Here is a 72,089-nt window from a genome sequence, read left to right on the forward strand (position 1 = left end):
AACCTCCCTCCCACCCGCAACTATCCCATCTCCCACTCCCTCTCCCATCCCATTCCCATCAAGATTCATTTTTTCAATTATTTTTATATACAGAAGATCAATTTAGTATATGCTAAGGAAAGATTTCAACAGTTTGCACATACACGGAAACACAAAGTATAGAGTACTGTTTTAGTAGTAGTTTTACCATTAATTCACATAGTACAATACATTAAGGACAGAGATCCTACATGGGGAGTAAGTGCACAGTGACTCCTGTTGTTGACTTAACAATTGACAATCTAATTTATGACGTCAGTAATCACCCGAGGCTCTTGTCATGAACTGTCAAGGCTATGGAAGCCTCTTGAGTTCACTGACTCTGATCTTATTTAGACAAGGCAATAGTGAAAGTGGAAGTTCTCTCCTCCCTTCAGAGAAAGGTACCTCCTTCTTTGATGGCCCGTTCTTTCCACTGAGATCTCACTCACAGAGATCATTCATTTAGGTCTTTTTTTGCCAGAGTGTCTTGGCTTTCCATGCCTGAAATACTCTCATGGGCTTTTTAGCCATTTCTAAAACCTTAAGGGCTGATTCTGAGGCCAGAGTGCTATTTAGGACATCTGCCATTCTATGAGTCACTTCCTATCTTGGGTTGTTCTCTCCTTTTTAATTCTATCAGTTAGTATTAGCAGATACTAGTCTTGTTTAGGTGATCCCTTTGACTCTCAATCCTATCATTATGATCAGTTATGAATTGAAAATGATCACTTTTACTAGTGAGCTAGCATTGGTACATGCCACCTTAATGGGATTGAATTGGAATCCCCTGGCATGTTTCTAACTCTACCACTAGGGGTATGTCTGATGAGCATGGGCCATACTGTACATCTCCCCCCTCTCTTATTCCCACTCTTATATTTAACAGAGATCACTTTTCAGTTAAATTTAAACACCTAAGAATAATTGCATGTTAATTAACGAGTTCAACCAATGGTATTAAGTATAACAAAAAATACTAAAAGGAACAAAATAGTAAGTTGTTCTTCAACAGTCAGGACAAGGGCTGATCAAGTCACTTTTTCTCATAGTGTACATTTTACTTCAACAGGTTTCCTCTTTGGTGCTCAGTCAGTTGTCACCGATCAAGAACGTATGATATTTGTCCCTTTGGGATTGGCTTATTTCACTCAGCATGATGTATTCCAGATTCCTCCATTTTGTTGCAAATGAACAGATTTCATTTTTTTTTACTGCTGTATAGTATTCTTTTTTTTAAACTTTTATTTAATGAATATAAATTTCCAAAGTACAGCTTATGGATTACAATGGCTTCCCCCCAATAATGTCCCTCCCACCCGCAACCCTCCCCTTTCCCACTCCCTCTCCCCTTCCATTCACATCAAGATTCATTTTCGATTCTCTTTATATACAGAATATCAGTTTAGCATACATTAAGTAAAGATTTCAACAGTTTGCTCCCACACAGACACATAAAGTGAAAAATACTGTTTGAGTACTAGTTATAGCATTAAATCTCAATGTACAGCACACTAAGGACAAAGATCCTACATGAGGAGTAAGATACTGTTGGAGGGGATATAACCTAGTATAACCATTTTTAGAAAATGGTTATACTAGGTTATATCCCCTCCAACAGTATACAACGTTCCCGTTTCTCCATATCCTTGCCATTATTTGTTATCTTTTGAGGTACTCTCTCACCTTTTCTTGAAGCCTATTTACCTTCTTTTTATATTATGAATGCTTTCATCATATAACTACCAGGCATATTCAGAACAAAATTCACACTGAGTAACTTTGAATGTTCCAAGAATGTCTAGATCAAGGTTGTAATTAGCACTCAGAATACATTTAGTTGTAAGATGTTTATGGAGAATTTAGTATATGCCAGACCTGGAGCTGGATGCTGAGCATGCAAATGTAAAATGATGTAGACTCAGTAGCGAAGGTACTGTGTTGTGGTAAATTAGAGGCATGTACAAAGGAATGTGACAAGCCAGATAAGTTTTCCCAAATGCCTTTCATGGAGGAATGCATTAGGAAGTTCTTTCAGGAATGAATTGATGCCTGAAATGAGACTCGGAGGTTTAGTGTGTTCTTACCCAGTTAAGGTAAGTTTAGGTTAAGGGAAGATATTCTCGTGAGAGATGATGGCTGTCTTGTGAACTACAGGGAATTTTAAGCTTTTCATAAATCACCCCAGAAAGCTCCTTTTTCTGTCTTCACCACAACCAACTGTTCAATAGACAAGTGCTCCAGCAAACCCATTGCTTTTCTGTCATTAGAGAGGAAAGGTTAGTTTTCTTTGGCTTGACCTAGGCATTTCTTCTACTCAGTAGTGATTCTCATGTTTTTCACTACTCTGTGACATTTCTTATTTTTCACTTTCTTCACAACATTGTCTTTTGCCTTTTTCATCCAGAAAACTTTCCTTTGATTAGTTCCAACCACCTCTCACATTCTCTTACTCAGTTTAATTTTATCACTTTTGGATATGGGTTCAGCACTTGCACTTTAATACCCATCCTATAAGTGGCTCTTTCAGGTTGATTGACCTTAAATAACTTCTTTAATAATATCCTAATTATTTTAAAAATTATTTCTTCATTTATTTATTTTAAAGGCAGAGAGATAGATCTTCCATCTGTTGGTTCACTCACCAAATGTCTGCAACAGATGGCGCTGTGTGAGGTTGAAGTCAAGAGCCCAGAACCCAATAAAGGTCTCCCATGTGGCAAGGGCAGGGAGAGGATGTACCCAACTTGTTGAGCCATCATCCTGATAACTTCTAGGGTGAACATTATCCGGAAACTGGAATTGAAAGCAAAGGTGAGATTTGAACTGAAGCACTCTGAAGTGAGATGCAGACGTCCCAGGTAGTGTCTTAACCCCTGTGCCAAACGTCTGCCTCAATATCCTAATTATTAATGTGATAATTCAAAGTATCTCAAAGAGTAATGGAGATGATCTAAAGAGGTCAAAGGTGTGTGGGGGTGCTTAGGACCATCTGGTACAGAGTATATCCCAAGCAAATGGCATTTATGACTATTTTCATTAATAGTCATTATTCTCAAATTGTTTCAGATGTGTATGGTTTAGCTCTTCAGTTTACCACCACGCTTCTTAAAAACAGGGTCTCAGACTTTGTTCAGGCTGATTTCACACTGTTTTGTACAAATATGTACTCAGCAAATGTTAATTTTTGTCTACCCAACCTACTTGGTTAAATTTAATATTCTATTTGTGCTAATGTGTTTTTGAAGCATTGTTTACTGATGGATAAGTATCTATCACTGAGTTGAAAGCACATTCAACATTAAATTTTATTATTTTATTATATGCTATTGGAAGATTTAAGTGTTCATAATAACAATGACCATTTAGGGCAGGGATTGGGATCTCTTCTGAAAGATGAAGATATTAAAGCCCAAATAGATTAAAATGTTGCCCATGTCATACCTCCCAGAGCTAATAAACAGTGGAAATAGGACTAGAAGACAGGTCTTCTGCCCTTTAGTATGTGACTTTCTCACACAAGACATGACCTTTCTGGAACCTTTTCATGCCCCCTGGGGGCTTCCAGAAGAGCACAGAAGCAGTAAGAGCTGGGAGTGCCTTATTCTTCCACATCAGCTGCATACTGTCAGAGAATCTGTAATGCTCACTAGGTGCACTGTGCATCTCAATTGCCCACGCTGCTTCCTTAGTGCTGTCACTCACTCTGGGGGTCTCCAAGGAGACAGTGCACATTCTGGCAGTCAGCTCTTGGCACCTCCAACTTAGTATTTTCCAAAAGTTTACATTGCTGTGTTCATTTCATCGCCATCAAGGTATTATTTTATAGGACACTCTTTGGTGCTTTTGTTCACAGGGATTGGAAATTTGGCTCCAGTTTTTCCAAACTATGATGGTCCCAGATATGGAGGGCTGAAAACAGAAAGTATGAAGAAATGCAGCTTCTGTCCTCACAGACATTTAGGAATTCCAGAATCATATTAAACAGGCAGACAAATTTAATAATATTAAATAGGCAGGCTATCTAGGAGTTGTTTCTATCCACTACATCTTATTTACCCTCATTGAAAATCAGTGGTGGGGGGCCAGTGCTGTGGCATAGTGGGTTAGCCCACTGTCTGCAGTTCCAGCATCCCATAGGGGCACCGGTTCGAGTCCTGGCTGCTTCACTTCTGATAAATATAACTGATATTGCACCTGGGAAAGCAATAGAAGATGGTCCAAGTGCTTGGGCCCCTGTATCCATGTGGGATACCCTGAAGAAGCTCCTGGTTTTGGCTTAGCCCAGCCATGGATGTTGCGGCCATTTTGGGGGGTGACCCAGCAGATGGAAAATCTTTCTCTCCCTCTCTTTGTAATTCTGACTTTCAAATAAATAAAACATGTCTTTAAAAAAAGAAAATCAGGGGTGGCAGTGGGAAAAGAAGATTGGGGATGAGAGGGAGGTTGTTGGACCTACCAAAATTAAGAGTAATAACCAAGTGTGAGTGCCAATCCCATACCTACTTGGCACTGTGAATTTGGGCAGGTTCTTAGCCTCTCTGAATTTCAGTTTATTTATCTGAAAAACCACTAATTATTTTTATTTAGGGGTTTATTAGAATGAGATAGCCACAGAAAAAGTTAAACTTTAGGAGTCAGAGAACGTAAAAGTAAAAGGTCCAAGGAGTAGGAAGGATGCCATCACAATTGGCAGGTTAAGGGGAACTAAGGAAAGTGAGTGATAAGTGGTTTTACTGTCAACAGTGGAAAATGTAGAAAGAACCCTTAGAAACAGGCTACCTAGGACTTCTGAACAGTTTCCATGGAATTATGGGCATGAAACCACAGGACATGTGCTTTAAGAAGGGAGAAGGTGATGGAGAAATGACATAGGGAGGTTTCCCTCCTCTTCAGCCATGAAAGGAGGACCTGGAAAGCAGTGAGTGATTAGTGCTGTGATGAGCTGTGATGACCTCACACAGGGATAAAGGACCTACTCTTTGCTTCCCAGCTCCACTTCTCCATTTTTATCCTCTGATTTCTTCACTCTCCATTCTGTGTATGTTTTCTCATCTGGAAAAGATGTCAACTGTGTCATAGATTTCATACATTTTTGAACATTGAAGGAGACAATGCATGTAAAATTCCTGGTATACAGAATGAAATGAGTCAATGAATGTTATCATTTTTTAAAGATTTATTTATTTATTTGAAAGTCAGAGTTACACAGAGAGAGGAGAGGGAGGGAGGGATGGAGGAAGGGAGAGAGAGAGGTCTTCCTTTTTTTTTTTTTGTTGACAGGCAGAGTTAGACAGTGAGAGAGAGAGACAGAGAGAAAGGTCTTCCTTCCATTGGTTCACCCTGCAAATGGCTGCTACGGCTGGCGCTCTGTGCCAATCCGAAGCCAGGAGCCAGATGCTTCCTCCTGGTCTCCCATGTGGGTGCAGGGCCCAAGGACTTGGGCCATCCTCCACTGCCTTCCCGGGCCACAGCAGAGAGCTGGATTGGAAGAGGAGCAACTGGGACAGAATCCGGCACCCCAACCGGGACTAGAACCCAGGGTGCCGGCACCGCAGGCAGAGGTTTAGCCTAGTGAGCTGAGGCACTGGCCCAAGTCAATGAATGTTAGACACTACGCTTATATAATTATGTTTTACAACAATAGAGGTGGTGGTCAGTATGAAATAGTTCAAGAATGTGCACAGGGGCATTTGTCCGCAAAGAAGTGGGGATTTCAGGTGAGAGAGCCTTCCAAAAAAAAGTCAAGGTGTGAGTGGCTTCAGGGTGAGGGGTGCAGGAGTCTGGCTATCGTAACTGTGCCAGATTTAGTGTTGCTTGGCGTACCGTAAGAAGACAGACAGATAGTACCCCTGCCCTCCTGGGCCTGATAAACTAGTGGAGGGGAATACAGGTAAATGAACAGTGCCAAGATGGCCATGGTATGGGGTAGGATAGGGGAAATAGATGAACTGTGCACCTAACCTGATCCAGAAGCTTAGTGATGGAACTGAGGTTTCCTTAATTCCCCATCTCTCCCTGCACACTCTCCCCAAATCCCACCATCACCTTTAGAAGTGAGACCCTGGATCCAAGAAGTAGTGTTGTGTCTATACTGTGTTTGTTAGAATGTAATTCTCTCATAGCCAAGGAGTTAGAGTCCTTCCTTGGCTGATACTGTAAACTGGCCTATTCAGGAAGGATTCAGAGATGGCTTAACCCGCCTAATTTGTCAATTAAGCAAACCTAATGACCTAATGTGAATGCTCTTTTTTTTTCCTCCAGTTTCCAAAATTTACTATTAGTAAATTCACTATAAAAACAATATGTAGACATTCACAGCAAATTTTTAGAGAAATTCCGTTTTCTGTCAGCAAACACAATTTAAGCACTTAACAGTTGAGCTTCTTAAGATTCATGGCTGACTAGGGAGCAATTAGAACTGGATTTTAATGAATACACATGAACTCAGGGGTTAGCCATGAAAGAAATCTAACTTAGTAAGCAGTGGAAATGGTTTTTAAATCAAACTCAAAATTTCACTCAGACATCTTCTTGGACTAAAACACAAACAAATCCTTACTTTATGCACTAATTACAAATGCTGCATTCATCTTTTTCTCATTTATAACACCCTCAACATTCAGTCTGATAAGAAAAATGCACGGGAGTTTTATTGCTGATTTTTAAATGACTATTAAATAGTTAAACTTTCTTGTATTGGCTATTTAATAGAAATAGGGACTCATTCTCCCCCAGTAAAGTTGATTAACTCATACATTCTGGTGAACTGTGTCTAATGGCAATTGTAATGCAGCATTATATAATATATATAATTTTAAATATTTTTAAATGGCTACAAATGCTTTATACAATATTTCAACATAAGGTCCCTGTAATAGAAATGTTAACAAAATGGAAATGATAGTGAAAGGGTTAAAGTGGCACAAACTCACTAAACAAATGTTAAACTACAAATTTCAAGAGGTAGATTACTTTTGTAGTCAAGAACAAAGAACAGCATGAATAAAACTTTGCCATTTTCCACCAACTCAGTCATCAGTCTGGGGGAGACATAAAAGTGCATGGAGGAACAATATTCAGATCCTTAGCAAGAGGCCAATGGTTGGGTGGTTTTCATCTCTTATTAGAGAGTGAAGTGTAAAACCTGGTATGTAAACGTATTTATATTCCTATGTAAACATACAGCCTGGGATGCATCTTGTGCATTGATACATTGCCAGGTAGTCTCTGATACTAAAACCATTATAAATTAGTGCTAGATACCATCTGAGAGGCTAAGGTCAATGTGGACATAAAACATGACGCTTGGAGAAGAAGCATAAAAACCTATATTCCACCTTGTCTCCTCTCCATGACGTTGGCAATCTGCTCATGATAAAAACAAAACAAAACAAAACAAACAGCAACAAAAACCAGCCCAGAGGTCAGCTAAATGCTTCTCTCTACCTATAAGTTATTTAAAAGAAAGGCATCAAGAGCTGGTGTGTGACCAAAACATTTTAAAATGAGTGCAACCGAATTTGTCATCCCTGAAGTCTACAACAAGCTACAGATAAAACAGAAAACTTGTTTTGCAATATTCAGCTCAAATCACTCTTTTCTCTGCTATGTGCCAAAAACAAGGGCCACATTCGGATCTGCGTCACCAGTCCTGAGAAGAGGAACCAGCCAGCTAGCCTGTCATCGGCCAGTACCCTCTCTTTGGATCTCAATCACACGGGAGTCCAGCACATGGACTGGGCACCACCAAAGAAGCAGAGGCCTGAATTCAACGAGGTTACAAGAAGTCTGCTGGCAATTGGCTGCATTAGGACTTCTGATTCAGCTTCAACTGGTCTTGCAAGCTGGGTAGAGTTAGTGTCCTTGCCGTAGTTCTTAGCATAAGTTAAGCATACAATAGCTCTTAGCCGGTTAAGGTTTATTTTGTTTTGGGGGCTTTTCAATAGGAAGTTCCTGAAGTCCTTCAGCTCCTGCCTGGTGCTGTTGTCCTCTCTTCTGCCTTCACCTGAGTCAGCAGCAGCTGCCAGCTGAAAGCTCCTGGTGATGGGCCACCAGCTCAGTTCTCTATATTTTATGGTGAAGCAGTCTGTTCTTTTCCTACTCGCCAGGGTGGATTCACTTTGAAACAGACCTTGCTTTGTCTGTGCCTTCAAGTGCAGGCTGCAGAATGCCTTGCTGGAGAGCTGAGGAGAATGATTCTTGGCCACAGCCCTGGGTTTTCTGTCATATCTTGCCCAAAGGAGTCTGCATGCTTTGCATCTTAATCTCAGCATCTGCCATCCATCTGCGGTGGTTGCTGCTGCTGTTCCCCTTCGGAGGACTAGTGGCCACTTTTCTTGGAGGGATGGGAAGCTTTTTTAATTTTTTTTGGCGGGAGAGGGTTTTTGGTGGCAGCTGAAGGCATTGTGCTTGCTCAGGCTTCCGATGTAGGTGAACTCGCAGCTGCAGTGGGGGCAGATGTGGGAGGACCGCTTGGTGGCACCCTCCAGATCAGCCTTCTGCCTGGCCGATGTGTTCTGCAGGATTGCTTTCTGTGCCAGCTAATTCTTCTTCAGTGCATTTAGCTTGAGCTTGTTGGAGGACACTTTGCTGAGCTCCATGCTGAAGTTTGGCCTCCTGGGCTACCCTATGTATTGGAAGGCATTTTTCCCTGTGGTAGTCCAACACCACCACACCATTTTTGGGTTGCACAGGATGTTTCAAGGGTATGGGGTTCTTAATGTTGTACCTCTTCCTGTAACTCATGGAGGCACAAGCATGTTGTTGATGCGTTTGCCACATTTTGTGTAGTGGGTGGCAGTGGTAAACATCTGTGGGATGTTGTGCGTAGTGAAGTTGGTGGCCGTCAAGCCTATGCCCATTCGGTTGCGGTGATGGTACTGTAAGGGAGGCGGCTTAAAGCTAGGGTGGTGCTGGATGAGACCCAAAAGCATATCTGGATCTTTTGTCTTGATTCCAGAGGCCATGATTTTTATGGTGCTGTAAAGCTCTTTGGAGGAATTGTTCAGCTCCTCCTCCTTCTGCATGTGTTCTGCATGGGCCTTGCTGGGGTCCATGATGTTGTATGGCCACAGAGAGGGACACGGATGAGATGTACCAGAAGGGGCGGCTGGAAGGGGAACAATGTGAAGGCGGGAATGGGCAGAGTGGAGATGGTTAATACAGAGCAGGATGGAGGGGATGAGGGGATTGTGGGCATCAGGAGAGGTGGCAGCTGACCTCAGGGAAGGGAGAGCATCAGTAGACCTGGCAATGACAGACATCAGGTGGGGGCTCAACAGGAGGGGCAGAGAAGCCAGAGTCAGGGCTCACAGATCTGCAGGGACTTAGGCTCCAGGTTCCAGGTGGCAGTGGCAGCACTCTCTGCCAGTGCACCACTGCCACTGTACTGGTTAAGAAGAACCCTCTGCAGTAAGCAGATGGTGGGCTGCTTTCTTCCGGCACTGCACGTGGCTGTGCCATGTGATTTTCATTGGAATCTTTGCCTTTGGTGTCACTGCAAAGCTTTTTATGCACACTGAGGTCTAACACAGATCCCCATGGTACTGGGGACATGTCCATCCCATCATTCTTCTGTTTGACACCACTGGATCAGCCAGAATGCAGCATTTTAGCACCTACATCTATAGAGGAAAGGGGAAGACCAAGGCAGTGAAAACTTCCTTGGAAATGGCCTCTTTTCAGGATTTTAAACCCCCCTTTCACAATTGTCTGGCACTTCTGCATCCTGTGATTGTTAGGCCTTAATCCCACTGACTATCTCAGGATCCCCATAATTTGTAAAATTCTACACCCAGTTATATCCAGGAGTACTCAGGGATTCTCATTCTTAGAAACACAGTTTAGATTTGTGTGTTGATTTGGCTATTCTGGAAAGCCAAAATGAGGTTTAAAAGGCAAGACATTTGTTTAGGATAATGAACAATTTAAGGGCAGGGAGCTGGAATACGCAGGGAGACCGTCAGGCCCCAGTTTTGGTGTGGCACCTATGGCTGGGGAAGGAAAGGGGATTAGGTATGAGGAGGCCCAGGCATTGGTACAGCTTGGAGAAAGTCTCGTTTAGTTCATCAGGGACCTCTGGCACCAAAATTCCCTATAAATAAGGCCCACATTGGGAAGAACTGACCAGGCCCTGGCACCCCTATTGTCCTCAGTTACTGGCCAAAGGTAGCCTGGGAAGAGCTGTGGATTCACATAAATGCTGTGACAGATTCCAAAGGCACTGCAGCTGGAGGCTATCTGCCAAATGTTCTCCTTGCAGGATCAATGATAGCCTTCCTGAGGGAGATCCCAGTAGCTCACTTTTGTGGCTTCCAGAGAAATAAATATAGATTACAAGCAAAATGTCCTGCATGGTACCACAGGAATAAATCTCAAGATTTCAAGGTTTAAATGTCATAGTTGAAAAAGGATATCCCCAGTGGTTTGAACCTTATGGGTGTATTAGAATGTAGAACAAGGCTAATAAGTAGATATTTTCCACTGGGAAAATTCTACAGTATTCCATTCTATTAACTAGAGTCCTTCACTAAGATGTTAAGATTAGTCATTAAATATATAACTGAATACCTCAAGAGTAACTGAAATTGTTTGCTTCATTTAAAACAGGATTTGAAACCTCCAACATATAGAAATACTTGTGATATGCCACAGAGCAAGCTTTTACCAGTTAAGTATAAGGTGATCCACCCTGCAAAAAAACAGACATGTTTGGGAAAGATTTTACCTTTATTGGAAAAATGTTAAGTCTGGTTTGCATGGTGGTGTTTATTTCATGAGTAGTTCTTAATAATGCCTTAGTTTTTGAATGTCTGTTTTCCTTGACTACTTACATGTAATCAGGAAGCAAGTTAATTTTTCTCCCCTTAATGGGGAGTGTGGTTAATCAGCACATACACTATGCTCACCATGCTTTATTACACAAAATCCTCAAAATCGCCCCAGGAAAAAGATTGTTTTGATGTCAGTTTTACTGACATGAGAGCCAGTGCTGTGGCGTAGCGGGTAAAGATGTCTCCTGTAGTGCCAGCATCCCATTTGGGTGCCAGTTCAAGTCTCAGCTGCTCCACTTCTGAGCCAGCTCTTTGCTATGCCCTGGGAAAGTAGTACAAGATGGCCCAAGTCCTTGGGCCCCTGCACCCACGTGGGAGACCCAGATGAAGCTCCTGGCTCCTGGCTTCGGGTTGGCATAGATCCAGCCATTGTGGCCAACTGGGGAGTGAACCAGTGGATGGAAGACCCCTCTCTCTCTGTCTCTCCTTCTCTCTGTGTAACTCTGACTTTCAAATAGATAAATAAATCTTTTAAAAATGTTTAAAAAACATTTTGCTGACATGGAAATTGAGAGCATTTCAGTAGAGAGCTCAGTTTTTTTTTTAATTTAAAGATTTATTTATTTATTTAATTTAAAGGTTTTATTTATTTGAGAGGCAGAGCTATAGATGAGAGAGGGAGAGACAGAGAGAGAGGTCTTTTATCTGTTGGTTCACTCCCCTAATGGCCACAATGGCCAAAGCTGAGCTGATCCAAATCCAGGAACCAGGAGCCTCCTTTGTGTCTCCCACAGGGGTGCAGGGGCCCAAGCACTTGGGCCATCTTCCACTGCTTTTCTAGCCCACCAGCAGGCAGCGGGATTGGAAGTGGAATCGCTGGGACTAGAACTGGTGCCCACATGGGATGCTGGTGCTGCAGGCAGAGGCTTATGTCACTATACCACAGCGCTGGCCCTGAGAGCTCACTTTTATTCCAACTGAAAGTTTCAGAACATAAGTCTGTCAGATTCTGGAGATGGTGTGCCCAAACACTATACCACACTGCCTGTTATTAGCTCAGTAGTGAGTTCCTCGTTTACAGAAAACTAACAGACCTGATAGTATTCACAATTGTGACAAGGTGGGGTGTTCTAAATCTAAAAATTTAAAACTTCAAGACAGTAAAAGTAAAGGTGTGTGGGTGTGTTGATTGATGTGTGTAACCTTGCATGCTAGTGTGTTAAACCAAGATATACTCATATGCTTAATTTTAAGGAAACATCTGGTACTGGAGGGCATCAGATGCCGGAAACCTGGCACCAGCTACTGACATCAGGTGGGAATAAACGTTCGTTGCTGATTGGCTAACTGCTTCCCACTTGCTCACCATGCTTGCTCCATTAATTGCTGATAACAGGATGTGGTTTCTGCCTTTAAAACCCCCCACAACTCTAACTCACTGCTGTCTTCTCTGGACTTGCTCTGTGAGAAAGGAAGTTGCCAGCTGGCTAATAAAGACTCCTAATTTGATCTCAAAGTTTCGCTGTGTTTTTATTGGTGCACCCCACAACACAATAATTTATGTCTGTTTAGAATTCTCCTTTAATCCACTTTGGTATTGATTTTAAGTGAACTCATATTTTCAGAAAAAAAACCACAAGTTGTAGCCTGGCCAACTCTCTTAAATTGTACACCAACTTTTATTAGGATCTTTTTCTGGGGAGTATATAAATTTAATCAAATTCTCAAGGAGATTTCGACTCACTATGTTATGTAGTTCTTAGATTCCAAGTGTTTGTGAATTTTACTGTCATCACTCAGTCTCTGATTTCTAGTTTGATTCCTTTGTGGTTGGACAACATAATGTTCATGAGTTCAAATATTTTAAATATGTTGAGGTTTGCTTTGTGGCCTAAGATGTGGTCTATCTTGGTATTTGTTCCATGGGCATTTGGAAAGAATGTGTATTGTGCTGTCTTATAATAGTTTTCTATTCTTTTTCTAATGAAAAACATAGTGATATAAAGGGAACAGATTTCATGCATTTCATATATACAGTTTTAAGAACTTTCAATTTACTTTATAATTGCAAGCTTAATCCTCCACTAAATAAAGAATTCAACAAGTAGAAAAATAACCACTGTTCCTTATGATTATTTTTTGGTTAGTTGGGCCAATGGTGTATCAATTTTGTTATTTTTTTTCAAAAACTAGCTCTTTATTATGCTGATCTTTTGTATTATTGTTGGTTTCAACTTCGTTTACTTCTTCTCTAATTTTAATCATTTCTTTTTTCCTACTAATTTTGGGTTTGATTTGATGTTGTTTATATAGGCCCTTGAGAATCACTGATAACTCATTTATTTGGTCCCTTTCCAATTTCTTGATGTAAGCACCAGTTGCTATAAACTTCCCTCTTACCACTGCTTTTGCTGTGTCCCATATGTTTTGATATGATGTGTTGTTATCTTCATTACTTCCAGAAATTTTTTGATTTCTCTTTTGATTTCTTCTATGGCCCACTGTTCATTCAGGAGCATGTTGTTTATTCTCCATATTTTTGCATATGATCTAGGGATACTTGAGTTGTTAATTTCCTGCTTCATTCCATTGTGGTCAGAGAAGACACATAGTATGATTTTGATTTTTTTTGAATTTGTTGAGTCTTGTTTTATAGCTTTGTATATGGTCTATCCTAGAGAAAGTTCCATGCACTGTTGAGAAAAATGTGTACTCTGCAACTGTGGGATGGAAAGTTCTATAGATATTAGGTCCATTTGGTCTATATTGTCATTTAGATCTGCTGTTTTTTTGCTGATATTCTATCTGGTTGATCTGATCATTGATGAAAGTGGGTTGTTTTAAGCCCCCAATATTATTATCTTGTAATCTATGTCTCCCTTTATATCCATTAACACTTCTTTTAAATAGACAGGTAATTAGGCGCCTATACATTTATGATAGTCACATCTTCCTGTTGAATTGATCCCTTAATCATTGCATAGTGCCCTTCTTTGCCTCTTTTAACAGTTTTTGTGTTAAAATCTTTTTGTCTGACATTAGGATGTTTACCACAGCTCTTTTTTGGCTTCTGTTGGCATGGAATATCTTTTTCATCCTTTCACTTTCAGTCTGTGGCTATCTTTGTGGGCGAGATGTGTTTCTTCTAGGCAGCAAATAGATGGGTCTTGTTTTTATACCATTCAGCCAGTCTCTATCTCTTAACTGGAAAGTTGAGGCCATTTACATTCAAGGTAACTATTGACAAGTAATGATTTGGCCCTGCCATTTTCTAGAAATATTCCCATTGTTTCCTTTGGATTTCATTTGTGCTTTTATTGGGATATTTTCTGCCTTCACATTCTTTCATAATGATGACTGTATTTCTTACAAAAGGCCCTTAAGCATCTTTTGTAAGGCTGGATGAGTGCTGACAAATTCTCTCAATTTCTGTTATGGATGGTCTTTATTTCACCTTCATTCATAAATGAGAGCTTTGCAGGGTAGAGTATTCTGGGTTGACAGTTTTTTTTTTTCTCTTAAGACTTGGGCTATATCTCTCCATTCTCTTCTAGCCTGTATGGTTTCTGAAAACAAGTCAGCTGTGATTCTAAATGGAGATCCTCTGAAAGTAATCTGGCTTTTCTCTCATGCATATTTTTAAATCTTTATGTTTTACTGTGGAAAGTTTGACTACAGTCTGTCATGTGTCACGTGTATTAGGAGTTCTATGTGCTTCCTCTACTTAGATGTCCCTTTCTTTATCCAAATTGGGGGAGTTTTCTGCAATTATTTCACTAAAAAGTCCTTCTAATCAATTCTCTCTTTCCACACCTTCAAGAACTCCAAAGACCTTAATTTTGGGTCATTTGACAGTATCTTGTAAATCTCCAGCACTGTTTAACTTTTCTAATTTCTTCTCTTTCTTTGTTTTGATTAAAATTTCCAGAGATTTTTCTTCCAATTCAGATATTCATTCATCTGTCTCACCAAGTCTGATGTGAAGCTTTTCACCACATTTTTTATTTGATCTATTGAATTCCTCATTTCTAATATTTCATTTTGATTTATCTTTAAAATCTCAATTTAATGGGAAAATTTTCATTTATTTCATGTATGGATTTCTTTAATTCATGTATTTGCCTCTAATTACTTCTAAATAGTGCTACGATCAATTTTTTGAATCCCATTTCCAGAATTTCTTCAATCTCTTCATTTTATCATTCTAGTATTGAAGTGTTGTGTTCTTTATTCTTGTTTTTTTTTTTTTTTTGAATTTCTGCATTCATTTTTAGGCATTTGTGGAGATATTTGTTTGTTTTTCTTGTTCTTTTTGATGGCTTCTATCTTTGGACTATGCCTCCTTGGCTCAGTGTAGTGTCTGTTCTTTCAGTGGATACCCAGGCTTGTGTGCTGGGTGTGGCTAGTGTGCTACAGTGAGGGGGTATCCAAAGTGACATCCAACTTGGGCATGGTAAATCTCTTTTTTATCAGAGGGAAGGAATTGATTAACTCTGTTGGCATAGTCTCATGCTCACTTCCTCTCCTCCAAGGCGACCAATGCTTGGGCACTAACCACAGTGTGTGCAGTATTCATCTAGAACCACACAAAGGATCCATGCAGTCCATGGTGGGAGCACAGATCCCACAGCAAGGACCCTCCCCAGGCAGTCAGTGAGCCCTGGTACTGTGGAGCTACCCACAGTGACTTTCCAGAGACCCAGCCACACCCTGTGCCCTCCCATGTAGCTACAGTGTTTTCATAGTCCCACACACAAAGGGTATCCAGCCCCCTATTAGTTCTACCAATCAGACACAGATGTTTCTTCTCAGCTGTTTGCTGGGAGCATGGATACAAGCTAGCACAGCTGTTATGTATGTTGAAAATGTGCTTGCCCTCTCTTGCTAGTTACAGGATGCTGTTGTTGGGTGATTGGGGAGACAGAAACATGCCCCTCCCTTTTCCTCTAGGTTGGCAGATAAACTGTCTGCCACAGGTCTTCAAGCCATACTAATGCCAGGCCTTCCTCTCAGCTTTATCACCAGTGGCTTGGGCTGCTGCAGTCTGGTCTCACCTCAGTCTCCAAAGCTGGTACTGAGGCTCTCCGCTGATGGGGTCCTGTGTTGTGTCTGTGTTCATGCTGTGTATCCACAACTTCCATGTAGATCCACAGCCTTCCTCTAACTTGCGTGAAGTTTCCACTACAGTTTTCTTTCTGTTCCTTGAGATTTCACTTTCTCCACTTTTTTTTAAAACTATCTTCCTCTAGACTAGAGCAGTAAGCTCCCTTCCTATTCCACCATCTTAACTCTTCCCTTATTAAACTTATTATTCAGTCAAGTACTAAGCCTTTTATGTTAATGTAAATTTAAAATATGTTATCTTAAAAACTAAAAAAAGGTAGAAGGAAGCAGGGTGAGAGGGAGGGAGGGAGGGAGGGAGGGACAACATTATGTTCTTAGACTGTATCTACAAATCATATTGAATCTATTTAAAATTAGTTAAAAGAAAAATTAGAAATATATGTATGCTAGTGAAAAATACTGCTAGGTTTCCTTCATCTAAAAATGTCTTAGTTTCCTAGAGAATATTTTCTCCGAGTATAGATTATGGTTTTTTTTTTAAATATTTATTTTACTTGAAAGTAAGAATTGCAGAGAGAAGGGGAGGATGAGTGAGTGTGTGTGAGAGAGAGAGAGAGATAGAGAGAGAGAAAAGGAGAGAGAGAGAGAGAGAGAGAGGTATTCCATGGGCTGGTTCATTCCCCAAGTGGATGCAACAGCCAGGGCTGTGCTGGTCTGAAGCCAGGATACAGGAGCTTTTTTCATGTATCCCATGTAGTGGCAGGGGCCCAAGCACTTGGGCCTTCTTCTGCTACTTTTCCCAGGCCATTAGCAGGGATCTGGAACAGAAGTGGAAGCTGGCATACACACCGGCACCCACATGACATGCCAGTACTGCAAGAGGCAGCTTTACCCACTGTGTGGCAACACCAACTACAGGATTATGTTTCTACAGTTCTTTCTGTGCTTGAAAAATGTCACACTACTTCTTTCTGGCCTCTGTGGCTTCTGATGATAAATCTATTATCATCTGAATGATTTCAGCCTATAGATTAGGTGTAATTTTCCTCTGACAATTTTTAAGATTTTTTTTTCTTGGGCTTTCATTTTCAGAAGTCCAATTGTGTTGTCTTCACATGGTTTTATTTTTTAAGTTTATTCTGTCTGGGGTCTTTGCTGCTTCTTTAATCTGTAGATTTCTGACTCTTCCAAAATTGGAGGAGCTTGCATCCATTATTTCTTTAAATACTTGCTCAGCCTTGCACCCTTTCCATTCTTCCTTCTAAGATTCTGATGACAAGAATGTTAAATACTGCATTATGGTCCCATAGGTCACTAAGATTCTGTTCTTTTTATCATTTTATTTTTTATTTGTTCTTGAAGTTGAGTAATTGCTATTCTCATTGATCCTTCCCACAGTTATCAAACCTATGCATTGAATTTTCCATTTTAGTTATTGTACTTTAAGTTCCAAAATATCCATTTGGCTGTTTGTAATGTTTTCTGTATCTCTGCTAAGATTTGTTATTCTTTTCTGAGTTTTCCAATTTTTTATGTTGCTCTATAACATTTTTTAGGTTTATTTATTTTATTTGACAGTCAGAGATAGAGGAGAGGCAGAGAGAGAGAGAGAGAGAGAGAGTGAGAAGTCTTCTATCCACTGGTTCACTCCCCAATTGGCTGGAGCTGCGCCAATCTGAAGCCAGAATCCAGGGGCCAGGAACTTCTTCCGGGTCTCCCATAGTGTAGGGGCCCAAGGACGTGAGCCATCTTTTACTGCTTTCCCAGGCCACAGTGGAGAGCTGGATTGGAAGTGGAGCAGCCGGGTCTCAAACCGGCGCCCATGTGGGATGCTGGCGCTTCAGGCCAGGGCGTTAACCTGCTGCACCACAGCACTGGCCCCTCTATAATGTTTTAAAAATATTTATTTTCATTTTATTTGAAAGAGAAAGAGAGAGAGAGAGAGAAATCTTCCATCAGTGGTTCACTCCATAAATGCCTGCAACAACCAGTGCTGATCCAGTCTGAAGCCAGGAGCCAGGAATTCAATCTAGATTTTCTATATGGATAGCAGGCACCAAAATACTTGAGCCATTATCTGCTGTCTCCTAGAATGTGCATTATCAGTATGCTGGATCAAAAGTTGAATAACTAAGACTTGAATTAGGCACTTTGATATGGGATGTAACTATCCACAGCAGTAACAGAACTACTGTGCCACACACCACTCCTTCCGTGTTTTTCTTTTTTATATTTTTGTTTATTTGAAAGGAAGAAAGAGACAGACAGAGATCTCCCATGTACTGGTTCACTACCTGAATCACCTCAACAGCCAGGGCTGGGCCAGACTGAAACAAGGGGCCTGAAATTTAATCCAGATCTCCCATTTGGATAGTAGGGATCCAAATAGTTGAGCTGTCACTACTGCCTCTCTGAGTAGGCATTAGCAGGAATTCTGGAAACAAGTGGAAAGCTGGGACTCAAATCCAGGAACTCCAATAAGCAATGGAAGTGTCCCAAGTACTATTTTGACCATTTTTCCAAGCATCAGTCTTTCAAGAATGATTTTAATTGTTCCTTGAAACATTTTAGATGATGGTTTCTTTAACATATTTGTCAGATAATTGTAACATCTCTGTTATTTTGATGTTGACATGTGTTGATTATCATCTCACTCACTTTGAGATCTTCCTGATTCTTGTTATAACCAGTAATTTAGAACTGAAACTTGGTCATTTTGCATTATGGTACTCTGGATGTGATTCAAACTTCCTGTTGACGTTTTCTGAGACTTCTCTTGCAGCAAAAGGTGAGTGTATTACTTCATTACTGCCAGATGGAGGTAGCAGTCCCTGTTCCCCCCCCATGCATCCATTGACACTTAAGGAGTAGATTTTTCATTGATGTTGAATGGAGGTAGTTCTAGGTTCATACATGATCTCCAATGACAATGTTGTTGAATTCCTTGAGCTCTTTATAGATTCTGGATACTAATTCATTATCAGTATCATAATTTGCAAATATTTTCTCTCACTCTGTTGGTTACCTCTTCACTTTGCTGAGTGTTTCCTTTGCAGTGTAGAGGCTTCTTAGCTTTACATAAAACCATTTATCTATTTTTGCTTTGATTGTATTTCTGGGATCTTTTCCAAGAAGTCTTTGCCTATGCCAATGTCTTTCAGAGTTTGCCCAAAGTTCTCCTTTAGTAATTTGATGGTATCAGGTCATAGGTATAGATCCTTGATCCATTTTGAGTATATTTTTGTGTAAAGTATAAGGTAGGAGTTTGTTTCATACTTCCCCACCCAGAGATCCAATTACCCAGCACCATTTGTTGAGGAGACTGTCCTTGCTCCAGGGATTAATTTTAGCTCCTTTGTCAAATAAATTGGTTGTAGATATGTGGATTCATTTCTGGGGTCTCTATTTCTATTCCATTAATCTATATATCTGTTTTTGCCAGTATGAGGCTGTTTTGATTAGAACTGCCTTGAAGTATGTCTTAAAATCCATTATTGTAATGCCTCCCGATTTGTTTTTGTTGTTTAAGATTGCTTTAGCTATTCAAGGTCTCTTGTAATTCCATATGAATTTTAGCTTCATTTTGTCTAGATCTCAGAAGAATGTCCTTGGTATTTTGATTGAGATCGTGTTGAATCTGTAAATAGCCTTGGGTAGTATGCACATTTTGATGATATCAATTCTGCAAATCCACAAACATGGAGAATTTTTGTATTTTTGTATCGTCTAGTTCTTTCTTTAATGTTTTATGATTTTTCAATATACAGACCTTTCACCTCCTTGATTAAATGTATTACAAGTTATATAAATATTTTTTGTAATTATTGTGAGTGGGACTGATCTTACAAGTTCTTTTTCAGTCATGGCATTGTCTATGTATAAAAAGGCTATTGATTTTTTTTGTGTTGATTTTTATATCCCAAAACTTTACCAAACTCTCTTAGGAGTTCCAATGAGATCTTATTGGGTCTTTTGGTTCCCCGTATATAGAATCATGTCATCTGCAAATGGATAATTTGGCTTTCTTCTTTCCAATTTGATTTCCTTTAATTTCTTTTTCTGGCATAATGGCTCTAGCTAAAACTTGCAGAATTATATTGATTAGCAGGGATGATAGTGGGCATTCTTGTCTGGTACTGGATCTTAGTGGAAATGCTTCCAGCTTTTACCCATTATATATGATGCGGTATGTGGATGTGCCATATATTGTCTTGATTGTGTTGAGGAATGTTCCTTCTATCCCCAATTTACTTAAGGTTTTCATCATGAAATGATGTTGTGTTTTATCAAATGCTTTCTCTGCATCTGCTGATTTAATCATATATTGTTTATTCTTCAACTTGTAATGTGATTTATCACCTTTATTGATTTGCATATGTTGAATTATCCCTACATACCAGTCATAAATGCCACTTGGTCTAGGTGAATGATCTTTCTAATATGTGGTTGGATTCAATTAGCTGGTAATTTGAGGATTTTTGTGTCTATGTTCATCAGTAATATTGGTCTACAGTTCTCTTTCTTTCTTTCTTTGTTGTATCTTTTTTTTGGTTTTGGAATTGGGGTGATGATGGCCTCACAGAAGGAGTTTGGAAGGATTCTTTTGCTTTTAATTATTTTAGATAGGTGAATAACAATTGAATTATTTCTTCTTTAAAGTCTGATAGAATTTGGCTGAGAAGCCATCTGGTCCTGGGCTTTTCTTTGTTGGCAGTGTCTATTGCTAATTCAATCTCCAACTTGGTTATTGGCCTGTTAAGGTTTTCTATGGCTTCATAACTCATTTTGGTAGATTGTATATATCTAAGAATCGATCGATTTCTTCTAGATACTCCAGTTTGTTGGCATATAACTATTTGTAGTAACCCTTTTTGTTTCTGTGGTTTCCATTGTTACAGCTCTTTTTTCATCTCTGATTCTATTGATTTGGATTTTCTCCCTCTTTTTTTGGTTAGTTGGGCCAAAGTGTATCAATTTTAATTATTTTTTCAAAACCAATACTCTATTTCACTTATCTTTTTTTTATTTCAGTTTTGTTTATTCTCTAATTTCAATTATTTCTTTCCTGTTCCCATTTTTGGGCTTGGTTTGTTATTGTTGTTTTTCTTTTTTTTAGTTAACAACTCTTTTTTTATTTGACAGATAGAGTTAGACAGTGAGAGAGAGACACAGAGAGAAAGGTCTTGCTTCCATTGGTTCACCCCCCAAATGGCCACTACAGCCAGAGCTACACCAATCCAAAGCCAGGAGCTGGGTGCTTCCTCCTGGTCTCCCATGAGGGTGCAGGGGCCCAAGCACTTGGGCCATCCTCCACTGCCCTCCTGGGCCACAGCAGAGAGCTGGACTGGAAGAGGAGCAACCAGGACTAGAACCTGGCGCCTGTATGGGATGCCAGTGCCGCTGGCAGAGGATTAACCAAGTGAGCCACAGGGCCATCCCCTGCTGTTGTTTTTCTAGGTCCTTAAGATGCACTGATAGCTTGTTTATTTGATGCCTTTCCATTTTCTTGATGTATGTGCTATTTGCTATAAACTTCTCTCTTAACACTGTTTTGCTGAATCCTCTAAGTTTTGATATGTTGTATTATCATCTTCATTTGTTTCCAGGATTTTTTTTATTTCCCTGCATTTATTTTTAGGCATTTGTGGCAACACGTGTTGGCTTTCTCCTATGATAGCTTTTGCCTTTGAACTATAGGTCTGTGGCTTAGTTGAGTGCCTGCTTCTTCAGTAGATATCCAGAGGCATGTACTGTGTAGGGCCGGGGAGTTACGGTCAGTACTCAAGTGTAGGATGAGAATCCAGGGTGACAACTAAGTTGGGCATTCAGGGTGACACACCAAGTTGCTCTATTGTCAGTAGTGGTAGAGTGTGACTTCACTTATTGGCATAACACCCTCACCTCTTCTCTTTCCAGGTATTCAATTCCTGGGATTAACCCACAGTGGGTACCACCCCCACCCACACTGGCACATGTTCTGCATAAAGAACCTGTGCTTTTCTCAGTGTGAGGAATTCCAGGAAGCCAGTTTGACAGCATGTTGGGTTTTTCAGAGCAGACGTGAAAGTTATGGTACTCAGGTAGATAAGACACTAGGGAGAAAATCTGTGGTGAATAGAGACAGAAAGATGTTAAAGGTAAACACTATTGATTTTGGAAATTTTTCATGAGACTTACTTTTCCTAACAATAGTAATTTTGCTATATTCTCTGCCAAATACCAGACACTTTATGTAGTTACATAATTAAACTCTACTCTTTGGAATAGGAATAATAGTTCTTTTTTAAAAGATTTGTTTATTTATTTGAAAGTCAGAGTTACACAGAGAGAGGAGAGGCAGAGAGAGAGAGAGAGAGAGAGAGAGAGAGAGGTCTTCCATCTGCTGGTTCACTCCCCAATTGGCTGCAATGGCTGGAGCTGCACCAATCTGAAGCCAGGAACCAGGAGCTTCTTCCAGGTCTCCCATGCAGGTGCAGGGGCCTAAGGACTTGAGCCATCTTCTACTGCTTTTCCAGGCCACAGCAGAGAGCTAGATTGGATGTGGACCAGCCGGGTCTCGAATCAGTGCCCATATGGGATGCTGGCGCTTCAGGCCAGGGCGTTAACCTGCTGAGCCACAGCATTGGCTCCAGGAATAATTATTCTCATTTCACAGAGGGAAAAACCAGGGTATTAGAGTTTCTATGACTTGCTCAAGGTCTCATTGATAATAGACAGATCAGTCTAGATGCGAACCCAGATCTGTCTAGCTTCAAAGTCCGGTTGCTAACCACTGCACACCCAGTTTTTACTCTGTCCCCTCCAACAGATTGGGGGACATTTTTCTGATACTCGTCCTTGGGGTCATGGATATAATATCTGAACATAGGATGGCAGATTTCACAGGTGTAACACAGGACTCCCTCAACTACAGAGTTTATTGTCTTTGTTGACAAATATCACCTATACTGAAATAGCTGATTTATAAATGATACTTTGGAACATACCCATTTGTAATGTTGGAACTGCTTGTGTTTTTTAGTTAAACACAAATATTTCTTTCTCAAGAGCTTTCTCCCTTTCTCTTTCTCAAAGTTACATTTTCATGTAACTGAAAGAGATAGTCAAGTTAGTAATAATTTAATTTTCCTTTAGGTAATGACCCAGTATTTTCCTTCAGGCACATCCAAGATCTAAGGACTATTGCCATCATTTGTAAGATATTCCTTTGGCCAAGAAACATTTTTGACTATATTCTGCCATGGGATCTAATAATAGGAGTAACTGATTCAATAATCGCAATAGCAGGGACCTCAGGGGGCCATTTAAACTTGGCCTATGCTGACGTGTCTGAGGCCTCATTGGAGCAAGGGCCATAGAGAGTGTATTTTTTCATTTTCCAAAACAAAAGTATACTTCCCCCCCCCAGTCCTATATGCAGTAAAACACCGACACTTATGTACACCTGGGGACTGGGAAGCCACACAGTTGCAATGAAGTTGAGCAAAGGAACAAAAACTTATTGAAATCTGATGACATGTTTTTATTCCAGTTCTGACCAAAAAAAAAAGCAGCAAAATTGAGGCTACATGAAATGGGCTATATAAATGCCAATTCAAAGTTTCTCAAACTGTGAGCAAAGGTCCCTCACTAGGGTGCAGTGCAGACATACAGAGGTCAATGTCTATAACATCATTCAGTTTACCAGAATCAAGACCCTAGTCTCTATGGTTTTACCTCACACATGTCCTAATTACAGTTGTAAACTTACTTTTAACAGTTTTACATTAATAGAAAAAGTAAATTCTCTAGCAACCTGTTATCTTTTACAGAAAGTTGAAAGAAATCATGTAAAATATTCAAACAAGTCTTATCAGATGGGTGATAGCAGTGGAGAAGCTCAAAAAACGGTGTGTCTATCCTCAGGGGACCTAGGTTTGAACCCCAGCTCTGGTGATAACTATCTAACAGAACTGGTTAAAGTAATGTAACCACTGAATTTCAACTCCTGTTTGTGCAAAATGGAATAACAATGCTCTTCACCCAATGATAATACTTTGATGAAAAGTCATTTTTTAAAAGGTTTATTTATTTGTTTGAAAGAGAGAGAGAGAGAGAGAGAGAGAGAGAGAGAGAGAGAAATATGGATGGAGGGAGACAGACACATTGATCCTTCATTTGCTGGTTCACTCTCCAAATAGCTACAGAGTCCAGTTCTGGGCCAAGCCAAAGCCAGGAGCCAGGAACTCCATGTGTCTCCCACATGGGTGGCAGGGGCCCTTTCCATTGCCTTCCCAGGCACATTAACAGGAACCTGGATGAGAAGAAGAACAGCCAGTACCCAAACCAACTCTCCAATATGGGAATATGGGCATCAGAATGCTGGCCTCAAAAGTAGTTTTTCATTGAAAAATTGTAGTATTTCTTATTTGATAATTGTTTCAGTTAGAATCATGGCAAGAATTTAATGGAATGCTCAAAATGAATAATTTGATAATATTTTCATAAAGATACTATTACGAGTTCTTCAACAATTGAAATGATAGAACACATATAAAACACTGTATAAACATTAAACAATTATATATTACATACTGCTATTTAGTGTGATTGTTATTAAAAAATGGAAGAAAATATGTGTCCTAGTTCAACTAGTTTGAAACTATAGTCTACTAAATATGCTAGACACACTGACAGGTGCTTTGCTTGGATTACCTCATTTAATCTGTAATGTAACCCTATGCAGGAGGTACCTTTTTATTCCCATTTTATAGATGAGTAATTTGAAATTTACAGAGGCCAAGAGCCAAGGTGACACAGTTGGTAGGTGACTGAGCTAAGACTGCAGCCTAGGACATCACATTTCATTCTGATTGAGAATGTGTTTCCATCTCCTTTTCAAATATGGTAATTTCAATTCCTTTTTTAAAAAAGATGGAGAGAGAGATAGTGAGAGAGAGAGATCTTCCATCCACTGGTTCATTCCCCAAATGGCTACAATGGTTGGAACTGGATTGATCTGAAGCCAATAACCAGGAACCAGGAGCTTCTTCTGGGTCTTCCATGTGGGTTTAGGGGCCCAGGAATTTGGGCCATCTTCTACTGCTTTCCCAGGTCATAGCAGAGATCTGGATCAGAAGTGAAATAGCTGGGCTTGAATTGGTGTCCAGATGGGATGCCAGTGCCACAGGCAGCTGCTCCACCTGCTATGCCACAGAGCCAGTCCCAAGGGGATTTCAATTTCATGTTACTGCTTTTCACCTAATGATGTGTTGCTTTGGCAAAAGTCTATTTTTAATAGAAAAATTATAGCTTTTTTCATATTTGATCATTGCTTCGCTTAGAGTCACGGCAAGAAACTAAAACCATGCTCAATAGGAATGATTTAAGAAGAGTTTAATGAAGATACTTTTTACAAATGAGTGAACAAGAGTTTAAATAAACAAAATATTTGATGATGGGATACCTTGGTTGGCTGGAGAGGGGATGTGGTTAACATTTACAACACTGAAAGGGCAAAGGAGGAAGCAGTAATTGGAACTAAGTTATAAGAATGTTTTGAAGGACAAGAGCTATGAAGGCCATAGCCATCCCATGTATTTCCTATATACGGATTCAGGAGAATAGTGATATTTCCCACCATGCCCTCCCTCCCACCTATACTCCTATCCTTGTTCTTCCTCTTTCTCCTAGATGTTTACAATGATCTACTTTCAGTTTACTTTTTACTCATAAGATTAACCCTACACTAAGAGTTCAACAAATAGTGTGAAGAAAACACACTGTTCCTCAACAATCGAGACAAAGGATGTAAAAAATCATTGTGTCCCTAAATGTCAGTTTCACTCCTATAAATTACCTTTTAAGTACTCTATTAGTTACCACAGATCAGGGAAAACATATGGTATTTGTCTTTTTGGCATGCTGCACCCTCTCATGCAGCCACTGAGTCCCCACAGACCTAGCACATAAGGATCCCAGTCTCTGGGTCAGATGTTCCACTCTCTCCTACCACCCTGTCTGATCCACAAAGAGGCAGGTGTTTCCCAAGACAGCTATGCCTAGACAGTTTGAGCCCCAGAGCCTGAGATACGTTGGGAGGCTGGGGGTGCCTCACAGTCCTATGTGGGTGGCCATTTACTTATCAATCCTCCCAGCCAGACTCGAAGTCAGTGGGGACTGTCGTTTTTTTTCCCCCTGCTATAATCTCTGGGTCACACGTTTACACAAGAGCCACTGGCTGAATGTTGTCTTCTACCCAACACTGCTGCCTATATTGCTGAGAAGATGGCATCCTATCTCAGCCAATTGCTGTGAGCATGCACAATGGCTTCCACAGTTGTTGCCCAAGCCCAAAATGGCACCCTTTCTTAACCAGGCAGCAGACACCGTTGTGTGGCAGATGGGGTGAGAGAAACATGCCCCATTTACTTCCACTGTGTCTGTGGGTAATCTCTAGCCCCTAGGGCTCCAGGCCAGATTTATGCCATGCTCTTCTTTTTCTTATTTGATAGGTAGAGTTAGACAGTGAGAGAGAGACACAGAGAGAAAGGTCTTCCTTCCGTTGGTTCAGCCACCAAATGGCCGCTACAGCCAGCGCTGCACTGATCCAAAGCCAGGAGCTGGGTGCTTCCTCTTGGTCTCCCACGTGTGTGCAGGGGCCCAAGCACTTGGGCCGTCCTCCACTGCCTTCCCAGGCCACAGCAGAGAGCTGGACTGGAAGATGAGCAACCGGGACTAGAACCTGGTGCCTATATGGGATGCCAGCGCCACAGGCGGAGGATTAACCAAGTGAGCCACGGCGCCGGCCCCGCCATGCTCTTCTTTTGACTATATCACTATGTGTTGTTGCAGTCTGGTCTTACCTTCATCTTCAAGCTGCCACCCACTCTTGGCTGCTGCAGTCATATGTTGTGTCCATGTTTGTGCTTCTCCTCTGCACCTTGCACACAGGTCCTTGGTATTCCCCTACTTTCCATAGAATTTCTACTGTGTTTTTTCTGTAATTCTTCCCTGAGAGTGCACTTCCTATGCTTTTTTTTTTTTACTATTTATCCCTAGCCTAGCACAGTACATTTTTCCTTATTCCGCCATCTTACATCCTCTCTTCCCCATTTTTTTTAAAGATTTTATTTATTTATTTGAGAGAGTTACAGACAGTGAGAGGGAGAGACAGACAGAAAGGTTTTCTTTTTTTTTCTTTTTTTTAACTTTTATTTAATGAATATAAATTTCCAAAGCACAGAATATGCGGAAAGGTTTTCTGTCTGCTGGTTCACTCCCCAAATGGCTGCAACGGTTGGAGATGTGCCAATCTGAAGCCAGGAGCCAGGAGCCTTCTCCAGTCTCCCACACGGGTGCAAGGGTCCAAGTACTTGAGCCATCTTCTGCTTTCCCAGGCCATGGCAGAGAGCTGGATTGAAAGAGGAGCAGCTGGGACTAGAACTGGCACCCATTATGGGATGCTGGTGTCGCAGGTGGAGGATTAACCTACTGCACCACAGCACGGGCCCCTTCTCTCTATTTTTAATTATTTCTTTCCTTCTACTAGTTTTGGGCTTGGTTTGTTGTTTTTCTAGGTCCTTGAGATGCACCGATAGCACATTTATTTTGTGCCTTTGCAATTTCTTGATGTAGGCACCAATTGCTATAAACTTTCCTCTTTTGCTATATCACATAAGTTCTGATATGTTATATTATTGTCTTCATTCGTTTGCAGACATTTTTGATTTCTGCAATGACCCACTGTTCATTCAGGAGCATGTTGTTCAGTCTCCACATGTTTGTGTATGTTCTAGAGATTCCCAAGTTGCTGATTTCAGCTTCATTGCATTGTGGTCAGAGAAGAGGTATAGTATGATTTCAATTCTTTGAATCTGTTAAGACTTGCTTTATGGCTCAGCATATGGTTTATCCTAGAGAAAGTTCCATGCACCATTGAAAAGAATGTGTACTCTGCAACTGTGGGATGAAAAGTTTTGTAGATATCATTTAGGTCCATTTAGTCTATAGTATAGATTAACTCTGTTGTTTCTTTGCTGATGTTCTGTCTGGTTGATCTGTCCATTGCTGAAAGTGGGATGTTGAAGTCCCCCATTAAAATTTTGTTGGAGTCTATGTTTCCCTTTAGATCTATTGACATTTCTTTTAAATAGCCTGGCACCCTTTAACTGGGTGCATATATGTTTATTATAGTCACATCTTTCTGTCGAATTGATCCCTTAATCATTGTATGGTGCCCTTCTTTGTTTTAACAGTTTTTGTGTTAAAGTCTATTTGTCTGAAATTAGGATGACTACACTGGCTCTTTTTTGGTTTCTGTTGGCATGGGATATCTTTTTCCATCCTTTCACTTTCAGTCTGTGGCTATCTTTGTCGGTGAGATGTGTTTCTTGTATGCGGCGTATTTAATCCATTAAGCCAGTCTGTATTTTTAATTGGAAAATTTTGGCCATTTTCATTCAAAGTGACTATTGATAAGTAATGACTTGGCCCTGACATTTTTCTATAAATATCCCCATTGTTTGCTTTGGATTTCCTTTGTTCTTTTGCTGGTAGTTTTTCAGCCTTCACGTTCTTTCATAATGATGACTATCTTTCTGTGTTTCTATGTGTAACATATTCTTAAACATCTTTTGTAAGGCTGAAAAAGTAATGACAAATTCTTTTAATTTCTGTTTGTTATGGGAGGTCTTTATTTCACTTTCATTTCTAAATGAGAACTTTGCAGGGTACAGTATTCTGGGTTGAGAATTTTTTGTTCCTGGGAATTAGACTATGTTTCACAATTCTCTCCTAGCCTGTAGAGTTTCTGATGAGAAGTCAACTGTGAATCTAATTGGAAATCTGAAAGTGACCTGGTGTTTCTCTCATGCACATTTCAAAATCTTTTCTTTATGTTTTACAGTTGAATGTTTGACTAAAATGTGTTGGGGTAAAGATCTTTTCATGTCATTTCTGTTAGGAGTTCTACATGGCTCCTGTATTCGGACATCCCTTTTTTTTACTACAAATTAGGGAAGTTTTCTGTGATTATTTCACAATATAGGCCTTCTAGTTCATTCATTTTCCACACCTTCAGGAATTCCCAAGACCCATATATTGGGTTGTTTGATAGTATCCCAAAAATACACAACACTGTTTTTTAATTTTCCTAATTTCTTTTTTTTGATCTGACTGAAAGATTTCCAAAAATTTGTCTTCTTGCTCAAATATTCTTTTTTGTCTGCCTTACCAAGTCTGTTTTTAAGACTTTCTACTCTATTTTTCTTTGTCATATAGAATTCTTCCTTTCTAATATTTCATTTTGACTTCTCTTAAAAATGTCAACTTCATGGGAGGATTTTTCATTCATATTGTATATGGATTTCTTTAATTTGTGAATTTATTCTTCATTATTTCTGAATTATCCTATGGTTAATCTTTTGGATTCTATTTCAGTGATTTCATCAATTGCTGTCTTCACAATCTAATATTGAAGTGTTTTGTTCCTTGGGGGAGGTAATGTTGTCCTTGTTATTCTTGTTTCTTGAATTTCTGCATTTATATTTAGGGATTTGTGAAGATGATTTTGTTTTTTTCCTCCAATGGCTTTTATCTCTGAACTATGCCTTTGTGGCTTAGTAAAAGGTCTTCTTTTTTGGTGAAGATCAAGTTGTTTGTGTTGGCTGTGGCCTGGGGGCTCTGTTCAGTGCTCCAGTGTGGGACAAGTATCCAGGGTGACACCCAAGTTGGGTATGGTAAATCCCTTGTTAACAGAATGGGCTCATATGGGCACCTCTATTGGTTGGATCACACCCTCACCTCCTCTCTTCTAAGATAATTAATGCTAGGGGTTAGCTCTCAGTGGGTGCAAAACTCATCCATGTTCTGCATGAACTGCACAAAGGGTCTGTGAAGTCCTCAGGGCAAGCATAGATCCTGCTGCAGTGACCCACTCCAGGCAATCAGGAAGCTCTGAGTGTGTGAAGCCACAGGCAGAGGTTGCCCAGAGACTCAGCTATACCCTGTACTGTCTCATGCATTCACAGAGTTTCCACAGTCTCAGAACACAGGGCTCCCACAGTAATAGGGTGCAGAGGATCCACTCTGCCCTGCTTGCCTTTCCTGTCCATGAGAGGGTGAGACGTTCCCAGAGCCTGTGGGTGCTCCTTCTAGGCAGTATGAACCCCAGAACCTGTGATATGTTGAGAGGCTGGAGTCACCTCACAGTCATACATGGATGAACAGCTCCTTGTCAATCCTCCCAGCCAGATTCAATTTCGGTGGGGAACATGTATTTTTCCCACTGGTAAAATGCTTGGATCACATGCATGCACAATAGCCATCAGCCACAACCCTACTCGTTTCATAGTCATGCCTTCTCTGCCGCATGTTTCAGCGGGGTGCATATAAGTATCTGTAGCTGGTACTGATGTCCTAATGGCTCTTTCTCCCCACCCATCACTGGGCGAGCATACCGGATCTGCTGCAGCTGTCTGCTGACAAGATGACAGCTGTCCCCACCAGTTCCTGGGCACACACAGAGGAACCGCCATAGCCTTTACCTATTTATAAACAAAATGGCACCCATCTCTCTCAGGTGGTTGACAAATGCCATTATGGATGGATGCAGAGAGTGAAATGTGACCTTTTTACCTGCTGTGGTCAGTGAGCACCCTGTTCTCCTCAGGGCGCTGGGCCAGACTCAAAGACAGTGTAGTCTGCTAGGCTTTCCCTCTAGCAAAATCACCAGTGGTACATGTCTCTGCACTCTGATCTCACCTTGCTCTCCAAAACTGGTGCTTTCTCTGGCTCTGGGATGCTGGGGTTGTGTCTGTGCTTGTTGCTGCACATCTCCACATTCCTCACAGATCCATGGCATCTCTCTTCCTTCCACAGAATCTCCACTGCAGTTTTCTCTCCAACTCTCCCCTGAGAATGCACTTGCTGTATTATTTTTTTTTTACTATTTTCCTCTAGCCTAGAGCAGTCCTTCCTTGCCCTATTCTGCCATTTGGAATCTCCAAGAAACTTATGTCTTGATCAAGAAACCGTGCTGGGAAAGTATTTAGGTTGGTGGTGTGGCTATCCTCCATGAACTCATACAGGAATACAGTCTCCTTCTGTGGGGAGCAACCGAGACTAGACTAAATTACTGGAACTAAGACTAATTCTATGCATCTGATCTCCCATCATATGGCGCTGAGAGAGAGTAAACAACTTCTACACAGCTGCCTCACCAATTCGACTAATAAGCTGCAGAAGCTGATCCTGCTCCTGATTGGAGGAGAGCAGCGTGCTCGGCGTGTGGGCAGCAGAGTTGGGATTGGTGGAAGAGGACTATAAAGGAGGAGAGAGACAACATGCACTGGGAACATCTGAGGAACATCTGAGCAACCCCTGAGAGAGCCGGCCGGCAGTGTGCCGCTCCTCCGCGGAAGTGGGGAAAGCGGTGGGGGTGCCGCCCCTCCGTGGAGGCGGGGGGGCCGGCAGCAAACCTGGGACGGTGTCGTTCCTCTGTGAGTGGGGGAGCAGTAGCAAACCCGGGAAGGGCTTGGCAAAGAGAACAGCACAGAGTCCGGTGTCGTTCCTCCGTGAGTGGGGGAGTGATACCTTCTGTCTCCAATGCATATATTAAGCCTTGTTATTGTCTGCTTGTAACAAGCAGAGGGGGAAAGAACATAGAAGTTTTATGAGCCATTTTTTTCCTACTTTAATTTGCCAGGATGAAGTCAAATGGCCACACATAACTGTGACAATGACTGGAAAACACTCTCTCTGAATCTAGGAAGAAGGAGTTAATAAACTCTAGTGAATGGCTAGCAGGCTATATTATAATCATGCATGTGTGTGTATACTTGCAATAGTTTTTTTAAAAATAATTTATTTATTTGAATGTCATAGTGAGAGCGGTATATGGAGGAAGGGAGAGGGAGAGAGAGGGAAAGAGAGAGAGGGAGAGAGAGGGAGGGAGAGAGAGGGAGAGGGAGAAGGGGAGAGGGGAGAGAGGGAGGGAGGGAGAGACAGAGAGAGAGTTCATTCCCCAAATGGCTGCAACATCCAGGGCTAAGCCAGGCTGAAGCCAGAAGCCAAAAACTCCATGCAGGCCTCCCACATGGGTGACTGGGGCCCAAGTACTTGTTTTATCTTCCACTGCCTTCACAGGTGCATTAGTAGGAAGATGGATGAAAAGCAGAGAAGCCCTCTGATCTGGTATGCCAGCATCACCTCTGTGCCACAATGTCATCCCCAATAATTTTCCATAAATATCATATTTATATAGATTTTAAAATACACCATTTTGTGTACTTTCCCAGTGTACATAATTTTCCTTCCACATTTTTCCTTTTCACCTGTGTTAATATGTCCTGCTCTCATTGTACACCAACAATGTATTTTGAGATGTTATTGTACCAAAACTCATTCATATAAAAGTCCTCAACAGACAAGGGATGAAGAGGAACTTCCTTCCCTTGACAATGAGCATTTTCAAAGATCTTACAGGCAACATCATACTTAATGGTTGGACTCTTTCTAAGATCAGAAGCAAGGCGATGATGTTCTTTGTCACCACTTCTATTCATTGTCATGTTATGAGTCCTCACTCATGTAATGATATGAGAACAAGAAATAAGAGGTATACAGATTGGAAAGGAATAAGCATAACTATTTTTCTTCACAGATAAAATGTTTATATAGAATAACATAAAATCTCAAAACAATTAACAATAAGAGCAAGGCCACAAGAATGAAGTTTAACATATAAAAGCCAATTGCTTTCCAATATATTAGAAAAAACAATTAAAATTTAATCTTAAAAGTATAATACCATTCACAATATTAACTCCCAAGGAAATGTTTCAGTATAAATTTAATATATTATATATAGGATCTATATATGGAAACTAGAACTTGTGATGAAAGAAACAGATATTTAAATAATGGAAGTGTGTTCATGTATCAAAACTATTAAGGTGCCAGTTCTTTTTTTTAACTTTTTTTAAACTTTTATTTAGTAAATATAAATTTCCAAAGTACAGTTAATGGATTACAATGGATTCCCCCCTCCATAATTTCCCTCCACTCACACCCCTCCCATCTCCTGCTTCTTCTCCCATTCCATTCACATCAAGATTAATTTTCAATTATCTTTATATACAGAAGATCTATAAGTATATATTAAGTGAAGATTTCATCAGATTGCACCCACACAGAACATAAAGTGTAAAATACTGTTTGAGTACTAGTTATAGCATTAATTCACATTGAAAAACACATTAAGTATAGAGATCCCACATGAGGAGTAAGTACACAGTAACTCCTGTTGTTGACTTAACAATTTGACACTTTTGTTTATGGCGTCAGAATCTCCCTAGGCTCTAGTCATGAGTTTCCAAGTCTATGGAAGCCTCTTGAGTTCGCTGACTTCAATCTTATTTAGACAAGTCAAAGTGGAAGTTCTCTCCTCCCTTCAGAGAAAGGTACCTCCTTCTTTGATGGCCCATTCTTTCTACTGGAATCTCACTCACAGAGATCTTTCATTTAGGTCCTCTTTTTTTTTTTCCAGAGTGTCTTGGATTTCCATGCCTCAAATACTCTCATGGGCTCTTCAGCCAGATCCGAGTGCCTTAAGGGCTGATTGTGAGGCCAGAGTGCTGTTTAGGACATCCGCCATTCTATGAGTCTGCTGTGTATCGCACTTCCCATGTTGGATCGTTCTCTCCCATTTTTATTCTATCAGTTAGTATTCGGAGACACTAGTCTTGCTTGTGTGATCCCTTTGACTCTTAGACCTAGCAGTGTGATCAATTTTGACCTGAAATTGATCATTTGGACTAGTGAGATGGCATTGGTACATGCCACCTTGATGGGATTGTATTGGAATCCCCTGGACATTTCTAAATCCACCATTTGGGGCAAGTCCGATTGAGCAAGTCCCAAACTGTACATCTCCTCCCTTATTCTAACTCTTATATTTAACAGGGATCACTTTTCAGTTAATTTCAACACCTAAGAATAAAGGTGTGTTAATTACAGAGTTCAAACAATAGTATTAACTACCACAAAAAATACTAAAAGGGATAAAGTTTTAAATTGTACATCAACAGTCAGGACAAGGGCTGATAAAGTCACTGTTTCTCATGGTGTCCCTTTCACTTCAACAGGTTTCCTTTTTGGTGCTCAGTTAGTTGTCACCGATCAGGGAGAACATATGATATTTGTCCCTTTTGGACTGGTTTAGTTCACTCAGCATGATGTTTTCCAGATTCCTCCATTTTGTTGCAAATGACCAGGTTTCATTGTTTTTTACTGCTGTATAGTATTCTATGGAGTACATGTCCCATAATTTCTTTATCCAGTCTGCTGTTGACGGGCATTTGGGTTGATTCCAGGTCTTAGCAATTGTGAAAAGAGCTGCAATAAACATGAAGGTGCAGACCACATTTATGTTGGCCAATTTAATTTCCTTTGAGTAAATTCCAAGTAGTGGGATGGCTGGGTTGAATGGTAGGGTTATATTCAGGTTTCTGAGGAATCTCCAAACTGAGTTCCATAGTGGCTTTACCAGTTTGCATTCCCACCAACAGTGGGTTAGTGTCCCTTTTTCCCACATCCTTGCCAGCATCTATTGTTGGTAGATTTCTGAATGTGAGCCATTCTAAACGGGGAAAGGAAAACCTCATTGTAGTTTTGATTTGCATTTCCCTGATTGCTAGTGATCTTGAACATTTTTTCATGTGTCTGTTGGCCATTTGGATTTTCTCTTTTGAAAAATGTCTACTGAGGTCCTTGGCCCATCTCTAAAGCAGGTTGTTTGTTTTGATGTTGTGGAGTTTCTTGATCTCATTGTAGATTCTGGTTATTAATCCTTTATCTGTAGCATAGTTTACAAATATTTTTTCCCATTCTGTCGGTTGCCTCTTCACTTTCCTGGCTGTTTCTTTTGCAGTACAGAAACTTCTCAATTTGAGGCAATCCCAATAGTTGATTTTGGCTTTGACTGCCTGTGCTTCTGGGGTGTTTTCCAAGAAGTCTTTGCCGGTTCCTATATCTTGCAGTGTTTCTCCAATGTTCTCTAATAATTTGATGCTGTCAGGTCATAGATTTAGATCTTTAATCCATGTTGAGTGGATTTTTCTGTAAGGTGTAAAGCCGGGTCTTGCTCCATGCTCCTTCAAATGGAAATCCAGTTTTCCCAGCACCATTTATTGAACAGACTGTCCTTGCTCCAGGAATTGGTTTTAGATCCTTGATCAAATATAAGTTGGCTGTAGATGTTTGGGTTGATTTCTGGTGTTTCTGTTCTGTTCCATTGGACTATCCATCTGTTTCTGTACCAGTACCATGCTATTTTGATTATAATTGCCCTGTAGTGTGTCCTGAAATCTGGTATGGTGATGCCTCTGGCTTTGTTTTTGTTGTACAAGATTGCTTTAGCTATTCGAGGTCTCTTGCATCTCCATAGGAATTTCAGCATCATTTTTTCTAGATCTGTGAAGAATGTCTTTGGTATCTTGATTGTTATCGCATTGAATCTATAAATTGCTTTAGGGTGAATGGACATTTTGATTATGTTGATTCTTGCAAATCATGAGCATGGAAGATTTTCCATTTTTTGGTATCCTCTTCTATTTCTTTCTTTAAGATTTTGTAATTTTCATTGTAGAGATCCTTAACGCCCTTGGTTAAGTTTATTTCAAGGTATTTGATTGTTTTTGTAGCTATTGTGAATGGGATTGATCTTAGAAGTTCTTCCTCAGCCATGGCATTGCCTGTGTATACAAAGGCTGTTGATTTTTGTGCATTGATTTTATACCCTGCTACTTTGCCGAACTCTTCTATGAGTTCCAATAGTCTCTTAGTAGAGTTCTTTGGGTCCCCTAAATAAAGAATCATGTCATCTGCAAAGAGGGATAGTTTGACTTCTTCCTTCCCAATTTGTATCCTTTTAATTTCTTTTTCTTGCCTGGTGGCTCTGGCTAAGACTTCCAGAACTATATTGAATAGCAGTGGTGAGAGTGGGCATCCCTGTCTGGTACCAGATTTTCCCCATTCAATAGGATGCTGGCCATGGGTTTTTCATTAATTGCTTTGATTGTATTGAGGAATGTTCCTTCCATACCCAGTTTGCTTAGAGTTTCATCATGAAAGTGTGTTGTACTTTATCAAATGCCTTCTCGGCCTCTATTGAGATAATCATATGGGTTTCTTCTGCAATCTGTTAATATGGTGTATCACATTGATTGATTTGTGAACACTGAACCATCCCTGCATACCAGGGATAAATCTCACCTGGTCTGGGTGGAAGATTTTTCTGGTGTGTTGTTGTATTCTATTGGCCAGAATTTTATTGAGGATTTTTGCGTCTATGTTCATCAGCGATATTGGTCTGTAATTTTCTTTCAATGCTGCATCTTTCTCTGGCTTAGGGATTAAGGTGATGCTGGCTTCATAGAAAGAATTTGGGAGGATTCCCTCTTTTTTGATTGCTCTGAATAGTTTGAGAAGAATTGGAGTGAGTTCTTCTTTAAATGTCTGGTAGAATTCAGCAGTGAATCCATCTGGTCCTGGGCTTTTCTTTGTTGGGAGGGCCTTTATTACTGTTTCAATGTCTGTCTCAATTATGGGTCTGTTTAGGTTTTCAAATTCCTGTTTCAATTTAGGTAGGTTGCATGTGTCCAGGAATCTCTCCATTTCTTCTAGATTTCCCTGTTTGCTGGCATACAAGTCCTTGTAATAATTTCTGATGATTCTTTTTATTTCTGTGGTGTTCTGTTACATTTCCTTTTCTTCTCTGATTTTATTGATTTGGGTTTTTCTCTTCTTTTTTTTAGTTAGTTGGACCAATGGGGTATCAATTCTGTTTATTTTTTCAAAAAACCAGCTCCTTGTTTGGCTGATTTTTTTGTAATGGTTTTTTTTTTTTTGATTCAATCCTGTTGATTTCTTCTCTGATTTTAATTATTTCTCTTCTCCTACTAGATTTGGGTCTGGTTTGCTGTAGTATTTCTAGATCCTTGAGATGAATTGAAAGCTCATTTATTTGGTGCCTTTCCAATTTCTTGATGTAGCCATCCATTGCTATAAACTTTCTTCTTAACACTTGTTTTGCTGAATCCCATAAGTTTTGGTATGTTGTGTTGTTACCTCATTTACTTCCAGAAAGTTTTTGATTTCTCTTTTGATTTCTTCTATTACCCATTGATCATTCAGGAGCATGTTGTTCAATCTCCACATGTTTGCATATGCTCTAGGGACACCTGAGTTGGTAATTTCCAACTTCATTTCCCTATATTCTGAGAAGCTGCATTGTATGATTCTAATTCTTTTGAATTTGCTGAGACTTGCTTTATGGCCTAGTATGTGGTCAATCCTAGAGTATGTCCCATGTACTGCTGAGAAGAATGTCAATTCTTTATGTGTAGGATGAAAAGTTCTGTAGATATCTGTTAGATCCATTTGGGCTATAGTGTCGTTTAAATCTACTCTATCCTTGTTAATCTTCTGTACAGTTGACCTGTCTATTTCTGAGAGTGAAGTATTAAAGTCCCCCAGTACTATTGTGTTGGAGTATAAGTCTCCTTTTATGTACCTTAACAAATCTTTTAAATAAACCAGTGCCCTGTAAATAGGTGCATATACATTGATAAAAGTTATATCTTCCTGTTGAATTGATCCCTTAATCATTATGTAGAGCCCCTCTTTGTCTCTCTTAACAGTTTTTGTGGTAAAATTTATGTTGTCTGATATTAAGATGGCTACGCCCACTCTTTTTTCATTTCTGTTGGCTCAGTACATCTTTTTCCAGTCTGTATGGATCTTTGTTGGAAAGATGTGTTTCTTGTAAGCAGCAAATAGATGGGTTTTGTTCCTTAATCCCTTCAGCCAGTCTGTGTCTTTTAACTGAACAGTTGAGACCATTAACGTTCAATGTGAGTATTGATAAGTAGTAACTTTGCCCTGCCATTTGCCAAAGATATTTTCTAATATATGCTTTGAACTTCCTGTGATCTTTTGCTGTGAGGTTTCCTTCCTTTACCTTATTTCATATTGATGACTGTCTTTCCATATTTCTGTGTCTAACACATCTTTAAGCATCTTTTGCAGGGCTGGACAATGGCGACAAACTCTTTCAATTTCTGTTTGCTATGAAAGGTCTTTATTTCACCTTCATTCACAGATGAGAGCTTTGCAGGATATAATATTCTGGGCTGGCAGTTTTTCTCTCTTAGTACCTGGGCTATATCTCGCCATTCCCTCCTAGCCTATAGGGTTTCTGATGAGAAGTCAGCTGTGAGTCTAATTGGAGATCCTCTGAGAGTAATCTGACGTTTCTCTCTTGCACATTTTAGAATCTTTACTTTGTGTTTCACTGTGGTGAGTTTGATTACGACGTGTCGTGGTGAGGATCTTTTTTGATCACGTTTATTAGGGGTTCTATGAGCTTCCTGTACTAGGATTTCTCTGTCCTTCTCCAAACCTGGGAAATTTTCTGCTAATATCTCACTAAAAAGGCCTTCTAATCCTTTCCCCTCTCCATACCTTTAGGAACTTCTAGAACCCGAATGTTGATTTTTTTAATAGTATCCTGTAGATTCCCAACAAAATTCTTTAGATTTCTAATTTCTTCTTCTTTTCTTTGGTTTGACTGTATCCTTTCCTGTTCTCTGTATTCTAAGTCCAATATTCTCTCTTCTGCTTCACTGACCCTGTTTTTAAGGCTCTCTAATGTGTTTTTCATTTGATCTGTTGAGTTCTTCATTTCATTTTGACTTCTCTTTCTATCACACTTTCCTGTTTTACTAGTTTCTGCATTTCATTTTGATTCCTCTTTAAGATTTCATTTTCATGAAAGAGATTTTCTATCCTGTCCAATAAGGATTTATATAGATCAAGCATTTGTTTTTGAAAACTTCTAAATGTTCTTATAAATTTTTTGAAATCTGTATCTTGCAGTTCTTCCATCTCATCATCTTCATAATCTTGGCTTGGGGTGTCTTTTTCATTTGGGGGCATCATAATGTCTTCCTTGTCTTGTTTACTCTGTTTCTGCGTTTGTTGCTTGGCATTGTGGAGATATGCTTTGGATTCTTCTTCCCTCGCTGTGCTGTTTTTTTTTTCTCTTTCTACTTTGACTGTATTAAGTGGACTGTCTGCTTTTGATGGAGCCTTAGAGGCTTGAGATGGGTGTGGCCAGAGAGCTCTGTTTGGTTCCTCAGGGTTAAGGGTGTGCCAAAGGTGACATTCCCAGGTTAGGTGTGGTAAATCTCTCTCTCTCTCTCTCTCTCTCTCTCTCTCTCTCTCTCTGTTTTGCGATTCAGAAGGGAAGTAATTCCTTACAGTTGAGCAGAAGTGAAGTTAGTCAGCTTACAATCTCTGGCTCTTGTGGGTATAACATTCGCCTGCTCCTTTCCAAGGACCACACAGGGAATCTGTGCTGCCCTCAGTGTGGGCTCAAATTCTCCTGCAGTCTCTCACTGTGTTGCCAAGTTTACCCAATTGTGGCATCTCTGAGGAGTACTCACTTGAGCTCCATGAGTTCTCTTGCCCACCGTCTCTTTTTTTTAGTCTCAGTTCATTAGCTCCACACATTCACTAGGTCCTAATCTCCTGTTATTTCACCCCCACCCCCGCCCCAGAGTCAGGTTTTTCTGTTTGGCTGTGGGCGGACACAGCCCTGAGGTCATGCAGCTTTTACATATGATCAAAATGGCGCCTCCTCTTTGTCTTGCTCGCCTTTGATAGGTGAGCGGAGAGAGAGAAAGTCGTGTTCATACTAGTCCCTTTTTTTTTCCTCTCTCCTCTAGTTAGTCTGGTGAACTTACCCCCATGGGGCTTCAAGCCTCATTCCCTCTAGGCTCCTCCTTCTGCTTTCCTGCCGGTGTCTTGGGCTATTGAGGTTAGGCTCATCTCATGTTCCAGCACTGGTGCATAGATTCCACCACTCTTGTCCTGAGTCGTGGGCTCCCACTCCCTCCACGCAGGTCCACCGTGAATCACTAGTTCCGGAAGAGTTTCCTCTGCTGTTTCTTCCCCAACTCTTCCTTGAACCTGCAGTATCTCCACTTTTATTAAACTGTCTCTTCCTGGAATATCAGTGTGCTCCTTTCCTATTCTGCCATCTTGCCGGAAATCAAGGTGCCAGTTCTAACCAATGGATCTATAGATACAACAGAATCCCAAGAAAAATCCCAGCAAAATATCTTATACATGAAGACACTAATTTTAAAGTTCATATGAAAATGCAGAAGACTTGGAAATAGCCGACACAATACTGAAGAACAAAACAAATTTAGAAGATTTATTTCAAGAATTACTGTAAAGTTACAGTAATCAAGACATCTTGGTGTTGGTGAAAGAATAGACAATAAACTCAGCGAATAAAGCAGAAAGCTTGGAGGTGACCCTGTGGAAATATAATGAACTGATATTTTATAAAGTAGCAAAGGAAATTTAATGAAGAAAAGATAGCTTTTTCAGTAAGTGATACTGAAATACTTAATAGCCATGTGTAAAAAATAAACTTAGACAGATACTGTACTTTAACAGAAATGTACTCAAAATAAACCATATATCTAAGTATAAAATTCAAAGTAGAGCAATTTTAGAAACTATAGCAAAAAATATAGATGGCTTTATAGATGATAATGTATCTTTAGATAAAACACTAAAGCACATTCTAGTTGGCAAACTTGTTTCCCAAGGAGGTACAGGTTAGCAATTGAAACTACTACACATGTATACTGGAGTTGAACAACTAAGTCAATGAATATCAGATGGTGGGAACCAGATTTCTCATCACAAGAATGGGAGTATATAGATAATAGAGGAGATAAGGCTAAAGTGACCCATACGGTAAGGGTTAGAATTGAAGAAGTCAGTGCTGGGGTGCAGCAGGTTAAGCCACCATTTGCAGTGCCAGCATCCCATATGGGCACTGGTTCAAGTCCTGGCTACTCCACTTCTGATCCATCTCCCTGCTAATGTGTCTGGCCCTAGTGCTTAGGTCCCTGCACAACGTGGGAGACCCAGATGAATCTCCTGGCTTCAGCCCGGCACAGTCATAGCCAATGTGGGCATCTGCAATGTAAACCAGTGAATGGAATATCTTTCTCTCTGTCTCTCCCTCTTTCTCTCTGTAATTCTGACTTCCAAATAGATAAATAAATCCTAAAACAAATTGAGGAACCAATATTAACTCATATTTACATTAATATAGATGGCCACATGTAGGCATATTTATATATATGAGGGATATTCATAAAGTTCATGGAAAATGCATGTTGTGAAAAAACTATGCATATATTTCAAAAGAGTTTTGCACAATAACATTATTAACACTATCCTCCAACTGACTTTTTTGAAGTATGTATGTGTGTGTTTGTGTGTGTGTATGAGATATGCAGATATGTTTCCTTGATCTGTCAGCTGAGAAGGCCTAGAAGCAACAACATCCCAGTAGCAATGAGCACAACTAGTGCCTAGTACTTAGTTTCTAATACCACTCTATTATAAAGGAACTAGAGGTCCTAAGAGAAATGGATGATTCTAGGATGGAAGCAAGAAGTATCTAAGAAGATCCTGGAGTATCTTGTAGTGTCAGAAAGTAAGTTGCTTAAAAATAAAAAAATAGACCCACAATGATGACAGTGTGTCAAAGGGGCTCTGGAACCAACCAGAAGCATTTCTATTGGCTAAAACTCAAAACAATTTAAGCAGCAAAGTAAATAATGTAGTATTAGATTATAAACCAAAATATAAAGTAAATGTCTATGAATTCATACTCACATACAATTGAGTAAAGAAATAAATTTGAAAGTAGAAATATAACTCCTGCACAGAAAAATTTCAAATAGTTTATGTAAAATTTCTGCCTCAAGGAGATAGAGCATAATTCTCTACTTCTTAAGTGTGTGCCACACATAGTAGATTCTTTTCAAATGCTATGGAAAATGAAGAAAATGTAGCTTTAAAGTGAGGAAGCCTGACAAATATTACCTCAGTCAGGTAATCAAGGTCAATATTGATCATGCTAAGTGATGTTGATGGTACATGCACTTGATGTGATGTGATAGGAATGGCACTTTTTCTCTGTGGTCTTTTCCCCAAAAAACCATAACCCCAGTTTAATAATTGGAAAAACATCAGACTAATCCCAGTAGACAGATATTCTTAAAATATATGACCAATATTCTTAAAAACTGTCAAGGTCTTAAAAAACAAGCAAAGTTTGATAAATTGCTATAACCAACAGGGGTCCAAGGAGACATGAAAGCTAAACATAAGGTATTCTTTGTGGGATCCTATACTAGAAAAAGGAGTTAAGTTAAAATCCAAGGAAATCCAAATGAAGTGCAGCCTTCAGTTAATACCAATAAGGAGATGATGGCAGAATAGGGAGGGAGCTTACTGATCCAGTCCAGTAGAAGATAGTTTAATAAAAGTGGAGATAGTGTAGTCTCAGGAAGAGTTAGGGAAAAAGGCAGAGGAAACTCTTCTTTAATTAGAGGGACATGGTGGATCTACATAGAGGGCATGGGCACCCACAGCTCAGGACTCGAATAGATGAGAACCTATGCACCAGTACTGGAAAGTGAGGTGAGACAAGACTGCAGTAGCCTGAGACACTGGAAAAAAAACTGCAGGAAGAGCCTAGAGGGAACAAGGCTTGAAGCCTTGTGGGGGAACGTACACCAGAGGAGAGAAAAAATAAAAGGGATGGTACAGAAATGCTTCTCTCTTTCCAATCACCTTACAAAGCCATACAATCTGATAGAACAGGCACCATTTTGGACATACGTTACAGCTGTGCCAGCTCCAGGCTGCACCCAGCAATCAGCTGAGTGGAGACTCCTGACTCTGCTGGGGAGAGATAACAGGTGGCTAAAAACTTGTAACTGTTTGAAGCTTCTGAACTGGGACTGTGAAAAAAAAACTCAGGGTGTATGGGAGACCTTACGGTGTGGCTGAGATTTTGAGTAGTCTCGAGGGAGATGCTTCAAGCTCGGGCAGTCCTGCCTAACCGGTGAGAGACAGTGCTGGGGAATCAGAACTTACACTGAGGACTGCACAGATCCTTTGTGTGGTCCTTGGGACAGAGCAGACGAATATTGTACCCATTGGGGCTTGCACAGAGGCACTGACTGCCATCCAGAAGAGCTCAGCTCAGCAGAATTACTTCCCTTCTGATTAAAAAAAAGAGAGGGAAGATTCACCATGCCAAATCTGGGTATGTCACCTTAGGCACACCCTTAACCCTGAAGAACTGAACAGAGCTCTCTGGTCACACCCACAACAAGCCTCTAGAGATTCACTGAAAGCAGACATTCCACTTATCTACAGAGTCATGGTACAATGATAAAAGCGACCACAGCAGAAAAAAAAAGAAGAAACCAACGAGTATCTCCACAAATGCTGAACAAAAAACGCAACAATACAAGAAACAAGAATAAGGAAGACAACATGACAGTCCTAAAAGAACATGACACTTCAATACAAGATTATGAAGATGACGAGATGGAAGAAATGCAAGAAATGGAACTAAAAAAATTGATGATAAGAATACTTAAAAGTAATCAAAAGCAAATGCACAAACTACTGAAATCAATGCAGAACATGAAAGAAAATCTCTCTGATGAAAATGAAATCTTAAGGAGGAATCAAAATGAAATAAAGAATTCAATAGAACAAATAAAAAATGAGGTTAACAGCCTTAAAAACAGAATCAGTGATACAGAAGAGAGAATATCGGACTTAGAAGAGACAGAGCACAGGAAAGTATACAGTCAAACCAAAGAAAAGAAGAAGAAATTAAAATCTAAAGAATATTTTTGGGAATCTAGAGCATACTATTAAAAATGCAACATTCGGGTTCTAGGAGTTCCTGATGGCATGGAGAGAAAGAAACGATAAGAAGGTCTTTTTAGTGAATACTAGCAGAAAACTTTCCAGGTTTGGAGAAAGAAAGACATCCAACTACAGTAAGCATACAGAACTCCCAATAGATTGTTAATTAAAGAATTCAACCTATGGTATTAAGTGGAGAGAGAAAATACTAAAAAGAATAAAATAGTAAGCCGTTCCTCGAAGGGACAAGGGCTGATCAAGTAATTGTTTCTCATAGTGTCCATTTCACTTCAACAGGTTTCCTTTTAGGTGCCCCATTACTTGTCACCAATCAGGGAGAACATATGATATTTGTCCCTTTGGGACTGGCTTATTTCACTCAGCATGATGTTTTCCAGATTCCTCCATTTTGTTGCAAATGACCAGATTTCATTGTTTTTGAGTGCTGTATAGTATTCCATAGAGTACATATCCCATAATTTCTTTATCCAGTCTACTGTTGATGGGCATTTAATTTAATTTATTTTTTTAACTTTTATTTAGTGAATATAAATTTCCAAAGTACAGCTTATGGATTACAATGGCTTCCCCCCAATAACGTCCCTCCCACCCGCAACCCTCCCCTTTCCCACTCCCTCTCCCCTTCCATTCACATCAAGATTCATTTTCAATTCTCTTTATATACAGAAGATCAGTTTAGCATACATTAAGTAAAGATTTCAACAGTTTGCTCCCACACAGAAACATAAAGTGAAAAATACTGTTTGAGTACTAGTTATAGCATTAAATCACAATGTACAGCACATTAAGGACAGAGATCCTACATGAGGAGTAAGTGCACAGTGACTCCTGTTGTTGACTTAACAAATTGACACTCTTGTTTATGGCCTCAGTAATCATCCTAGGCTCTTGTCATGAGCTGCCAAGGCTATGGAAGCACCCTGAGTTCACTGATTCTGATCATATTTAGACAAGGCCATGGTCAAAGTGGAAGTTCTCTCCTCCCTTCAGAGAAAGGTACCTCCTTCTTTGATGACCCGTTCTTTCCACTGGGATCTCACTCGCAGAGATCTTTCATTTAGTTTTTTTTTTTCCCCAGAGTGTCTTGGCTTTCCATGCCTGAAATACTCTCAGGGTATTTTCAGCTGGATCCGCATGCCTTAAGGGCTGATTGTGAGGCCAGAGTGCTGTTTAGGACATCTGCCATTCTATGAGTCTGCTGTGTATCTCACTTCCCATGTTGGATCATTCTCTCCCTTTTTGATTCTATCGGTTATATTTGCAGACACTAGTCTTGTTTATGTGATCCCTTTGGTTCTTAGTCTTATCATTATGATCAATTGTGAACTGAAATTGATCACTGGGACTAGTGAGATGGCATTGGTACATGCCACCTTGATGGGATTGAATTGGAATCCCCTGGTATGTTTCTAACTCTACCATTTGAGGTAAGTCAGCTTGAGAATGTCCGAAATTGCACATCTCTTCCCTCTCTTATTCCCACTCTTATATTTAATAGCAATCACTTTTCAGTTAAGTTTCAGCACTTAAGAAGAATTGGGTATTGATTACAGTATTCAACCAAAAGTATTAAGTTGAACAAACAAAAAAAAATACTAAGAGGGATAACATATTAAGTTGCTCATCAACAGTCAGGGCAAGGGCTGATCAAATCACCGTTTCTCCTAGTGTTCATTTCACTTTAACAGGTTTCCTTTTTGGTGCTCAGTTAGTTGTCACTGATCAGGGAGAACATATGGTATTTGTCCCTTTGGGATTGGCTTATTTCACTCAGCATAATGTTTTCCAAATTCTTAACAGTGATCACTTTTCAGTTAAAATATAAACACCTAAGAATAATTTTGTGTTAACTACAGAGTTCAACCAATGGTACTAGAACTAGAGAGGGAGGAGATGTACAATTTGGGACATGCTCAATTGGACTTGCCCCAAATGGTGGAGTTAGAAATGTGCCAGGGTATTCCAATACAATCCCATCAAGGTGGCATGTACTGATGCCATCTCACTAGTCCAAGTGATCAATTTCAGTTACAATTGATCACACTGATAGGTCTAAGAGTCAAAGGGATCACATAAACAAGACTATTGTCTGCTAATACTAACTGATAGAATTAAAAAGGAGAGAACGATCCAACATGGGAAGCTGGATACACAGCATGCTTGTAGAATGGCAGATACCCCAAATAGCAATTTGGCCTCAGAATCAGCTCTTAAAGCATTCTGATCTGGCTAAGAAGCCCATGATATTTTCTCAGGCATGGAAAGCCAAGACCCTGTGGCAAAAAAATGACCTAAATGAAAGATCTCTGTGAGTGAGATCCCAGTGGAAAGAATGGGCCATCAAAGAAGGAGGTGCCTTTCTCTGTAGGGAGGAGAGAACTTCCACATTCCTTACGGCCTTGTCTAAATACGGTTGGAGTTCATGAACTCAAGAGTCTTCCATAGCCTTGGTAGCTCATGACAAGAGCCTCGGGTGACTACTGACTTCATAAATAAGAATGTCAATTTTTAAATCAACAGTGGGAGTCACTGTGCACCTACTCCCCATGTAGGATCTCTGTCCTTAATGTGTTGTAGTATGCAAATTAACAGTATAACTAGTACTCAAACAGTACTTTATACTTTGTGTTTCTGTGTGGGTGCAAACTCGTGAAATCTTAGTATAGACCACATTGATCTTCTGTATATAAAGATGATTGAAAATGAATCTTTATGAAGAATGGGATGGGAGAGGGAGTGGAAGATGGGATGGTTGCTGGTGGGAGGGAGGTTATGGGGGGAAAATGTCGCTATAATCTAAGTTGTACTTTGGAAATTTATATTTATTAAATAAAAGTTAAAGAAATAAAAATTTTTATTTTCTCTCTCTTTTTTAATCTGAAGGAAGTAATTCTGTTCAGCTGAGCTCTTCTCCTGGATGGAGACCAGTGCCTGAGCGCTAGTCCCAGTGGGTAGTCTTCGTCTGCTCTGTCTCAAATACCACACAAAGGCTCTGTGCAGTCCTCAGTGTAAGTTCAGATTCCCCAGAAATATCTCTCACCGAGTAACCAGGACCACCCAAGCTTTTGGCATCTCCTACAGAGACTACTCAAAGTTTCAGCCACACTGAAAGTTCTCCCACACATCCACAGTTTTTTTTTCACAGTCCCGGTTCAGAAGCTTCACACAGTCACAAGGCTCTATTATCCTGTTATTTCTCCACACCATAGTAAGGATTCTCTTTGCTTGGCTGATTGCTGGGTGCAGACACAAGCTGGCACAGCCGTAACATATGTCCAAAATGGTGCCTACTCTATTGGTTTGTACACCTTTGTGAGGTGATCGGAGAGAAAGAAACATGTCTGTACCATCCTTTCTTTTTTCTCTCATCTAGTTTGGCTGGTGTACTTTCCCCTACGAGTCTTCAAGCCTCATTCCCTCCAGGCTGTTCCTGTTGCTTCTTTGCCAGTGTCTTGGGTTGCTGCGGTTTTGTCTCACCTCACTCTCCAGCTGTTGTGGAGGATCTCAGCTATTGGATTCCAGAGCCATTGACACCCACGCCCTCCACATATGTCCACCGTGTCCCTCTAATTTCAGAAGAGTGTCCTCTGCTGTTTTTCCCTTACTCTTCCCTGAGACTACACTATCTTCCACTTTTTTTATTATCTTCTCCTGGACTAGATCAGTAAGCTGCCTCCCTATTCTGCCATCTTGGAACTGCTCCCTATCTGCTCTCTATTTGGTAGAGCATTAAGCCCTTTACTATTTAAGAATATATTACCTCAAAAACTAAGGGGGAAGGGAGGGAGGGAGCAAGAGAAGGAGGGAGGGAAGGAAGGAAGGAAGGAAGGAAAGAAGGAAGGAAGACAGGAAGGAAGGAAAGAAGGAAGGAAGACAGGAAGGAAGGGAGGGAGGGGAAGGATATATTATATTCTTAGAATTGTATGTGAGGGAGCAGTTCCTGGTTAAAACGTAGACTTATATACATATAACTTATTGCCTTTCTTACTCTTCAATATCATGTAGAAATCTATACATGTCAACTGGTTTAGAGCTCATGCTCTTACTCTCATATGCATACTATTTCATAGTATCAAGGTATATCTACCTATATTTATTCTACCATTTACATATTGATGGACATCAATGTGTTAAAAATTTTTCCACAAAAAGCGTTGCAATAAACATTCTTGTATAGTATATCACATTGTATTGGTATTTTTATATCTATATCATCTTTCCTGAGAATTAGGATTGCTGAGTAGAAGGGCATGTATATTTTTAATTTTATAGCTACTGCCATATTGTTTTATCATGTGTTGTGGTGAAGATCTTTTCTGGTCATGACTATTAGGAGTTCTGTGTGTTTCCTGTACTTGGATGCCCATTTCTTTCTCAAAATTAGGGAAATTTTCTTTTATTAATTCACTAAAAAGGCCTTTTCCTCTTTCTACATCTTCAAGAACTCCTTGAACCCTTATGTTGGGTTGTTTGATAGTATCCTGTAGATTCCCAGTGTTTTTTATTTTTCTAATTTCTTCTTCTTGTGTTTGGTCAGACTGTGCTTTGTCTTCTAAGTCAGATATTATTTCTTCTGCTTCACTGATTCTGTTGTTAAGGCTCTCCTGTGTATTATTTGTTCTATTGAATTCTTCATTAATTTTAACATTTCATTTTGATTTCTCTTTAAGATCTCAATTTTGTGGGAGAAATTTTCATTCATGTCGTTATGGATTTCATTAGTTCCTTCATTTGCTTCTGATTGCTTCCAAGTAATCCTATGATAAATTTTTTGAGTACTATTTCTGGCATTTCTTCAATCTCATCATCTTTCCAATCTAGTATTGAAGTGTTATGTTCTTTGGGGGATGTCAGGTTGTCTTCCTTATTCTTGTTTCTTGAATTGGTGCATTATTTGGCATTCATGGAGATCCTCGTTGGTTTCTTCCTATCTTTGGATGATGTCTGATTGGATTAGTGGAGTGTCTGCCTTCAGGGAATACCTAGAAACATGTGGTGGGAGTAGCCAGGGAGTTCTGTTCAGTGCTCCAAGGTGAAGGGCATGTCTAAGGTGACACATCCAGGTTTGGTATGGTATACATCCTTTTATTTTAATCAAACAGGAGGTTTCTTCTTGTCTTTTGGCATAAACTCAGCTGAGCTCCTCTCTTGAGGGAGTCCAGTGCCTGGGTACTAGCCCCAGTGAATATATTATTCATCTGTTTTGCCACAAGGATGACACAGAGGATCTGTGCAGTCCTCAGTATATGCTCAGATTCCACAGCTATCTCTTTTCAGGTAACCAGGGAGCCCTGATTGTGTGGAGCCTCCAACCTTGAGTATTCCCACACAGCCTCAGTGTTTTCACAGTCCTGGCCCACAGGCCTACTTCAGTCATGAGCACCAAGCCCCCTGTATATTCTCCCCACCAGACTCAGAAGTTTCCACTTGGCTGGTTACTGGGCATGGACACAAGCTGGTGGGGTTGTTAGGTATATCCAAAATGGCACCTGCTCTCTGTCAACTTTGTCTTTGAAGGATGATTGGGGAGAGTGAAAACGTGTCCTCCCCCTTTGTTTTTCCTCCTCTAGTTTGGTGGGTACACTATTCCCCACAGGGCTCCAAGCTGAGTTCCCTCTAGGCTCTCCCTGCAGCTTTTTTGCCAGTAGCTTGGACTACTGCAATCTGGTCTGAGTTTGCTCTCCAATGCCAGTGAGGAGGCTCTTGGCTGGTGGGGCCCTAAGTTATGCATGTCTTTACCCTCCCCATAGGTCCACTGTGTTCCTCTAATTTGTGTAGAGTTTCCTCTGCTGTTTTCTCCCTAACTCTTCCCTGAGACTACATTCCCTCCACTTTTTTAAACCTATCTTCTAAGACTTGAGCAGCAAGCTCCCTGCTTACTCTGCCATCTTGCCTTTTCCCATTACATTTGTTTTGCTCTAAAATGACTTTGTATTTTTACCCATGTTATATTGAGCTATTTCCTCATTAAAAATTTGTAAAACTCTTTATAAATGATGTCATGAGTTTCTTTTTCATGTTTGTTGCAGATATATTTCCCAAATCTGTGATTTGCCTATAATATGTACATTGTTATATATTAAATTAAGCCTGTATGTTGACACATTCAATGAATTTGCTATTTTGATGCTTTGTTTTTGATACCATACTTGCAGGCTCTTTGTTTTTCTTTAGGAGATATTCTAATTAATCTGCACTGGAATTTTCTGATCCAGAGGAATTTTTCTCTAAAAACTTACATTTTGCATTAAAATTTCTATGTTCTAGTTACTTTGCAATCTAATTCCTCACTTAGTGGATTGTATTGGTTTGGCTAAAAGCAAGACATCCAAAATGAAAGCGGCTTTAAAAGGAGTGAAGTTCAGGTGTCTCACACATAAAGAAGGAACTGTTTTAGTGGTCTTGCTCTGTGATTTTGTCCTGGGACCAGGCTACTTTTTAGTGTGTGTTCTGAGATTTCCTAGGGATGTATTATGCTCACAGCTTTGTTCCTATTCCTGCCAATGAGATTGGGCAATAGTGGAAGAAGAGGTGCTTTTTTCTTTAAGGGTAGAAACTGGAAGTTGCAAACATCACTTCTGTTCACATCAAATTGGCCACAATTTTATAATAGAACCTTAAATCTCTTCAAAATATATTGAGAAATGTAATTATTATTTGAACTGACATGTATTTGGCTACAAATTGGATATTGTGTTATTGGTGAAGTTATGGAGAGCTAGTAGTCTCTGAACATTTGCCAAGCACCATCTTAAAGTACCTCAACATCTTGGAATCTAAGAGAGAAACACTGACAAACATAATCCTTTACCATCTTTCTGAGTCCTCCATAATCTCTTGTAGACCTTCACTTCTTTTTTTGCATAATTGATAGCTGAGAATATTAGGGAAAATATGGTTGTTTTTAAAACTTTTAGTACAAGGCCGGCGCCGTGGCTCAATAGGCTAATCCTCCACCTTGCGGCGCCGGCACACCGGGTTCTAGTCCCTGTTGGGGCGCCGGATTCTGTCCCTGTGGCCCCTCTTCCAGGCCAGCTCTCTGCTATGGCCAGGGAGTGCAGTGGAGGATGGCCCAGGTGCTTGGGCCCTGCACCCCATGGGAGACCAGGAAAAGCACCTGGATCCTGGCTCCTGCCATCGGATCAGTGCGGTGCGCCGGCTGCAGCGGCGGCCATTGGAGGGTGAACCAACGGCAAAGGAAGACCTTTCTCTCTATGTCTCTCTCTCTCACTGTCCACTCTGCCTGTCAAAAATAAAAAAAAAAATAAAATAAAATAAAAACTTTTAGTACAGAAAATCTACAAATGTTCAAAAGTAAATTAGGTAGTATAATCAATTAACTTTTAAAGCAGTTAATGCATTCAAATTTCATATATTTCCTGTATAATGGTTCAGGAACATAATGATACTCCCCACTCTAGTCCTCCTACCCACCCTTCCTCTTCCCTTTCATGTTCTCATTCTCAATTTTTACAATGATCTGTTTTCAGTTAACTTTTTACTTACAAGATTACTCCTACACTAAGTAAAGAGTTCAACAAGTACTATAAAGAAAAAAACACTGCTCCTCAACAGTCAGGACAAGGGGTGTAAACAATCATAGAATCTTAAAATGTCAATTTCAATCCTATAGATTACCTTTTAGGTACTCTGTTAGTTACCACAGATCAGGGAAACTATTTGGTATTTGTCTTTAGGGAACTGGCTTATTTCACTAAGTATAATAGTTTTTAGTTGAAATATATTTTGCGGCAAAAAAACCAGGATTTCATCTTTTAACTGCTGTGTAATATTCCATTGTGTATATATACCATAATTTATTTATCCAGTCTTCAGTCGATGGACATCTGGTTTTATTTTATTTCTTAGCTATTGTGAATTGAGCTGAAATGAACATGGGGATAGAGATCACTTTTAAATACGCTGAATTCATTTTGTTTGGGTAAATTCCCAGGAGTGGGATGGCTGGATCATATGATAGGTATATATTCAGATTTCTGCACTTGATATTAGCCAAAAGTCTGAGAAGCAATATATATTCAGGTTTCTGAGGTATCCCCATACTGTCTTCCACAGTGGCTATACCAGTTTACATTCCCACCAACAGTGGATTAGAGTCCCTTTTCCCTCACATTCTCATCAGCATTCGTTGTTTGTTGATTTGCATATGAAAGCCATTCTAATGGGGAAATGTGAAGCCTCGTTGTTTTGATTGCATTTCCCTAATGGCTAGCGATCCTGAACATTTTTTCATGTGTCTGTTGGCCATTTGGATTTCCTACTTGAAAAATGCCTGTTTAAGTCCTTTCCCCATTTCTTAACTGGATTGTTTGTTTTGTTGTTGTTCAGTTTCTTGAGCTCTTTATAGATTCTGTATATTAATCCTTTATCAGTTGTATAGTTTGCAAATATTTTCTCCCATTCTGTTGGTTGCCTCTACACTTTGCTGAGTGTTTCTTTTGCAGTGAAGAAGCTTTTCAATTTGATGTAATTCCATTTGAAAATTTGTCGTTGATTGCCTGTGATTCTGGGGTCTTTTTAAAGAAGTCTTTGCCTATTCCAATGTTTTTCAGAGTTTCCCCAATGTTATCTAGTCATTTGGTGGTGTTGGGTCATAGTAAATTTAGGCCCTTGATCGATTTTGAGTAGATTTTTGTATAAGGTGTAAGGGAAGGGTATTATTTCATTCTTCTGCATGTGGAGATCCAGTTTTCTCAGAACCATTTGAGAAGAGACTGTCCTTGCTCCAGAGATTGATTTTAGGTCCTTTATCTAAGACAAGTTGGTTTTAGATGTATGGATTTTTTTTTCTGGTATCTCTATTCCGTTCCATTGGTCTATCTATCTGTTTTTATGCCAGTACCAGGATGTTTTGATTATAACTGCCCTGTAGCATTTCTTGAAATCAGATATTGTGATGCCTCTGGCCTTGTTTTTGTTGTAAAAGATTGCTTTAGCTATTACTGATCTCTTGTGTTTCCATATTAAGTTTAGTATTATTTTTTCTAGACTGCAGGAGAATATCATTGGTATTTTGATGGGGATTGCATTGAATCTGTAAATTGCTTTGGACAGTATGGACATTTTGATCATATTGACTCTTCAATCTGAACATAGAAGTTTTTTTTTTTTTTTCATTTTTTGTGTCCTCTTCTACTTTTTTTAATGTTTTGTAATTCTCATTGTGGAGATCTTTGACTTTGTTGGTTACATTTATTCCATGGTATTTAATATTTTGTGAATGGGATTGATCTTAGAACTTCTTTCTCAGCCATGACATTGTGTATACAAAGGTATTGATTTTTGTATGTTACTTTTATACACTGACACTTTATCAAACTCTTTTATGAGTTCCAATAGTCTATTTGTGGAGTCTTTGGTTCTTCTATATATAGAATTATGTCATCTGAAAATAGTGATAGTTTAACTTCCTTCTTAATGATTTGTATGCCTTTGATGTCTTTTTCTTATCTAATGGCTCTGGCTAAAACTTTCAGGAGTATATTGAATAGCAATGGTGAGAGTGGCATCCCTGTCTGGTTCCAGACCTTAGGGGGAATGCTTCCAACTTTTCCCCATTCAATAAGATTCTGGCCTTGGGTTTGTCATAAATTGCCTCAATTTTATTGAGGAATGTTCCTTCTATACCCAATTTGCTTAAGGTTTTCATCATGAAAGGATGTTGTATTTTATCAAATGTTTTCTTGCATCTATAGAAATAATCATATGGTTTTTGTTCTTCAGTTTGTTAATGTGATATATTAAATTTATTGATTACATAGAAGCAATCAGAAACAGATTCAAGATCTGAATGAAAAGCACACCCAAGAAATAGAGATTCTAAAGAGTAGCCAGAATGAAAAACTGGAAATGAAAAATTCAATTGACCAAATGTAAAATGCCATGGAATCCCTCTACTCTATCTGTAGTTCTCACTCTACTGAGAGCAAAGGGAATTCAAACTTTGTTTGGGTGTGGGGAGGGTAGGGGACAGTTAAATTCTCCTCCAGCCTCAAGATACTATGAGATTGTAGCCATTTCTGTTTTTGGTTCAGTCATAAATGGAGAACACCTGGCCAGCCAAGAGCTTCTCCATGGACTTATGGAGATTTTGTGTGTGCATGTGAGTGTCTTTCCATTGATTGGAAGGTAAAGGCTTCCCGTTGAGGCTGGAAATGTATCTCATTTTCTAAAACAAATCCAAAGACAAAGAGAAATTAAGGTTTAATTGGGAAGGGGTTTTTTGAGTGTTGATAGTGGGGGTCAGTGGAGAAAGAGCCTTTGCCTCTGGCAAGATGAGCTTAGTAATGAATAGGTCTTGGAGGCCATGAGGCATACTGGCATAGGGATGGGGCAATAGGTGATTTCTGTGTAATCCCAGATTCTACAGAGACATAGTGAGTTGGAGGGTTGAGATGATAAATAAAGGAGGACAAGCAACAGCATTAATAAAGTAAGTGTGAAAATGATCTTGGCTCACAAAAAAAGGAATTTGGCAGTGTAGTGGAGAAGAGGAACTTGCCAGCTTCATATACCAGCTACTGAACAAATGTTAAATATTGCTTGCTGTGAATTAAACTTCTCAATATAGCTTGGTGCCAAGAATATTCAACAAGATTTGGTGTATGGGCAAAAAATACCATCAGTGTAGTGTAATAGATATGTTTAGGTATAACACACACTAAATAATGTAGATTATTCATAAAAATCTTACTGTAAGTGCTTAGTGATAGTTAAAGACAAAGGGGTGTTTGTATGTATGTGCGTGTGTGTGTGTATGTCAGTGTGTCTGCGTGGTAGTTCTCAAGAAGGTTAGAGGTATATGTTAAGGGGAACCTATGAACCTGAAGCTTTGGGGGCAATGGAGAAAGAGAAGTTAGGCATCTTGCACAGTATCATTGATTCAAGTAACATTTATTGTATGTCCATTGTTTACCATCTGCTTCCCTGGACCCTGTATGTACATAAATGACTAAAACTTGACTTTAGGCCCCAGAAGAATGCGCAGTTAGTAGACTGAGACAATGATAATAAAGTGTTATAAGCAGTGATAGAATTTAGCTCAAGTACTGTGAGGTTTAATGTACTCTGCAGATGACAGAGCAAGGGAGGAATTCTCTGTGATGCAGGGTGGAATACAAAGCTTGTAACAAAAGGGTGATTTAATCCAGTGGGGACATAGCTGGGATAGACCCGCGGGTTGGGGTGTAACAGAGTTCAGGAAAGAGGATCTTTCATTTTTTATTTTAAATTTTTGATTAACATGTAATACATGTGCATTTTATGGGTATGCCACAATATTTCAATGCATGTATATAGCATAGATTGATAAAATAAGCAATTACACTTCCATTTACTTATATTTTCTATATGTTTGGAAAGGGGATCTTCCCAGTGACTTCTGATAACAGCAGAGAGATTGTTCACCTCAAATACGAAAACAGAGAGAAGGAGATTTTCTATCTTAATTTATACTCTGGAGCTCATGGTTATTCTATAGGCGAGTTGACAAGTATTTGATTATTGAAAGAGAAACCCTGGAGATTTTCTTAAGGTGGTGGATCTCACCAATTTGGGTCCCAGTGGAATTGGGCTAGAGACACATGGCTGATGACAGTGAGGTGGAAGAGCTGACAGCATGCAACTGGCAACAAAACATAACAGAGATCACAGGAATCTAGCACAAGATACCTAGTTCCCACCAGAGGACACTTAAGGAAATAGGATATTGAGGGAGCTTCAATTTCAATGTGTAATCTAATTTTTATTAAAGTCATCCAATTTTATATACTGGTATAGCTTTAATTTCTCCAGGCCTCTCTAGTATGTGGGTATTAATGAGATTGCATTAACGGGGATAATCTAAATGTCCATCACCAGTGCCTCCAACTATACTGTACCTTGAGTCCCTGGTCTAACAAGCCTAGACCCAAGATTCCCCAGGGTATTCACAGGTATTCACAAACCATCCTTTCACAGTTTTCTGCTTCAGGCTCTAGGCTGGGCCTTCTGCTATGCTTGTGTTAAGGATATACATGATGGGATACTACTCAGCCATAAAAAAGAATGAAATTCTGACATTTGCCACAAAATAGAAGCAATAGGAGCTCATTATGCTAAGGGAAATAAGCCAGACAGAAAAAGAAAATTCCACATTGTTTTTTGTTTGTGGCAATTAATATATAGAAAGAAGATAAAAATTTTGTGGATGTAACACCATTTGGTAGTTATAAATATTGCTTCACTGAATCATATCATATAAATGACAATGTATTTTCCACATGTTAAATAAAGTAAATGGGGGGAGAATATTGTGGACACTTGGGGTACTAGTAATGCTTTGTTCTTAGTTTGGGGGCTGTTTAAGAATGTGATCTAATGAGTAGCTGAAATCTGCTTCAAAAGAGGGAAAAAAATTTATACAGTTGATTGGGAAAGTAACCAGATGTCATCTTCCATAACAGCTAATGTCAATGGTAAGGGAATCTTCAGTGATCTAATACAATTTCAAGTGCTTTGGCACAATGCTACAGTGATGGCACAATATAGTGTAATGGTGCATTGCAATTTCATATTATGTATATACTAACAAGAAGCCATCCAAGGTAAAGACTTGGTTAAATTCAGAAATTTAGTTCTTAGCACTAGAATGCTAGTGACCAGGTAAAGTGACCAGTACAACCTCCTTGGAATGCTATAGGGCCAAAATTTGCCATGCTTGCTGCAGCACTGGTGGTACTACTGCTTTAGTTATTTTGGTGAAGTGGGGATGCCACAGTCTCATCAAGAAATTCCCTAAAAATAGTTTCATGCCCATTGAGAGATAAGATTGCAGATGTACACATCATTAGTGTGATTTTCATGTGTAGTTCTCAGGAACAGCTGTGGGGAGGGATCGTGATGTCATGGTGTAACTGTGGCTAGATTCTGAAACAATGTCTATGATGAGAAAACACATTCTGATATTGCCAAATGGTTAGCAGAAACTGTCCTTGGCCTTTTTTCTTTTGTGGGGGGAGAAGAGTACCTGTAATGATTGCTCTTAAATTACCTTTTCTTTCTCCATTGCTGACCTGGTTGCTGTAGCATGATATTTGGAGCTTCTAAAGGGTAGTTTCCTGTATGTTTAGTGCTAGTAAACAAACAAGTTTTGCATAGTGAAGAGTCTGGGGTAAACTGGAATTTATAAAACATCTTGTTGAAAATCAGGACCATGGAAAGAAAAGTGATACCCCAAACTGCGTGACAGCACAATCTTTCCTGTTCAGGCCCTCTACAATAGCTAGGGCCTGGCTTTGTGGCACAGCTGGTTAAGCTGCTGTCTGTGACACAGGTATCCCATATGGGTGCCAGGTTGAGGTCTGGCTGTTCCACTTCTGATCCTGTGCCCTGTTAATGTGCCTGGGAAAACTGCAAAAGATAGCCCCAAGTCCTTGGGCCTCTGCCACCCACGTGAGAGACCTAGATGGAATTCTAGGCTCCTGGCTTTGACCTGGCCAACCCTGCCCATTACAGCAATTTGGATCTCTCTCTCTCTCTCTCTCTCTCTCTCTCTCTCTCTCTCTCTCTCTCTCTCCCTCTGTGTGTGTGTGTGTGTGTGTATCCTCCTCTCTTTGTAACTCAGCCTTTTGAATAAATCAATTTTTATTAAACAAACAAAAAACCCAGTCAGTAGTATTTAAAACAGAAGATCAATAGGAGAGCAATTATTTTGCAGAATATCCCCAGTTCTAAGATTCTGTTAGGAACAGGTTTATAGTATAGCAGTTAAGATGTCCATGTACCATATTGGAGTGTCTGGGTTCAATTACTGGATCCAGCTCCTGACTCCAGATACCTACTAATGTGAACCCTGCAAGGTAGTGTTGATGGCTCAAGTGATTTGGCCCCATATGAGAGAACTGGATTGAATTCCCAAGCTCCTAGATTTTCCCTGGCCTGATTTCCAGGCTATTTTCCATAAAATTGAGTTGTACAAATAAAAGAAGCAGGCTTTTCTCCTTCTTCTGAGACTTCTCAGGAGGCAGCAGAGAGCTGAAGAGGTAGTGGGAGATAGGATATCCCACAAGGAGTCAAAGAGAAGGAAGTTGGGACACTGAATACCATCTCTAAGGAATTTTCAAGAGAGAAAACTCCTCTTGGTTTCTTTCATCTGTTTTGGAGCCTCATAATCTTGCGAGGAAATTGCCCAATATGATCAATTCAATATAGACTTATTTCTTAGGAATTCTAATCCCAAGGACAGAAACTCCACTAAAATCACCTCCTCTGGGTTCTCTTTGAAGCACTCATTATCTGGTGCAGTGATTATTTAGTTTGTGTGTCCATTCCCCAGCTAGACTGTGCCCTCCAGGGAAGATACTTTATCAATTAATCTATATATCTTCTGTGTTTAATACAGTTTAAAATCAGAGTAATAATCCATTAAATGGTTTTTGATGGATAGATGGAATGAAAAAATATAATTTTCTCTGTTCAGTGGCTGGAGCTAGGAGTGAATAGACAAATTATTTCTATTCAGCATACAGATTTTTCTACTGTGAAAACCTAACATATATTCAGTTGAACTCAGCAAGCACATGAGCACACACCATGTATCAAGACAGTTCTATAAATGATTTGGGGGCTCTAAAGAAGCATAAGATGTGCCCCTGTCCCAGAAACCACTACAATGTGATAAACTCATGCAACAGAAAAAGTGCTATATCCACAGATTAGATAGTTAGTTTAAAGCAGTTCTGCAGGAATTTAGAGAAATGAGAGGAGAATAATGGAGACTATGGGCCAAAGTAGAATAACCACAGTAAGTACAGGTAAGGGTGAAGAAAAGGAGCAAATGCCAAGTAATGAACATTTATGGCATACCTATTTAACAGCACTTCCTTGACCTTGGAATTATCTATTCTTTCCCTCTACACATAATCCCATCTAGTCTCTCACTTTACCTGGGCATATATGATTCATCTACAGGGAATTTCAAATTGGAATCTATTTGGTATTTGACTATTGGTGAACAAAGTAACAGGTAAATTTCAAGAGGTATCACTGGTCACATTTTCTAGCATTTAAAGGATACCAATATGCAATGAAAGAGAATGAAGCTGAAGCAAAGAGACGAGACAAAAGTGGAGGTGACATAACAGGATGTACCCTGGATTCCATTCCTGAGACACAGCTACATCCCTGTCCTTTCCTTAGTATCCTTTCTGTAATTTCCCTTTTTGTCTAATCTAGTCCCAGTTGGTTTTCTGTTATGACCATACATGAAAAGCACAAATTAATGTATAAGCAGCATATTTTCCAGATGGCTTGTAATTTGGTGTGGCTAGAGGCTAGGGTGTGTGGGAGTGGATGAAAAAAACTACTCTAGCTTTTAAGCAGAGGAATACTATGATCAGACTGGTCCCTAAGGAGATTACTGGTGGAAATGTGCATCATGAACTCCCAGTGGGGAAAGAGGGCAAATTGGGAGACTGGTCGTCATAGGAGGCACCACCACCTTGTGAAACTCCAATTTTGATTCACACAGTAGTGGTCAACTCTCATAGAAGGAACTTAGATTATTAAAAAAGAACCATAGGGTGCAAACCCACCAAAGTTGAATTTATTACTATTATTGTATACACCCAAGAAACAGCATTATATCAGACCTTTATATGAATATCTTCAAACAGTTCTATAGCTTCTCTTAGATCATTTAAAAATGTTCTTTACAATGGCTATTCTTCAAGTAGAATTGAAATCTGGCTTCTTCTCTTCCTCCGCTCTGTCTTTACCCTTGTTATCTCCATAGTCTTCCATTTCTTCTTACCTTGGCTAACCCTGAACCAGGGTTATTAATTTTGGATAAAACAGACTCAGGTCACAAGAAAGAGGACTCTCCTCTCAATAATCAGGATTTGTATGGAAATGCCATTGTAGATTCTTATGGCACAAAGCCCAGATCACTTACTATCTAACATCTAGAGTTGAATTATAACTATGGAAAGAGATCCAAAATTACTAATGAGCTGCTATAGTCTGCCAAGAAGCTAACTCGATATCAGAAAAGAAATTCTAATGCATGGAATCTGTCTGTAATACTAGCCAAAGAGTCGTATAATGGGCAGCCACAATTGAAAATGACCTTCATTATGCTGAATTCATTTCTTTAATGTGTCTATTTTTCCTCATCTTACATCCAGACAATAATAATAGACATGGAAATAAATCTAAATTGTGATTCAAATCTCAAAATGTGAGATTCCCAGGTGCGGTGGTTTTTCTCAGTTGAAGGTGGGGGGGGTAGATGAGTAAAAAAAAAAAAAAAACTAAAGGGCTTTAACAAAGTGAGGAGCATTGTTCAAAAAATCAGACACGGACACAACATGGGCAAGATTGTCTATCTTACTCAAACAAGAATCTTTTACATAATGCACCATGATGTTGAGTGATCTACAGCTTAGGAAGAAAAAGGTGAATTCTAAGAACAAGCACCTAGCTTTACTTACAAATATCCACCTGACTTGAAGCACCTGTTTCTAGTTTCTCAGAATTGTACTTGTGGTACCACTGAGGTCACAGAGACATTGGGCTGTTTACTTGGACTGGCTGTGTAGTTAGCAGGAAGAGTGCTGGACTCAGAGTCAGGAGGCCTGGAGCAGAGCCTGGGATCTACCACTTAGTAATCTGCCATGTCAATGAGCCACTTAGCCCCAGTGCTTTAATGTCTACAACTGCAAAAAAGGAATTGTAATCACTGAACATGCTATCGTGCAGGGTTGTTATGATCAACCCTGTTGTTGTAATAGATGTAGAAGTTCTTTGTCTATCGTAAAAGATATTATTATTGTCAGGCTGATTTCTCTCCCTTATTGCATAGAACACTTAACTAGCAGAAAACAGTGTTAACTACCACTCAATTAACATTCCTACTTGCCCAGAGCCTGATATTTTTAATGCATAACCAGTCTCTCTTCCTCTCTCTCTCAGCTTTGTCCCTAAAAACTCTGAATGTGTTGTACCTTTTCTCTCTTACTACTGAAGTATTACGATGTGCAATTTGATTAGAGGGGCTTTGTGATTGATTGATAAACCCAGGCTGGACAAACAGAATACCAAATCAGGAGGAATTTGGTGTACAAAATCATCAAGCCACTTGATTGGTCTTTCTATGTGTACAGCCCCAATCTCCAAGTTTAAAAGATCATAGTAAGCTCATGATCTTTTTCTTAATGCATTATCCTGCTGTGCTCTACCTGCCACTCTGGTTAGCAAAGGAAGCTTCTAAATCAATCTGAGGGAGTAATTTCTCAAATATAGATGAATGGACAGTGCTGCCCCTTCCACGAAAATAGAAATTATAACAGGAAATCTATGTCCTTTACTTAATGACTCGTCCATTTGCTGGCAGGAGGGCCTTTTTCTGAAGAATAACCTTTGCTTAACAGAATAATAACTGCCCTATGCATTTTTAACAAGGTTTCACATACAATATTTTCATTTGATCTTATTTGTACAAGCACTTCTTCACTCTGTCCTTTCATTGGGCTTCTTGAGAGTATTTTTTGTTATTGCTGTATCTCCAGAATTGCCTCCCTATTACTTTTTAAGTTCTCTTCCCATTAGAAGAAAATTGTCGGTGGGAGCCCACAGTTCGGGACATCAGCGGCAGACTCAACACACCAGCGCTGGAACGCGAGGTGAGCCGAACCTCAATAACCCGAGACACCGGCAGGCAAGCGGAGAGAGGAGACTAGAGGGAACGACCCCCGGGGCGGGGGGGACTTCACCAAGCTAACTGGAAGAGAGAGAGGGGGAAAAAAAAAGGTGACTGGTATGGACACGGGTTTCTCTCTCTCCGCTCACCTCTCAAGGGCGAGCAAGACAAAGAGCAGGCGCCATCTTGGACATACGTTATAAGCAGAGCGACCTCAGGTCTGCACCGGCCCTGAGCCTAGCAGTAAAACCTGACTCTGGGTGGGGCGAATTAACAGGAGATTAGGACTTAGTAAATTTATGGTGCTACTGAACTGAGACTGTGAAAAAAGAGACGGTGGGGGAGAGAACTCACGGAATTCACGTGAGCACTCTCCAGAGACGCTACAATTCCGTAACTTTGGCAACCCAGTGGGAGACTGAAGGAGAATTTGAGCCCACTCTAAGGGCCGAACAGATTCCCTGTGTGGTCCTTGGGAAAGAGCTTCTGATCTCTGGCTCCTGTGGGTATATCATTCGCCTGCTAACTACCTCCAACTTTGTTCAGCTGTGCAGAATAACTTCCCTGTTGAATCAAAAAAAAAAAGAGAGAGAGAGAGAGAGAGAGAGGTTTACCACGCCTAACCTGGGAGTGTCACCTTAGGCACACCAAACAGAGCTCTCAGGCCACACCCATCTCAAGCCCTAAGGCTCCCTCAAAAACAGATAGTCCACTTAATCTAGAGTCGTAGTATAACAAGAAAAAGCACCACAGTGAAGAAACCAAATATCTCCAATATGACAAATAACAAACGCAAAAACCAAGGTAATAAAAACAAGGAAGTCACCATGAAGCCCTCAAATGAAAAAGACACCCCAATTCAAGATTATGAGGATGATGACATAGAAGAAATGCAAGAAGCAGATCTCAAAAAATTGATAAGAACATTAAGAAGTTCTCAAAAACAAATTCTTGAACTACAGAAATCCTTAATGGACAAGATAGAAAATCTCTCTCGTGAAAATGAAATATTAAGGAGGAATCAAAATGAAACGAAACAACTAGTACAACAGGAAACTGGGATAGTGACTGAAGTGAAGAATTCAATAGATCAAATGAAAAACACAATAGAGAGCCTTACAAACAGAATGGGAGAAGCAGAAGAGAGAATATCGGACTTAGAAGACAGAGAACAGGAAAGGATACAGTCAGACCAAAGAAAAGAAGAGGAAATTAGGAATCTAAAACATATTGTCGGGAATCTTCAGGATACTATTAAAAAACCCAACATTCGGGTTCTAGGAGTTCCTGAAGGCATGGAGAGGGAGAAAGGATTAGAAGGCCTTTTTAGTGAGATATTAGCAGAAAATTTCCCAGGTTTGGAGAAGGACAGAGAAATCCTAGTACAGGAAGCTCACAGAACCCCTAATAAACACGACCAAAAGAGACCCTCACCACGGCACGTTGTAATTAAACTCTCCACAGTGAAACATAAAGAAAAGATCCTAAAATGTGCAAGAGAGAAACGTCAGATTACTCTCAGAGGATCTCCAATCAGACTCACAGCTGACTTCTCATCAGAAACTCTACAAGCTAGGAGGGAATGGCAAGATATAGCCCAGGTACTAAGAGAGAACAACTGCCAGCCCAGAATATTATATCCTGCCAAGCTATCATTTGTGAATGAAGGTGAAATAAAGACTTTTCATAACAAACAGAAATTGAAAGAATTTGTTGCCACTCATCCAGCCCTGCAAAAGATGCTTAAAGATGTGTTACACACAGAAACAAAGAAACACGGTCATCAATATGAAAGAAGGTAAAGGAAGGAAACCAAGGAAGGAAAGCTCACAGCTAAAGATCACAGGGAATTCAAAGCATATATTAGAACTTATCTTTGGCAAATGGCAGGGCAAAGTTACCACTGATCATTAGTCACATTGAACGTGAATGGCCTGAACTGTCCAGTTAAAAGACACCGTTTGGCTGATTGGGTTAAAAAACAAAACCCATCTATTTGCTGCTTACAAGAAACACATCTTTCCAACAAAGATCCATACAGACTGAAAGTGAAAGGCTGGAAAAAGATATACCATGCCAACAGAAATGAAAAAAGAGCAGGCGTAGCCATCTTAATATCAGACACCATAAACTTTACCACAAAAACCGTTAAGAGAGACAAAGAGGGACACTACATAATGATTAAGGGATCAATTCAACAGGAAGATATAACAATTATCAATGTATATGCACCTAACTACAGGGCACCGGTTTATCTAAAAGATTTGTTAACGGACTTAAAGGGAGACTTAGACCCCAATACAATAGTACTGGGGGACTTCAATACTCCACTCTCAGAAATAGACAGATCAATAGGACAGAAGATCAACAAGGATACAGTAGATTTAAACGACACTATAGCCCAAATGGATCTAACAGATATATACAGAACTTTCAATCCTACAGCTAAAGATTATACATTCTTCTCAGCAGTACATGGAACCTTCTCTAGGATTGACCACATACTAGGCCATAAAGCAAGTCTCAGCAAATTCAAAAGAATTAGAATCATACCATGCAGCTTCTCAGACCATAAAGGAATGAAGTTGGAAATGAACAACTCAGGAATCCCTAGAGCATAGAAGAAAATTGTCTTGACCTGGCCATGGCCAAATACTCTTGAATTGCTAACTCCAGTGGTTTTTTTTACTCCATTTTCATCCAACCTGACTCTTGGTAGAATTTGGGTCTCATGAATAGCCCCACCTCATCCCATTTCAGAAAGCTCTTATCTCCAGACTGTTCTTCCGCAACACTCTATGCCAATCTTCTTTGTGCATTCCTCCTTCTTTGTCCCTTGGAAACATTTGTGTCTGGGAGCTCACTCCTGGTACTCTTCTCACTCTATTCTCTCACTTCGCTATCTCATCCTCTATTATGGCTTTAGTTATCATTCTGGATACACATGATTAAACCCAGTTGCCTTGTCTCTTCAAACCAAACGAGGGTACTTCAAAATGTGCATAGAAAATGGAATTAGAAGGTAAGTTTATTTTGGTGAAATTTGAAATTCATTCATAGTTTCTTCATTAATACACTTTTCCAGTGAGATTTTTGAAGATCCTTATATGCATGGATTTTTAAATAAGTTTATATTTTAATTCCATTTTTCATAGACTTTATAAAATGCCTTTATAAACTCATACCTCTAAAGATTTCCTGGGCTTTGCTGTATTGGTGGGGCTATAGGTACCTAAAACTCAACATTTCCCAAACAAAATTATATTCTCCCAAAGCTCTTGTGTTCCCTCTCTTGTTTCTTTTTTTATTTTTGACAGGCAGAGTGGACAGTGAGAGAGAGAGAGACAGAGAGAAAGGTCTTCCTTTTCTGTTGGTTCACCCTCCAATGACCGCCGCAGCTGGTGCACTGCGACCGGCGCACCGCGCTGATCCGAAGCCAGGAGCCAGGTGCTTCTCCTGGTCTCCCATGCGGGTGCAGGGCCCAAGCACTTGGGCCATCCTCCACTGCACTCCCAGGCCACAGCAGAGAGCTGGACTGGAAGAGGGGCAACCGGGACAGAATCCAGTGCCCCGACCGGGACTAGAACCCGGGGTGCTGGCGCCACAGGCGGAGGATTAGCCTATTGAGCCGCTGCGCCAGCGTGTTCCCTCTCTTGTAAATGATTTAACAATTCACTCAATTGTCTAAGCAAAAATAGTTTACTCCTCCCCTTCAGTTCCCTTCAAAAATAGATCAAGCATCAAGGCCTCTTTATTTTTTCTACTTCTCTGCCCAGTAACTACCACTGTCTCGAGTTTGTATGACAGCAAAACCCAAGTTTGTACTTGTTCCTAGCTGTTCTCTGTCTCTGCTTTTCCCAGGACACACACACATACCCAGTACTGTGAGGGTGATCTTTTTAAACACACAGGAGTTCAGTAGTTTTACTCGCCTCTGGGCAGCTTCTCATTTTTGATAGATTACTGGCAAATCTCCTTAGCATGATCCTCCAGGATTACAATCTGGCTGTATGTTAGCTTCCTTTCTCATCCCCTTTATACATGGTTTTCAGACCCTCTCAGCTATAGTAAACTATTTACTTTTTATAAATGCAACACACTCTTATTTATTTATTTATTTGAAGGAGTTGCAGAGAGGCAGAGGCGGAGAGAGAGAGAGAGAGAGAGAGAGAGAGAGAGGTCTTCTATCTGCTGGTTCATTCCCCAGATGGCCACAATAGCTGGAGCTAGGCCGATCCGAATCCAAGAACCAAGAGCTTTATCCAGGTCTCCCATGTGGGTGCAGGGGCCCAAGCACTTGGGCTGTCTTCTAGTGCTTTCTCAGGCCACAGCAGAGAGCTGGATCAGAAGTGGAGCAGCCACTTGAACCAGACTTGAACTGACGCCCATATGGGATGCCAACACTGCAGGAGATATCTTTACCTACTACGCCACATCACTGGGCCCAATGCAACACATTCTTTATGTTAGGTTAGATTTATACTTTTTAATCTGAGCAATGATTAAAACCATGAGAAAAAACTAGGCCATGGGAGATGGGAGAAAATTAGTGGATCCTGTGGATTTTTGATGCCCCCCCCTCTGTCACTGATAACTTTAAAATCCAAATGCTCATATCTCTCTCTCTATATATATATTTTTTTCTATTGATCTCTCTATCTAGGAGGACTCAGAAGCCTTCAAGGATTTATAATTTATGGAGGTAGATAGGAAAGGAAGCAACTATGAAGATAGAGTAAAAGAAGGCCTATAATAGAGCTTGGCTTCTGCAGAGATGATGTTATGACTGATACAATTGAGGAATGCTTCAATTAAAGGCAGAATTTCATCTGGATCTTGAAATGTAAATAATAATTCAATCTAAAGCCTTAGAGTGTTACTGGGGGAAGGGTGGGAAATGAAGATCATTCCAAGTTGAAGTATCAGTATATGCAAGGGAATGGGGATCCGAAGTTATCTTGTATAATCAAGGTATGATCAAGAATTATATGCATTGGGGCCGGCACTGTGGTGTAGCAGATAAAGCCTCAGTCTGCTCTACCGACTTCCCATGTGGGTGCCGGTTCGAGCCCCAACTGCTCTACTTCCAATACAGCTCTCTGCTATGGCCTGGGAAAGCAATGGAAGATGGCCCAAATTCTTGGGCCCTTTCACCCGCATGGAAGACCTGGAAGAAGCTCCTGGCTCCTGGCTTTGGATCAGCTCATCTCTGGCCATTGCGGCCAGTTGGGGAGTGAACCAATGGAAGGAAGACCTCTCTCTTTCTCTTTCTCCCCTTCCCTCCCACCCTCTCCCTCCATGTCTCTCCTTCTCTCTGTGTAATTCTGATTTTCAAATAAATCTTTTAAAAAAAGAATTATATGCTACATGAGTATGGAGGAGTGTTGTGACAGATGAATCCAGAAAGGTATACTGGAATCGTATTCCTTAGGACCTTGAATTTTCCAGAGCTTGGAATAGTACATGAGGTAAGACTGCATCTCACATGGCATTGGCATGGTAAAGCCCAGAAGGAATCATGAAGTGGTATCTATGATTCTGCCACCTACTTGCTATGACCTTGAGCAGTCACCTAATACTTCTGGGCCTCAATTTCCTTAACCTGAAAATGAAGATAAACATTGTACTTCTAAGGTGGTAGTATTGATCAAATGAAAGGGGAATGTGGCACTCACTGTGAGCTGGGTAACCTAGCATCTACTCCCAACCTCTTTATCCCTTGCCTGCAAACATATTAGAGGCTTGAAAATCCAATACTTTCTCAGCTTCCCTTGGAGCTTGAGGTGGCCACATGATACTGACATACATACAGCTAATGATACACAAACAAAGGACTGCTAAGCGGCTTCTATTGGAGTTTGCTGAAAAAGAGATGCAGACATTGCTAATGCTATCTGATTCCTCTTAGTTTCTGTTGTGAATGTAGACATGTAGACATGTTACCCTTATAGGCATCTGTCAGCTAACTTACAGTGAAGAAGAAAAACTAACATTTAAGGATGGGCGGTAGTTCAGAGATACTGGAAATGATCCGAACTCTTGATGGCACCAGTGAATGAAAGTAAGCAACCTTCTATCTCTGGACTTACATGGAAAACAACACTTTCTATTAGTATGATCATTGTTACTTGGGGTTTCTCTTACCAGTGATAGGAAACATTCTTAATTTATCTGAGTTTATTGAAGTATTTCATAAGCCAAAAATTATTTACAAAGATAAATAATAATTTTTGGAGGAGATATACATGATTTAGGTTGCACTTCGATAACAGGGTTAATCAATTAGAGGGATGAACTGTAATAGGGAATATTAATGAGATAGTAATGATGAGGATGCAGACAAGAAAGAAAATTCACTGACAGTGAGGATGGGGAGGAGTAGAAAGATACCAGAGAGAACATAGAAGGGAAATGAATAGGATTTACAGCTTATTGGGGATTACAGAAAAAATGGAAGTAGGAATGTTAGAAGATGCTTTGGAAGATTTTAGCCATGGTGAACAATGGGATAGTGGGACTTTAAACCTAGCACAGGTGTGAGTTATAACTTTCAGAACAAATGGAATGGGTTCAATTTTGGATATATCAACTTCAAATTTCCTGAAACACACTAAGGAGAGGTCCAAATATAAGGCTTAGTGTACAAGGTAGCAGCTAAAAGCCACAGAGTGGGAATGGGGATAGTAGAGATTATCAGAGATGGAAACTCGGGTTTTGGGGTATTTGTCTTTCTTTAAGTACTGGTATAAAATAGAAGATGTGATAGAGAAGAGACTAAGAAGAAGCAGCCAATTGTTCAAAACTATTTATTGAGTGCTTACTTTGTACTGGGCACTAGACTTTAGGTTGAGCAGTCAGAGAGGTAGGAAAGGAGCCAGCAGCATTCAGTGCTGGATAGGGTGGGGAGCTAGAGTGTTGGTCAACAATGTCAAATACTGAAGACTAGTGAAGTGGAATGAGAAATGAGGATCTCCTTTCCTGGGCCACGTTCATCTAAATTCCTTTAACGGGAGTTTATTGTTAGCGGTAACAGCCTGTCTGGAAGATAAATGCTAAATTAATTTGGGAACAGACTTCTAAAACTCTCAAGTGGCCTAAATCATTTACAAGAGATTCAAATTCTATTATATGAGATTGAATTAGTTTCCGCAGGTGGTTGTGCAGCATTCTCCCCGAGAGATCTGTTTGTCAAATATTATTTCTGTCCAGTTTCTCCTAGGAGCAAGTATAGTGGTGATGTGAGAGCAGTGCAACTCCATCACTCAGATATCTTGTTCTGTGAATGTAAATTAGTGCTCCTTGCCCTGAACTCTAGTAGGCTGTAGTGCTTATGCTGTGCAATGCACAATTGATTTATTTAGTCTTCATTTTATTTTTCTTGTGTCATTGATGTTAATTTGCTCTCCTTAAATAGACTGACAGTTTCTCAGATGTAGAGACTATGTCTTTTGCTTCTTTCTTATTATCCACAGGGTTGATCAAACATTACACATTAAATAAATATTTGATATTGCCCTGTGAACATGGTCAAGGTAGTTTTATAAAGTTCCAATGTGCATTTTTTAAACTTTTATTTAATGAATATAAATTTCCAAAGTACGGCTTATGGATTACAATGGCTTCCCCCCCATAACCTCCCTCCCACCCACAACCCTCCCCTTTCCCACTCCCTCTCCCCTTCCATTCACATGAGGATTCATTTTCAATTCTCTTTATATACAGCAGATCAGTTTAGCATACATTAAGTAAAGATTTCAACAGTTTGCTCCCACACAGAAACATAAAGTGAAAAATAATAGATGCTTTTTTAAATGATGATGAAATCAGATCAGAACTATAGTATTGTTTAATCCCAGTGAGAGTCAAGTTGGGAATTGATAACTTCTTTTTTTTTTTTTACAGAAGATCAGTTTAGTATACATTAAGTAAAGATTTCAACAGTTTGCACCCCCATAGAAACACAAAGTGAAATATACTGTTTGAGTACTCATTATAGCATAAAGTCTCAATGTACAGCGCATTAAGGACAGAGATCCTGCATGAGGAGTAAGTGCACAGTGACTCCTGTTGTTGACTTTACAAATTGACACTCCTGTTTATGGCCTCAGTAATCTCCCTATGCACCAGTCATGAGTTTCCAAGGCTATGGAAGCCCCTTGAGTTCTCCGACTCTTATCTTGTTTAGACAAGGTCATAGTCAAAGTGGAGGTTCTCTCTTCCCTTCAGAGAAAGGTACCTCCTTCTTTGAAGATCTGTTCTTTCCACTGGGATCTCACTCACAGAGATCTTTCATTTAGGTGTTTTTTTTTTTTTTTTTTTTTTTTTTTTTTTTTTTTTTTTTTGCCAGAGTGTCTTGGCTTTCCATGCCTGAAATACTCTCATGGGCTTTTCAGCCAGATCGGAATGCCTTTAGGGCTGATTCTGAGGCCAGAGTGCTGTTTAGGACATCCGCCATTCTATGAGTCTGCTGAGTATCTCGCTTCCCAGTCCCAAAGGGACAAATACCATATGTTCTCCCTGATCGGTGACAACTGACTGAACACCAAAGAGGAAACCTGTTGAAGTGAAATGGACACTATGAGAAATGGTGACTTGATCAGCATAGCCCTGACTGTTAATGAACAACTTAATACATTATCCCTCTTAGTAGTTTTTTTTTTGTCTGTTCTACTTAGTATGACTGGTTTAATTCTGTAATTAATACACAGTTATTCTTAAGTGTTGAAATTTAACTGAAATGTGATCCCTGTTAAACATAAGAGTGGGAATAAGAGAGGGAAGAGATGTACAATTTGGGACATGCTCAAGCTGACTTGCCCCAAATGGTAGAGTTAGAAACATACCAGGGGACTCCAATTTAATCCCATCAAGGTGGCATGTACCAATGCCATCTCACCAGTCCAAGTGATCAATTTCAGTTCACAATGGATCATAATGAAAGGACTAAGAGTCAAAGGGAGCACATAAACAAGTCTAGTACCTGCTAATACTAACTGATACAATGTGCATTTTTAAAGATTTATTTAATTTATTTGAAAGACAGAGTTACACAGGGCAGTAGAGCCAGAGAGAGAGACAGAGACAGAGAGAGAGAGAGAGAGAGAGAGAGGTCTTCCATCTGATGGTTCAATCTCCAAATGGAACAACAGCTAGAGCTGAGCTGATCTAAAGCCAGGAGCCAAGAGCTTCTTCCGGGTTTCCTATGGGGGTGCAGGAGCCCAGCATTTGGGCCATCTTCTACTGCCTTCCCAGGCCATAACACAGAGCTGGGTGGAAGTGGAGCAGCAGGTACTTGAACTGGTGCCCATATGGGATGCTGGTGCCACAGGCTGGGGCTTTAACCCACTGTGCCACAGCACCAGCCCTGCAATGTGCATTTTTAAAAATACATTTTAAAAAGCTGATGTTTTCAGTCTCAATCCCAAGAATCTAGCTACCTAATTCTATTGGTACATAATATTTTTTGGAAGGTGTAAAGAGAGTACATAAGAAAGCTAATCTGGTCTGTGTCTTAGGCTGCAGAAATAAGCATGAGAGAAACAAATCTGGCTTGAATGAAGCTCAATACCACTTGGCAGCAATCTCCCATCTCTTTTGGGGAAGGCTGGAGTCATGCCAACAGGATGGAGAATATTTAAGCAATCAATGGAAATGTTTAAAGATATACACTTGTCATCTCCGTGGGCTCAGTCGACAGCAACAGGTGCATCAGAATATCTCTCAGCTAGGTACTTCCATAAATATTTATTGAGCTTATATCATGAACAATTACATATATCAAACCATTAAATATTACAGCTCCTCAGTGCTCAATCCTAGAATATTCATCTCTTCTCACTCTATATTCTCTCCTTAGGTGATTTCATTTGCAGCCTATGCTTCAATTACCACCTGTAGGCAGATGACTCATATGTTTGTGTTTTCAGATCAGAACTCTGCTGTGAAATCTGGACCTATATGTCTAGCTGCCAGCCTGATGTCTCTTGTTGGATGACTCTCAGAAAATTCAAATGAAACAGATCTTAAAAAGAAATTCTCTTTCTCTCTCTCCCTCCCTCCCTCCCTCCCCATCTCATCCTCTCCCCCATCCCCTTCCCTGTCTCTCTCACTCCCACTCCCTCTATCTTCCTCTCTATCCTTCTCTCTCCCCCTCTCCTTTCCTCTTTCCCTCTCATTCTCCCTTCTTCTCTCTCCCTTTCTGTCTCCCCACCTCTCTCATTAACTCACACACACATCCTCCACAAAAACTGGCTTTCTTTCAGTATTCTCTGTCTCAGCTGATGACACTTTCATTTATCTTGTTCCATGAGCCAGAAACCTAGTAATTATCATTGACACATCACACTCCTTCATCCTCATATCTGGTCCCTCAGGAAGTCCCAATAATCACTTTACCTTGCAATATATGGTCATTGCTGCCCACTTCTCTCTATTGCCACTACCACAATAGTCCCTACTCCCATCCCTAGTCGCAACTACAATACATTCTCATATGGCTTGCACCATTTCAAGTTACACTTACATTTCCCTTCAGTTTGATCTCTATCCAACAGGCAGAGTGATTCTTCTGACATGAGTCTGATTGTGCCATCCTATTGTATAAAACAAATCAGTGTCACATATTTTGTCTTATAATAAAAAATAAAATAAGGGCCAGAGTTGTGGCATAGCAAATTAAACTGCTGCCTGCAATGCTGTCATCCCAT

General features: G+C 40.0%; 1 pseudogene; it reads right to left on the bottom strand.

Moving 5' to 3' along the window:
• Positions 1 to 7,733: 7,733 nt before the first annotated feature.
• On the bottom strand, positions 7,734 to 32,407 carry LOC103352054 (PR domain zinc finger protein 2 pseudogene; annotated as a pseudogene).
• Between the last annotated feature and the right edge of the window lie 39,682 nt (positions 32,408 to 72,089).

The sequence above is a fragment of the Oryctolagus cuniculus genome, chromosome X, assembly GCF_051225735.1.
Source record: "Oryctolagus cuniculus isolate XC-2025 breed Fujian yellow rabbit chromosome X, ASM5122573v1, whole genome shotgun sequence".
In the NCBI taxonomy this organism is placed as follows: domain Eukaryota; kingdom Metazoa; phylum Chordata; class Mammalia; order Lagomorpha; family Leporidae; genus Oryctolagus; species Oryctolagus cuniculus.